The following is a 64575-nucleotide window of genomic DNA, read 5'->3' on the forward strand; positions in this document are numbered from 1 at the left end:
TACTAGTAGGAGGAAAAAAAGATCCAATCCCTACAAATGACCTTAGACCATCTATAAACCTTGTGTTTTCTCTTTATCCTTCCACGGAGCAAAAACTTTAAGAAATTTACCTTGGAAATAGACCTCTGATACTATGAAAATACACATACAAAAGGCTCCACATTGAGGATAATGATGAAATACTGGGAACCTTACAAGCATTCTAGATTTTGTGTATGAAAGATTTTTTTGGCCACTTATCTTCCTTGATGAAAAACCAAACACTAATGAAATTGGTAATTAACAAGGCTGGAGGGGCATGTGAGAGAGGGTTAAGAACAAATAATCCCAAACTGAAAGCAAACTGAACAAATAAACTAAAAAAAAAAAAATAATGGGGACGCCTGGGTGGCTCAGTTGGTTAAGCAGCTGCCTTCGGCTCAGGTCATGATCCCAGCGTCCTGGGATCGAGTCCCACATCGGGCTCCTTGCTTAGCAGGAGCCTCTGTCTCTGCCTGCCATTCTGTCTGCCTGTGCTCGCTCTTTCCCTCTCTCTCTCTGACAAAAAAAAAAAAAAAAAACTTAATAAAATAAAATAAAAAAAATAATGAAAATAATAAAAATGATCAGTTCAAGTAACATTTGAACATAGTATTTTAACTATAAACCCTCAGCTAAAACACATGTACACAACGAAAACACATGTACACAGCTAAAACACAGGTGCTCTTACTGAAAGCTTGGTATTTCTGAGATAATGATATGAGTTTAGTAATTTTTTTAAAACCATATTCTGTAATTTGTAGGACTGAGCAATAAACAAATATATTATTGCTTAGAGCTGGGTTCCTCAGTGTGGAAGAAAGGAAATATCAATCAAGAACACAAGGAAGAATGGTGTAGGATTAGAATGAACTCAAATATAATATATATAAATATAAATATATAAATATTATATATATATAAAACTCCTGATATTTGTGTTTGTACATTATTTCTAGTATCTGTATAAATAACCATATCTATTAGAATACATCCTCATATACTCCAGGGTATATGTGTGTATGTGTGTGTGTTTATACCTTTTACTAGAAAGTTGGGAAATAAAACCAATGAGTTAAAAAATTTCCCCAGACTCACATAGCTGATAAATATTGAAGGTAGTATTTAAAATCCTGCACATGCTTAAAAAGTATTCAGCTGATTATTATGTTAGTCAGAATTTAGGCATTACAGATGTATATTAATTTTCATTATGCAAAATGTGCACATTGTTGTCTACCAGTTAAAATAGAAACTAAAAGTTGCTTTCATAATATTGAATATTTGTAAGTCTTCTAAGAGCAAAAGGGAAAAAAAAGAGTAAAAAAAAATATTCCACTTCAAACCCCTCAGATTGGCGGGGGGTTGGGAGGTTGGGGTACCAGGTGGTGGGTATTATAGAGGGTATGGCTTGCATGGAGCACTGGGTGTGGTGAAAAAATAATGAATACTGTTTTTCTGAAAATAAATAAATTGGAAAAAAATAAAACAAACAAACAAAAAATATATATTCCAGCACAAGTTCAAGAGTATATGATCTGAATCATTTATATATATTGCTTTTCTTAAAAAATGTTAAAGTAAAAAGAAAATTGATAAAATTATGATTGCCATAGAGAATTTAAAAATATATATTCCTAATACTCAACAAGGAAATGTGTCCAAACAATACCTGGAACATAATTGATATACTTGATAAACTTGATCTGACAAATTGTACATATTATATACCATGAAATATAAAGTATCCATGGAACATTTAAACACGACTGCCTTTTATTTCACCAAGATATCCTCAATAGATCAAAACTTATAGTACATTGTTTATGAAGTCATGTCACAAAATGCAGATTTTAAAAATAAAAATTTAACTATAATTTTTAAACATATTTTAAAGATTAAATTGTATTATACTAAAATTAACTATTTAATTAAATATTGATATAGCTTACAGCAAAACTGCTTTGTTTCTAATATTATTGGCCATTTAGAGATGAAAACAATACAACCTATCAAAATTAAAGAATCTCACTAATAAAAATGGAAAAATACTGAAACAACCCCCAAATAGAATCTATAAATACATTAAAGGACTAATGCATAAGGACAAAATAAAATATGTTGTATTTTAGTTGTAGGAAAAATAAACATTTAACTTCTTTAAAAAAAGAATCTTCATGTCAATAGTTTAAATCAGAAAAAAATACAATGAGTCAATATCTAGATATTAAAAAGCTATTGTCAAATTGAATAAAAATTTCTTTCCAAAGAGTAAATCATGATACAAGAACATATGTTTTATCAAATTGAGAATCTCCAACTGAAGCCAACAGCCAAACCATACTATGGATAGGAACGTTCCAATTAACTGAAGATTAAAGCACAGATCGAAAGCTACTACCATATTTATTCAATCCCATGCAGTATTATAAAAATGAATACAAGAGAGAAATATCAGCGATGGTAAAATGCCATTTCCAAGTACAATTATGATTGTTTCCATGTAACTCAAGGGTATCATTTTGATAGGAAGACTTAATATTACATTATTAATTCTCCCATAAACATATCCAATTATTATACAAAACAATAAAAATTCAAAAAAATTATATCTGATTTTAATAGTCATTGGGTAATGGAGAATTAAGTTGCAGAAGTTTAAATTGTGGTAAGGAGACAGTGGGGAATAAAGCCAGATAATATAAGGTCCTAAGTAGACTGGTGGGAAGTAGATTCAGAACAGTTAGAAAGATCAGACTTCCCCAATATGAAGTATATCTAATTTTATGAGAAAAAAAGAAAGAAAGAATGTGAGATGAGGTGACAGTATAGGGTTTATGACAAAACATGGTGGGGAAAGTACCAACAACACATGTCAAAATGTGCATATATACACATAGTTCTTCTATGAAATATGTATTGAAGGTGGAATATCAAATCATTGAGAATTACATGGAAAAAAGTAATTGACATAAACAAACTGAAGTTAATTTTAAAAAGAAAAGAAAAAGAGAAATCCTATCAGAAACCAAAAATTTGTACACATACTGCAAATTTAGATATATCAACATCTTATAGTTGCTCTAAAAAAAAACCAAAACCACAAACTCAGTGGCTTCAAGTAACCCCACTTTATTATTCCACAGTGTTGGCTTTCAGACCTGTGAAGTAGATGGACAGAGCTATGTTCCTTTTGGAGGGACTAGGAGAGAATCTGTACCTTATCCTTTTTCAGATTCTAGAGGCTGAAGCATTCCTTCACTTTTGGGTTTGCACCAATCTAACATTTATTTTGGTCATCACCTCTTTTCCAATTTTGAAATTTATGCCTTGGTCTTCTAAATAACCTTTTGACTGGATTGGGTCCACCCAAATAAGTCAAGATAATTTCACCACCTCAAATCATTAACTTAATCACATCATCAATATAACTTTTGTTGTGTTGTTGTTTAGATAAATAGGACATGGACATCTTTAGGGGCACTTTATTCTACCTACCACATATATAAAAACAAATAAGCAAAAAGACCAAAATTAAGACACAAGTGCTCTATGTGCTTCCTACAAGAGTCTCATTTTAGATCTAAAAACACCTGCAGATTGAGAGTGAGGGGATGGAGAACCATCTGTCATGCAAATGGACATCAAAAGGAAGACAGAGTAGCAGTACTTATAACAGACAAACTAGATTTTAAACAAAAGACTGTAACAAGAGAGAAACAAGGGCATCATCACCAACATCTGTTATTTCCTGAGTTGTTAATTTTGTGTGAGGTGTGGAGAACCATTTATGATGCTAGCTGGACTAGCAATTTTTATATCAGACAAACTAGATTTTAAACCAAAGACTGTAACGAAGAAGAACACTATATCATAATAAAGGGGTCTATCCAACAAGAAGATCTAACAATTGTAAATATATATGACCCCAATTTGGGAGAACCCAAATGTATAAAATAATTAATAAAAAATATAAAAGAACTCAAAATACAATAATAGTAGGGGACATTAACACCCCACTCATAACAATGGACTAAAATCAACAAAGAAATAATAGCTTTGAATGATACACTGGACCAGATGGACTTAACAGATATATTCAGAATATTTCATCCTAAAGCAGCAGAACATACATTCTTTTCAAGTGCACATGGGACATTCTCCAGAACAGAACACATACTGGGTCACAAATCAGGCCTCAACCAGTACAAAAAGACTGAGATCATATCCTGCATATTTTCGGACCACAATATGAAACTTGAAGTCAACCATAAGAAAACATTTGGAAAGATGACAAATACAGAGAAGTTAAAGAAAATCCTACTAAAGAAATGAGTGGAACAACCAGGAAACTAAAGAAGAAATTAAAAAGTGCATAGAAACAAATGAAAATGAAAACACAATGGTCCAAAATCTTTGGAGGCAGCAAAAGTCATTATAAGAGGGAAGTTTTTGCAATACAAACCTACCTCAAGAAACAAGAAAAATCTCAAATATGCAACCTAATCTTAAATCTAAAGGAGCTAGAAAGAGAGCAACAAATGAAGCCTAAAGTCGGCAGAAGGGAAATAATAAAGATTAGAGAAGAAATAAATGATATAGAAACAAACAAAACCCAGTAGAACAGAGAGATGAAACTAGGAACTGGTTCTTTGAAAAAAAAATTTTTTTTAATTGATAAACCTCTAGCCAAACTTATCAAAAAGAACACAGAAAGGACCCCCAAAAATTAAATCATGAATGAGAGAAGAAAGATCATAACCAACACCACAGAAATATAATTACAAGAGAATATTGTGAAAAATTATATGTCTATAAATTAGGCAATCTGGAAGAAATGAATAAATTACCAGAAATACATAAGCTATCAAACTAAAACAGGAAGAAATAGAAAACTTGAACAGACTGATGACCACCAAAGAAAATGAATCAGTAATCAAAAATCTAACAAACAAAAGTCCAGGGCCAGGTAGCTTTCTAGGAGAATTTTTTTTTTAAAGATTTTATTTTTTCATGAAACACAGAAAGAGAGAGAGGCAGAGCAGAGGGAGAAGTAGGCCCCCTGGTTCCCTGTGGTGCATAAGACTTGATCCCTGGACCCTGGGACAGTGATCTGAGCTGAACACAGATGCTTAACCAACTGAGCCATCCAGGTGCCCACCAGGGGAATTATACCAAACATTTTTTTTTAAGATTTTATTTATTTATTTGACAGAGAGAGATCACAAGGAGGCAGAGAGGCAGGCAGAGAGAGAGAGAGGGAAGCAGGCTCCCTGCTGAGCAGAGAGCCCGATATGGGACTCGATCCCAGGACCCTGAGATCATGACCTGAGCCGAAGGCAGTGGCTTAACCCACTGAGCCACCCAGGCGCCCCTCTACCAAACATTTTAAAGAAGAGCTAATACACCTATTCCTCTCAGACTGTTCCAAAAATTAGAAATGGAAGGAAAACTTACAAACTCATTCTATGAGGGCAGTACTAACTTGATTCCAAAACTAGACAAAGGCTCCCCTGAAAAGGAGAATTACAGGCCAATATCCCTCATGAACATGGATACAAAAATTCTCAAAAAAATATTAGTGAATCAAATCCAACAGTACAGTAAAATAATCATTCACCACGATCATGTGGGATTTATTCCTGTACTGCAAGGGTGACTCAATACTCGCAAATCAATCAACAGGATATACCACATTAATAAGAGAAAGGAAAAGAACCATATGATCCTCTTAAAAGATGCAGAAAAAGCATTTGACAAAGGGATAGAGGGAACATGCTTCAGCATTATACAGGTCATAGACTAATATCTCAGCTAATCCTATTAGCTAATATCATGCTCAGTGTGAGAGCTTTTCCTCTATGGTCAGGAACAAGACAAGGATGTTCACTCTCACTATCCCTATTTAACATAGTACTGGAAGTCCTAGCCTCAGCAATCAGACAACAAAAAGAAATTAAGACATCCAAATCAGCAAGAAAGAAGTCAAACTTTCACTCTTCAGAGATGACATGATATTCTATGTAGAAAATCCAAGAGTCCACCAAAATTTTGCTAGAACTCTTACACAAATCCAGTAAAGTTGCAGGATAAAAAATCAACTTACAGAAATCTGTTGCAATTCTCCACACCAATAATGAAGCAGCACAAAAAGAAATCAAGGAATAAATCCCATTTATAATTATACCAAAACCCATAAACTACCCAGGAATAAACCTAAGCAAAGAGGTAAAAGATCTGTACTCTGAGAATGATAGAACACTTATGAAAGAAACTGAAGATGACACAAAGAAATGGGAAAACATTCCATGCTCATGGATCAGAAGAACAAATATTGTAAAAATGCCTATACTACCCAAAACAATCTACACATTTAATAAGGTAGCATTATTCACAGAGCTAGAATAAACAATCTGAAAATTTGTATGGAACCACAAAAGACCCCAAATTGTCAAACCAGTCTTGAAAAACAAAAGTGAAGCTGGGGGCATCTCAATTCCAGACTTCAAGCTGAACTACAGAGCTGCAGTCATCAAGACAGTATGGTACTGGCACAAAAATAGACGCATAGAGCAATGGGACAGAATAGAAAACCCAGAAATGGACCCCCAGCTATGTGGTCAACCAAGCCTCAACAAAGCAGGAAAGAATCCCCAATGGGGAAAATTCTCTTCAACAAATGGTTTTGGGGAAACTGGACAGCCACATGCAATAGAAAGGAACTGGACCAATTTCTGACACCACAAACAAAACTAAATTCAAAATGGATGAAAGATCTAAATACGAGACAGTAAACCACTGAAATCCTAGAGAAGAACACAGGCAATAATCTCTTTGACATCTGCTATAGCAACTTCTTACTAGCATACTAGTATGCTGTAACCATACCTTTTTTTCCCAGAGGAAAGGGAAACAAAAGCAAAAATGAACGACTGGGACTTCATCAAGGAGTTTGAATCCTTGACTACATCTGCCTTCAGAGGTTATGAACCGGTCTGAAGGGGAAGGCAGCATGCTCCATGAGGCTTTTTTAATTACCTATGGTTGATCCTGAAAAATCATCCATGGGTTTTCAACCAGAAGCCATACTCCTGAGTCAGACCAGGATTTTTTCCCTTACAGTTTTTTGCTGACTGGTTTAAGGCAGTGCATGAATGTGAGTGCATGTGTGCCCCACCCTCCTACTCCCCCACACTTCTAAACAAAAACAGTTCAAGATGGGTATAGATGGTAGAAAATTCAATTTTTATATTTGCTTATTTAAACACTTTAATATTATCTATTAAACTGATATTACTAAGCAATATTGCACTAATAAAAGTTGGGGGAAATGTGAAATAAAGATAAATAGAGCCAGTAAAAAATTAATGTTTGTCTAAAATAATGATGACATGAAACCATTTTATAATTCCACAAAAGACAATAAAATTGTTCACTATCTCTGAAATTAAAAGTAATGAACCTGCTTAATGAAGAGCAATTGTCTAAGGGAATTTAGAATAATCAAAGAAGTGTACTTAAAAAAATAAGACTTCTCTTTGTTCAAAGAAAACACAAATACAATTTGTCTACATATTCTTGAATACAAAAAATGCTTTTCAACAGCTTGCATATTTTAAGATTGTTAACAGAAACACTTTTAGAAACATGAAATGCATTTCAGAGTGCATAGACTCCATTTAATTTATTTTTTTCAATAATACTCTGACTTCCATAATTGAAATATGAGCTCCTACTCTGCACTTTCTGTATACAAAATATGTTCCACAACAACTTAACAAATAAAGAAATAGGAGATTGCAAAAATATTATTAAAATGGTTTGATATATTATAGGACAAAAAGCCTAGATATGTGTGTGTTGGTTTTCTATTGATTTGTCATATGAGATAAAGAAAAATTCTTCTTAAAACCTGTACATATACACAAAGACTCAAAGGCTAGACAGCTGCAAGTTCAGAAATCTGCTTGAACCTAAAGGACTCATCTTTGGGAGGACCACGCCTGACCTCATGCCAAAACAAATGACATCATGCAATAATGACCAATCACAAAAGAGACTTTTCAATCACCTTCTGTAACTAATCATATTGTATTTTTCTTTTCTTTTTCTTTTTTTAGATTTTTATTTATTTATTTGACAGAGAGAGAGATCACAAGTAGGCAAAGAGGCAGGCAGAAAGGGGAGGGGGGAGTAGGCTCCCTGCTGAGCAGAGAGCCTGATGCGGGCCTCAAGCCCAGGACCCTGAGATCATGAACTGAGCCCAAGGCAGAGGCTTAACCCACTGAGCCACCCAGGCGCCCTCAAATTGTATTTTTCTGAATCCAACCTTATTTAGAATGAAATTCCTCTTTTCTGCATTGTAACTACCCTTCAGACAACACATGCAGAAACACTCATTCTACTTATTCCAGTATGGTAAGGGCTCTTTGGGCCTAATAAACTAATTAATTCAGTCTTGATTTAAATGATTATTTTGATTTTGACTACTTTTCAACATTTTCCCCCTAAGAAAAGATGATTTCAATAAATTTTACATGCTTCCTACATCAAATAGTAAATAACTTTTAATTTAAAATTATTTCAGCATATATTTGCTATACTTGATTTTGAGACTCCATCTCTTTTTCCTGTTTTATTTTGGTTTATACATTGATTTTTGTGCTCTTGTCAGAAGCCATACCTAGGCTGCCTGTGTCTCCCTAAGGTCAAGTGGCTAGATCAGTCTGTTCTTCACCCCATGATGACACGGTGTAAGTGACATGGGCACTCTTTTCTCTTTACAATTGTTAATTTGGGGAATTTTTGAAGCCACCATGTGTGGAAATTGGGGAGATGAGTTAAAGTTATCACATATCAGTGAACACATAAAATCCTGTAACATGTGGATACATTGATCTTATTTGACTAACTGATTTTACTGTGGTTGCTACCATCTGTATCTTTGGAATTTTCTTGGTTCAGTACCTCCTACCCCCAACACTTTCTAAATAGACTTTTCAATTTACTTTCAATTGATTTTAATTAATTTTCTCAATGCTTTTTAAAAAATATATCTGAGATCATATCATATCATTTGCAATTTATAATCCTGCCTGGTAGATAAACTGCTATTGGACAGTGCCTTGGGCGGGGGTGGAGGGGGAAGCTGTGAGGAAAAGTGGGGCACTGAAAAAATAACTAAAATGCTCAGATTAGGCAGAAGTCTATAAAAACCTATTAATAAGCCAGGCTGCGGGGTGCCTGGGTGGCTCAGTGGGTTAAAGCCTCTGTCTTCGGCTCAGGTCGTGATCCCAGAGAGCCTGCTTCCCCCTCTCTCTCTCTGCTGCCTCTCTGCCTACTTGTGATCTGTCTGTCAAATAAAAAATAAATCTTTAAAAAAAAAAAAAAAAAGCCAGGCTCGTAAATTAGCTGACAGTGTGGAATCAAATGCTCATTGAGACAACGCTTGCAAAATGTATTGTTGAAAGAATCCAAGTATTCTGAATGGAAGTGGCTGGTTTTTTTTGTTTGTTTGTTTGTTTGTTTGTCTTTTAATTTTTTAAATTTATTTTCAGCGTAACAGAATTCATTGTTTTTGCACCACACCCAGTGGTCCATGCAATCCGTGCCCTCTCCAATACCCACCACCTGGTTCTCCCAACCTCCCACCCCCTGCCCCTTCAAAACCCTCAGATTGTTTTTCAGAGTCCATAGTCTCCCTCCCCTTCCAATTTCCCTCAACTCCCTTCTCCTCTCTAACTCCCCTTGTCCTCCATGCTGTTTGTTATGCTCCACAAATAAGTGAAACCATATGATAATTGACTCTCTCTGCTTGACTTATTTCACTCAGCATAATCTCTTCCAGTCCCGTCCATGTTGCTACAAAAGTTGGGTATTCATCCTTTCTGATGGAGGCATAATACTCCACAGTGTATATGGATCACATCTTCCTTACTCATTCGTCCATTGAAGGGCATCTTGGTTGTTTCCACAGTTTGGCGACCTTGGCCATTGCTGCTATAAACTTTGGGGTACAGATGGCCCTTCTTTTCACTACATCTGTATCTTTGGGGTAAATACCCAGTAGTGTAATTGCAGGGTCATAGGGAAGCTCTATTTTTAATTTCTTGAGGAATCTCCACACTGTTCTCCAAAGTGGCTGCACCAACTTGCATTCCCATCAACAGTGTAAGAGGGTTCCCCTTTCTCCACATCCCCTCCAACACAAGTTGTTTCCTGTCTTGCTAATTTTGACCATTCTAACTGGTGTAAGGTGGTATCTCAATGTGGTTTTAATTTGAATCTCCCTGATTGCTAGTGATGATGAAGTTTTTTCATGTGTCTGATAGCCATTTCTATGTCTTCTTTGGAGAAGTGTCTGTTCATATCTTCTGCCCATTTTTTTTTTTTATATGATTGTGTGTTTTGTGTGTGTTGAGTTTGAGGAGTTCTTAACCCACTGAGCCACCCAGGCGCCCTGAGGAGTTCTTTATAGATCCTGGATATCAACCTTTTGTCTGTACTTCCATTTGCAAATATCTTCTCCCATTCCGTGGGTTGCCTCTTTGTTTTCTTGACTGTTTCCTTTGCTGTGCAGAAGCTTTTGATTTTGATGAAGTCCAAAATTTCATTTTGGCTTTTGTTTCCTTTGCCTTTGGAGACATACCTTGAAAGAAGTTGCTGTGGCTGATATCGAAGAGGTTATTGCCTATATTCTTCTCTAGGATTCTGATGGATTCCTGTCTCACGTTGAGGTCTTTTATTCATTTTGAGTTTATCTTTGTGTACAGTGTAAGAGAATGGTCGAGTTTCATTCTTCTACATATAGCTGTCCAGTTTTCCCAGCACCATTTATTGAAGAGATTGTCTTTTTTCCACTGTACATTTTTTCCTGTTTTGTCGAAGATTATTTAACTATAGAGTTGAGGGTCCATATCTGGGCTCTCTACTCTGTTCCATAGGTCTATGTTTCTGTTTTTATGCCAGTACCATGCTGTCTTGGTGATCACAGCTTTGTAGTAAAGCTTGAAATCAGGTAACGTGATGCCCCCAGCTTTATTTTTGTTTTTCAACATTTCATTAGCGATTCGGGGTCTCTTCTGATTCCATACAAATTTTAGGATTATTTGTTCCAGCTCTTTGAAAAATACTGGTGGAATTTTGATCGGAATGTCATTAAAAGTATAGATTGCTCTAGGCAGTATAGACATCTTAACAATGTTTATTCTTCCGATCCAAGAGCATGGAATGGTCTTCCATCTTTTTGTGTCTTCTTCAACTACTTTCATGAGTGTTCTGTAGTTCCTCGGGTACAGATCCTTTACCTCTTTGGTTAGGTTTATTACCTGGTATCTTATGGTTCTTGGTGCTATAGTAAATGGAATCGATTCTCTAATTTCCCTTTCTGTATTTTCATTTTTAGTGTATAAGAAAGCCACTGATTTCTGTACATTGACTTTGTATCTTGCCACGTTGCTGAATTGTTGTGTGAGTTCTAGTAGTTTGGGGGTGGAGTCTTTTGGCTTTTCCATATAAAGAATCATGTCATCTGTGAAGAGTGATGGTTTGACTTCTTCACTGCCAATTTGGATACCTTTTATTTCTCCTTGTTGTCTGATTGCTGTTGTTAGGACTTCTAATACTAGGTTGAACAAGAGTAGTGAGAGTGGGCATCCTTGTCTTGTTCCTGATCTCAACGGGAAGGCTGCAAGCTTTTTCCCATTGGGGATGATATTTGCTGTGGGTCTTTCATAGATAGATTTGATGAGGTTCGGGAATGTTTCCTCTATCCCTATACTTTGAAGCGTTTTAATCAGGAACGGATGCTGGATTTTGTCAAATGCTTTTTCTGCATCAATTGAGAGGACCATGTGGTTCTTCTCTCTTCTCATATTAATTTGTTATATCACATTGATTGATTTGCGAATGTTGAACCATCCTTGTAGCCCAGGGATGAATCCCACCTGATCATGGTGGATAATCTTTTTAATGTGCTGTTGGATCCTGTTGGCTAGGATCTTGTTGAGAATCTTAGCATCCATATTCATCAGTGATATTGGTCTGAGATTCTCCTTTTTGGTAGGGTCTTTGCCTGGTTTGGGGATCAAGGTAATGCTGGCTTCATAGAAAGAGTCTGGAAATTTTCCTTCTGCTTCAATTTTTTGAAACAGCTTCAGGAGAATAGGTGCTATTTATTCTTTGAAAGTTTGGTAGAATTCCCCAGGGAATCCATCAGGTCCTCAGCTCTTGTTTTTTGGGAGGTTTTTGATCACTCTTCAATCTCGTTACTAGATATCAGTCTATTCAGACTGTCAATTTCTTCCTGGTTCAATTTTGGGAGTTTATAGTTTTCCAGGAATGCATCCATTTCATCTAGGTTTGTAAGTGGCTGTTTTTGACAGTGTTCGGCAGGCTGCAGAAAACTTAAGAACACACACACACACACACACACACACACACCATATAAACTCCAAATTTCTTAGTCTAAACCTGGAACTAAATTCAGGGATATTCTATGACAGTGGAGAAACAAAGTTTGACTCTGCTAACCTCTTCAGGACAGAGATAACTAGAAATCACACTCGGAATTTGGCATGGTAGGTTGTCTCATTAGAACATGCACTGTTGAACCCAAGCCTGGTTTTAATATACACAGTCCAAATAAATAAAGATGATAGAAATTCCTGACATCAATAAGAACAATCTTCCTCAATAACTTTCAATTCATGTCAAAAAATAAAAATTGGGATTTATATGACAACCCAGGCTACGTAGAAAAGACTACCCATAGTTCTGAAAGACCAATCCAGGGGCCAGGCCCTTTGTATTCCTTCCTATCCCTTCCTAGGAATTAGGGTGGGGGTGAGGGGAGGATAATAAAAGCACACGTGTATATAGGTGCTACACTTTATGTTGGAGGAAAGAAGAATAAATATTTAGAAAGATGGAATTATTGGATCAAATTTTTTGGGTTCAAATAACGTTTAGCTGTGATTTTTGAAATAAAGTAGAAGAGTCTCATTACAGAAGGTTTTATACAGGGGCGCCTGGGTGGCTCAGTGGGTTAAGCCACTGCCTTTGGCTCAGGTCATGATCGCAGGGTCCTGGGATAGAGACCCACATTGGGCGCTCTGCCTGGTGGGGAGTCTGTGTCCCCCTTTCTCTCTGCCTGCTGCTCTGCCTACTTGTGATCTCTCTCTCTGTCAAATAAATAAAATCTTTAAAAAAAAAAAAGGTTTTATACATACTTTCAATGAGAGGAAATTTTAGTATTCATGGAAATCATCCAGGCAAGTCTGTCTGTAATATAATCACTTTTGGTGGTTATATGGTCATATATGTGGTTTCCTTAGAAATAAACAGATTAGCGATCTAAATTATTAATTTGTACCTCCCTTTAAAAGTCTGTCAATTCCAGAGGATCATGGGGGAAAGGAGGGAAAAATGAAACAAGACGAAAACAGAGAGGAAGAGAAACCATGAGACTCTTAATCTCAGAAAACAAACTGAGGGTTGCTGGTGTGGAGGGGGTGGGAGGGTTGGGGTAGCTGGTGAAGGAACTTGGGGAGGGTATGTGCTATGGTGAGGGCTGTGAATTATGTAAGACTGGTGAATTACAGACCTGCACCCCTGAAACAAATAATACATTATGTGTTAATTTAAAAAAAAAGTCTGTCAATTCAAGGCTAGTAAGTAAAAGTTATAATGAAATGAAAAGTTAGAGAATTATGATTTCCTCCTCCAACCATCTCCCATATTTGAGTCAAATCAGACATGCAAAGTTGTAGAAAGAAATGTATTAGATTCTATTATCTGTCCATGTATTTTCTGTTCCTTTCTACTATAGCTTCTTCCATCTGTCTTGCCCTTTGAGAAGCCTATACAGGCTTGGCCAGTGACATATTAATAGGAGTGATATTTTTCCATTTCTAAGTAAAAGGTTTAAAAGGAATTTGTGATAATGGCTCTTTTCTCCCTAAAAATGACGTGTTTCTAAATTGGCTGTTTCCTTAAGATGCATCCCAAAATGAAAAAACAGGTGAAAAAGAGTCACAGTTAACAGGCAATATGAAAAAAAAAAAACACATTTTTGTTGTGCAAATTTCTTAGATTTTGGATTTATATGTCAATGAACTGTAACTTAGTAAAGGTTGATGCATTCAGACAGGGACCCAGGTATACTCGAAAAAAGGGTGAACAGCAACAACTCAAATAATGTTGATGGGTATATTTCTTACAGTCTTATCTAAAAGGATTTCTGGCTAGATCACTTAAATATATACTGGTGGTGCCTGCGTGGCTCAGTCAGTTAAGTGACTTTTAATTTCGGCTCAGGACACGATCTCAGGGTCATGGGATCAAGCCCCACATCAGGCTTTCTGCTGGGCAGGGAGTCTGCTGGGGAGTCTCTCTCCCTCTCTCTCTCTCTCTGCCTCCCCCCCTTGCTTGACAGCATGCACGTGCTCTCTCTTGCTCTCTAAATTAAATAAAATAAACAAGCAAATAAATACTGAGGAAAGCAAAGCTCAGAACTTTCTAGAAATTTCATATACTAGCTCTAAATTGTCATTAATTCCTGGAAACTCATATCACTGCAGCGATAACTAAAATAGAGATATTGAATTTTGATGAATAACGACATTTGACTTCAGTTACATTCATGGTTACCCCCCCAAAACCCAAAGCCCATACTATGATTATTTCTCCGGCTTCTGAGTATAAAATAGAATATTTGGGGTCAGAAATTTTCAGGTTTTGTTCCTTTTTCTTGATTTAGCCCAGAAGTCAGGAAAGCTAAGAAAATAACCCATTTAGGAAGTGACTTAGCTCTTAGCTCTTACATGAAGAATAGGGGCTTTTGAAGTGAGAAGGTAGGAGAGTATCATTCAAACACAGTAGCAGTATGGGAAGTAAAGAGGTAACTTCTAGAGAACAAAGTAAGGTCACACTACTAGAAGAGATAATGGAATGGGGGGAGCACGTGCCCATTATCATTAAGACTATGGCTTTATGCTAAGAGCTGTAGATATGATTAAACACATTTTATTTTTTCTTTATTTTTATTGTTTTAAAGATTTTATTTATTTATTTGAGAGAGAGGAGAGAGAGCGAGCATGAGGGGAGAGAGGCTAGCGGGAGAAGCAGACTCCCTGCCGAGCAGGGAGCCAGATGTGGGACTCGAATCCCGGGACTCCTAACCATGACCTGAGCCGAAGGCATTCACTCAAACAACTGAGCCAACCAGGCACCCCAGATTAAACATATTTTAGCCATGTGATTAGACTTTCCTGTCGTAGTGGTCATTTGTTTGGATGTTCAGAATGTGGCAGCAGGGTCCAAATAAAGGAAATGGCTAGACACATTTCTATACTGAGATAGGCCCAATTCCAATTCCTAGGCAACTGCGGGAGCATATGTGAGGAATGATGTGGGGTAGAGAAAAGTGGACAGAGAGGTATCAAAGTACATTATGAAAACCAGAGAGACTTAGAGGCAGATTGGTTCAAAAAGGTAAGAGCAAAGGAGGTAAAAGCTAAAACTTGGGTTGCTGCATAGAACACTCGATTATCTTACACACACACACACACATTCTGTTCTTCCTCCTCAGATCTGTTATCATGATTACAGCTCTATTTTTTCCCACACCTTATAAGTCATTCTTATAATTCTCTGAATGTAACATCAGTCCCATTGGTTGAAATTTTTTAACTTCCCCTTTTATTTTTTTCAATTTTAAACATTTTGTTGAATATAAGTAATGGAGGAACTCTCAAAGGTACAGGTTGCTAGGTTCTCACAAAAAGAATTGTAACCCTATAACAAACACCTCCTCACAAAAAATTAACTAAAACCCAGAAGCCTCATGGGGCCACGTTTCATTCACAACCCACTGCTTCAAGAGTTAACTGTTATTCTGACTTCTAGATTAGCTTTGGTGTTTTTCAAATTTACATACGTTGCAAAAAAGGCAGTGTACTGGGTTTTAATTTTGTTTTTCATGGTGCCTGTTTAACATTGTTTGTAACTTTTAAATTTAATATGGGTAAGTCAAGTAATTCCATCCTACAGCATTTTGGTTTGTTCCTTTGGTGGACATAGGGCTGATTGTTTCTTTCTTTGAACACAGACTAAGAGTAGAATATAAGGAAAATTAAAGATATGTACTAAATGCAAAGTTGAACATGTAAGAAAGAGAAATTTCAAGATTGGGGCACATGGATGGCTCAGTGGGTTAAAGCCTCTGCCTTCGGCTCAGGTCATGATCCCGGGGTTCTGGGATCAAGCCACGCATCGGGCTCTCTGCTCGGCAGGGAGCCTGCTTCCTCCTCTATCTCTCTGCCTGCCTCTCTACCTCTCTGTGATCTCTGTCAAATAAATAAAATCTTTAAAAAAAAAAAAAAGATAAGTTAAATGTGTTTTCATAATGTTTGAACACTTGATTGCTGGCTTTTGGAATAAAATTCTAATTTGTTTTTAGTAAGGTTGCTAATATCTAATGGCAATCCATGATCATATTCACTTTATTTTTAATTATCACTACAAAGAATTTATTACAATATCAAAGAAAAATTTTAATATTTATTGCTTTGCCAATAGCTGTTCTAAATTCTTTAATGAGTGATTTCCTCAGGATCAGACAACTAAGTGCTCAGGTTAGAATTCCAGCATGAAAGGATGGCTTCAGACACCCCTACACTCTTAGTGCAAGAATCTGAAATCATCTTATACAGAAGACCTGATACAGAACCAATGAGTGCACTATTCCTAGTAGTTCAGAAAGTAGATCTAGGTAGATTTTTATATTCCATTCTTGAACGTTAGAAGGAAGAGTATCTCTAAACTGTTTTAGCTAATCCATTCTCCTGTATACTTCTAATTGAATCTTAAACCCATTTCCAATATTTATCATGCTGTTTAATAGGAAACTGTTTAACCAATATAAAACATTTTAGTCCAATATGCTAATGAGACAGTGCTGATTATTGAATAAAATATGGCTAACTGAAGGATATTTAATAGCCCAATCCACAACATGGATTTTTCTACCTTCAAATATGCTTTCTTTCTTTCTTTTTTTAAGATTTTTATTTATTTATTTGACAGAGAGAGAGAGATCACAAGTAGGCAGAGAGACAGGCAGAGAGAGGGGGAAACAGGCTCCCTGCTGAGCAGAGAGCCGGATGTGGGGCTCAATCCCAGGACCTTGAGATCAGGACCCTGAGCCAAAGGCAGAGGCTTAACCCACTGAGCCACCCAGGTGCCCCTCAAATATGCTTTCTTTATAGAATTTGTTAGCTAATCACACTTAAAATTAAACTTAAAGTAACTGACATATACATAATAAACCTTTCACACTGAATATACCAAATTGTATGAAACATATCTTCCAAAAAGGACTGTTATCAATGAGAATAAAATATATTCAATGTCATCACAATGTAAAGTATGCTTTTAATGTAATCATCCATTTTATTTAAAGAAAAATTTCACTAAGATCTTAGCAAGCCTACAGCTCCAATAAAACACAGGAAATTATATTTAAACTATTTTAAAAAATTATTCTTTGGCTGTCATACCTACCAGTAGAATTTCATGCACATTAGAGAAGTGAGATTTAATTATGACTGTTTTAGACTGCAAAAAGCTCATCGCTTGTAAAGAGAAAATTGATGAATAGAATACATTATTATTAAATTTTAGATTATAAGTATATATTGATTTTGAAATGTAGGTTTTGGCAATTTTATCAGAACCCATCAAAACTTTAAAACAATATTTTGAGAAAGTATTACTCTGGGGGAATAATGACAATATCTATAATGTTCATTTATCCTTAGTTTTAGTAGAAGTACCACTCAGTAATTTCAAGAAGTGAAAATGGTATATCTCCATCACTCTTCTTTTTTTTTAGCTGAAGCTCATTGCTCTTGAATTTTCCTGCCAAGGATCGTTATTGTAGCCATGCATTTAAATCTTACCTTGCCTACGTGGCCTGAGGCCAGCAATAAGTACAGGTCATACCTTAGGAGATAATGTGAAATGCAATTCCTTAAAACAAAGGAAAAAACAATTTTTAAAAGTAAAGGATAGTACTTAAAAAGTAAAAAGATATGGTCAATGTTGAAAAATGTCGGCTTTGAGCACTTTTATGATAAAGACATTTCTTAGGCCTCTTGTGTCTATAGAGATCCCTTGGTCCCTCTGATAGTTTCAAATCTAAGATGTTACTCCTGGAGCCTAACTTCCCTCCTATCTTATGTCATAAGTTTGATCATTACGTAGCATGTATGTTCTACATCTTCTACCCTGCCCACTTTTTCCAACTTTGTCTTATTCACTACCCGTTAGTCCTATGTTCCAGCTCAGTGGCTGCTTGCTATCCTATCAGCAAACTAAACCCTTTCCCACTTTGAGATTTTTCACCAACTCTTATGGCTGCTTGAAGGTACTTTTCTCGCTAGTCTTCACATGACTGAAATCTTCTTACTCTTCACTGTTCAGTTTAAATGTCACCTTCCTAGGGAGGCCGTCAGTGAATAACGTATCTCATTGGGTTCCCTCATTGCCAAAACCTGAAGCCTCCTTCACTCTCTTTTATTTTCTATCATTACAGCCTGTTTACATAATCGTGTATATTGCACCTTTCCATCACAAATTGTGCTTTTATACAGGTATACAAATATATATAAGCAAAAATTTGCTTATTTGCTGCTATGCCCTAATTCCCTAATTTGCCTTACTTTATATACTCTGTATAGTTCAGTGTTTTATTTTATCAATGGTAAACATGAAACCTGCCCCAGAGAATGCAAATGGTATTTTGCGGTAATTTATTATAGTGATCCTTAATCTGTATCCATTCTAGGGAACTAAAGTTTCTTTTATTTATGTTATAGTAGGCTTTTTTAAAAAGGATTTTATTTATATACTTGACAGACATCACAAGTAGGCAGAGAGGCAGGCAGAGGTGAGGGTGGGGGGAAGCAGGCTCCCCGCTGAGCAGAGAGCCTGATGCGGGGCTCAATCCCAGGACCCTGAGATCATGACCTGAGCCAAAGGCCGAAGCTCAACCCACTGAGCTACCCAGGCACCCCTGTTATAGTCGGCTTAAAAGTAAAACATTGCCAGACTAAACATTAGTTACTAGAAAATAGAGACTCTGGAAAGAACAACTAAATATAAGCATTCCCTAACCAGACAGGTAAACCTTCATCATTCTACTTGAGCATTCTCTCCACCACGTCCTTATTCCTATTTCCCATTACTCCAACCTTGTTTACTTGCTATTCCTTGAATAAAGATGGCATCTTCCAGTGTTTGCTTAAATACTATATTCCCTTTACCCACAATGATGCCGCCATTTTTTCCCTCTAGGCTATTTCTTATTTTCCTGAAGTGCTACTATTTTCATTATTCTTCATTTCAGAAGTAAGTATTCATTCATCATTCTCATAACCCTATATGATTCACCTCTCTTTTAGTCTTAATCTCAGCTGGAAAATTTGACAATGAATCAAGGGACAACAACAAAAAGCCTAGAAATTATCTTTAATGATTATTCTCTCAACATATATGTTCAATTAAATTTTTCAATATCTACCTATTTATTTTATCCACATTTCAACCATTTCACTCTATTCAATTAATATTTCCATGTTCATGTTGTATTGCAACCCACAGGGTTACCACAATATACAAAAGGGTTTCCTTTTTTCTTTTCTTCTCACCTTGGCTCCCTCAAAATATCTCACAAAAGATGCTGGCTTTAACAAAATATGAATGTGACACTGTCATTCCTTGAAACAAAGCACCGCAGGGCTCCCTATTTTCTTCTAGGTCAAATCCCATCTCTCTGATCTGACAGACGGAAGCTCTTGGGTTTGTTTTTGGCAGAACTTCCCCCTGTCTTCTCCCTCTATTTCATTTGTCCATTTCCATACCCTGATAATTCCAACTGGCTGACATTTTCAACTTTCATGTTGTTTCTTCAGCTTGGGAGTCCTTCCCCCACTCTCTTCCCACCTTAACTCTCTTACTTTATGATATTTCAGAGTACATGTCCTAACTTAACCTCAGCCATCCCAAATTCTCCTGGTAGGTAGTTCTTCATATACTTCAATGCCACCATGCAAGCGTGTGTGTGTGTGTGTGTGTGTGTGTGTACATACACACATATGTAGTGTACATGTGTCCATTAAAAAAAACTTTACATGAATTGCATTGTAATCTCACATTTGCTGTTTTGTTTTATGACCTTATGTAACATTGAGCAAGATAAATCTCTGTGCCTCAATTTCTCTTCTGAGATCTCAGAATGAGACTCAAACCTAAATTAAGGGACTGTCATAAAGATATAACAACCCATGTTTGACTCAAGGAAAGCATCTGCTAAATGCTTCATGCTTATTTTGTTGTGATTATTGTTTGTATCATGAACATCTGTCTCTTTGTCCATCTCTCCCCGCCAACTATCAACTCCTTGAAGACAGAATTCAGAGTTTATTTACTTTAATGTCAGCATAGTGTACAACAATGGCAAACACATATACTTATTCAAACCCTTCTTTACTTAAGGAATGAGAGAATAAACAAATTGAGTATTTTGAAAATATAAAAACTTTCCTACTAGTATAGGAGGTTTTATTTATATATGCTTTTAGTGTTTTGCATATATTTAATCAATTATTATATATTAAAAAGCATCTAGATATCACCTATGCATTTTAATAGCAACCTCTTCAAACTGCCTCAATTAAAAAACAACAACAAAAAAACACCCCAAAACCAAAAAGTGGTTATTGGAGAATGGCAGGCAATGAAACCTGAAAATGATGCTTACAAACCAGCTTTGGCATTGACTATAGCTTATTTCTATTCTACCCCAGACTTCAGTTATTTTCCTGTGATATGAGCTCTGTGATCCAAAAGGAATTTATTTTTCAAACTTTGAAATACTTAAGGATAACATTGAGTTGATGAGGAGGAGGAAGAGTGAACATTAAGAGATCACACTGCATTTTGTTATTACTCATGAAAATGGATGATTTCTTATTTGCATATGGTTTTGCTGAGATCTGCAAATGGCAAAGTAGTAGTGACTGTTTGACAAATTGGCCAATCTAGAGTATTTTTTTAAAAAACTCATGTGTATAGTCTAATAATCTTACACTAGTTATGCCTTAGAATTTTTCAATATGTAATTATGTGTGTGAATGAAAGAATTGGTATAGAGGAAAGAAAATATCTGTGTGTGGGGGGAAGTTAACCATAAAATACATAATTTTAGGAATTGCATATAAAGCAGTAAAACCAAATGTTTCCAGAAAACAAACAAAAATCATCAAGATTGATCATTATGCTTACTTAAGTCTTTTCATTTGACATAATAATATTTTTGACATCATATAGTCAATAATTTTACCTAAAATGCAGTTTATTTGTTTGCTTAATCTTTTCTAAGGCCTATACTGGAGATATTTATTTACTAAATAATTTTAGTCTTTATTTACTAAATAATTTTAAAATCTCTCTTTTTATTTATTGTCATTGTATATTGTCCTATTCAATAAGTTTGTACTTTATGCAACTCCAGAATTTTCTTCCCTATTTAGGTATAATGCAAATATATGCAAATTATATGTATATATTTGTGTATATATATACATAAATACACACACACACACACACACACACACACACACAACACCTTGAATAATAAGTCTGTAAAACTGGGCACCTGGGTGGCTCAGTGGATTAAGCTGCTGCCTTCGGCTCAGGTCATGATCTCAGGGTCCTGGAATCAAGCCCTGCATCAGGCTCTCTGCTCAGCAGGGAGCCTGCTTCCCCCTCTCTCTCTCTCTCTGCCTACTTGTGATCTCTCTCTCTGTCAAATAAATAAATAAAATCTTTAAAAAAAAAAGTCTGTAAAACTGACCTTTGTACCTTTGTAGTCCCAGTTCATTTATAAGTGGAATATTAATCTAAGTTGGAAAAAAAGGCCTTTGTTCTTCACACTCAAAATGTAGTGATACTTTTTGAAAATTGTTAAGGAAAGATAAGATAATGGTTTTGTTTCTTGAATATGATGGAAGGAAGAAAAAGGAAGTCAATTCATGGTATCTGGAAATTTGTCATAATAACTTTGGATCTAAAGATCTTTGCTCGACTATGAGGAAAAGTGCAAAGGAAAAGGTAATGATTAAAAGAATGTCCTGAGAACTGCTAATCAGAAGAGGATAACTAAGATATTTCAATTACTGATTCTTTTAAGTGATATTTACTGTGTCAACAAGACCAAATATGCTCATGGGAATCTGTGTGGTGAAGAGAGAAAGTATCACTGGTGGTATGCCGGTGAAGAAACAGTTTGGGTGGCTATATCAGTGTCCATCCATATGGATTCATCAGTAGTTGTCTGAGAGTGATCGCATGATTTTGGGTATATAAGAAAGCTGTGAGTCATTTTTATGGAGTTTATATATATGTATATATATAATATATATAAAATATCATCCTTTTTTTTCATTTCCCCATATATAAAATGTATATATTTTATATATATATAATATATATATGTATAATATATTTCCATCTTCAGTTCCACTCTGATTAATGTTGATTTGCTCTTTCATTAACTTCTATGATTTATTAGTTGTATATCTTTGGAGTATTAAGTACAAAGTAAGCATTTGGGGAAATGAAAAAAAAGGATGATATTTCAACAAACTTATAGTCTGATGAGAAATAAAAATGAGTTGACAGTTTTGACATGCATTATAAATATGAAATTTTAACTTAGGCCTGTTTTTATTTTCTCCTATTTTATTTTGACCACAAAACTAAGATCTGCCTTATTTCTAGGTGACTAATTGTCTGAGGAGAACCAGAAAAGAAGAAAAAGTATAGGTGGGCAATGAAATAATTCTGAGAAAGAAGAATCATTTTAATGCCATGCATTAGGGTTCTGAGGCAATAGGAGAACTATATGCTGAAGAAATCAGAGGGCCTCCCCCTATATCTCCCACCTCACTAACATGGTCAGGCATCAACAGAGCTATATAATGAGAGAGCTGAACTGAATCTTTCTCTGTTTTCCAACAGTGTCAAGATATGGACAAATTATCTTAAATTGTTAGTGAAAAGGCATGTGCTTTTCATCTCACTGCATATAAGGAGATGTTATATAAATGTAGTGAGATAAGGATATATACAGATAACACAGCAAGTAAGAACACAGAAAGGTAAACAAATCTGAAGGTCACATGGGATATCAGTATGGAGAAAAGTAGAAAAGGTATCTCTTCCTAATGCCTGGAAATTGTATAATCAACTTAAAAGTTAAGAGGTTTTTCCAGTGCGTGCTTGCATGGTTGAGAGAAATGAAGAAAGTTCAGAAAGGAGAAACTGAGAAGAAATACAGTGTTGTCTAGATAACACCTTCATTTCAAAGATCTAAATCTGTTATTTTTTTTCCTCTTACAAGGTCCATGATATTGACACAATTAGACAAGGTGCTCTTCAGTCTTCCCAGACTTTTACATTTATACAGTTTATCATAGAATGATTAGGAGGGGGCTATTCTATTGGTATTGGAAGGCTGGAGAAGCAGGAGGCACAGATGAAAGATCCAGTTTCCATTCTGATATTATCATACAGCAAGTGCAGAAGAACAAATACTAGAACCAAATTAATTTTTTAAAGTAGCATACAAAAGATGTACAATGTTTCAAATTTTAGGTTGTAGCTTATAAATTTCATATAATTTTACTATACAAGAGAATAAAATGAATCTTAATCCCAGTGTTTAGAAAATGGAATGTTTTAGACAAAGGACTTGTCTTATTTGCTTTATTTTCCTGTATGATGAAATTTTAGGTTAAATATAGAATCCAATGTATTATAGATCTATACTTCTCCTACTTATGTAGGTTCAAAGATCTGTTAGCGTCTGTAACATTCACATTACTCAGAGTGTCAGTAATTAGGAAATCAACTACGTAGCTAATTATGGCCAAAAGCCCAGCCCATTGCAAGTTGAACACATCTGCCCCCAGCATATTAGTAGAACAATGGGATGGATGATAAAACATTGAGGGATTGAGATTATTAAATAAGAGAGTCAACTTCAATAAGAAAGAACAAAACAAAAATAGGGGATAAATATTTAGGAAGGCAGGAAAATAATTTTCAAATTCAACCATTTTAGTTTATGCTTCTTGTATAGTTTCTTTAAATTCCTCAAACTGGGAGTTAAGACATTTCTCAAATATACAGTATATTACATAAGCAAAAAGAGAAATATTGGATTCTGATCATCAGTCATGGTAATAGTTTTGTATACAAGTGATTTTTATTGGTTTTCCATTTTTGCTAATAAATGCAATATAACAATATTTGCATCATATTTAGAAGAAAAAATCTTGAACCTGAAAATCAATTGAACTTAATTCAAAAGTGATTCTAATAACTGATTCCATAACTCTAAGTTATGCTAGGGCTTCCTGTTATATGCCTTAAAGTTAATTACTGTTTCATGCTATATCCATGTAATACATTTTTATATACATCTAACTACCTTTTTACAAAATTATGTCTTTCCTAGGATTATAAATGTCATTAGGTTAAAAGGCATATCCAACTTTTAGTGTGCTTCAAGCGACATACTATACCTTAACTATTTGTTTTGTATGATAAATGAAAGATTAAATGTAATATAGAAGCAACTTCAAAATAGTTTATAATCTAAAGCAAGGTATTAAGGCAGACACAAACAATATAGATTGTAAGCTGATATAAAGGCAGAAAAATAACCCTTTCAGAGCACAGAAACAGAAAAAGTTAGTTCTTCTTGGAGTTTATTTAAAATTGGCATTTTAGTGGATTCAAGGAGAAAAATTTCAACAGAAAAATGTGTAATTGTTTTCCAAGGTAGATGTATTAAAACATGTGAAGGGTCACCAGCCTTCTCTATGACTTCACATTGGATTTAGCACTTAAACATTGGATAAATGGAACTTGATGTTGTAGAAGAAGCATCTGAAGTTCTATATAAGATTTTAAAGAATAATGACTAGCAAGCTAAACAATAAGTACTCGTTTTCTTTATTTTTTTCTGGAAACCAAAATTTGTCTTTTTTTTTTTTTAAAGGTTGGGGAGTTGAGAAGACTATAGAAACATTGATCAGAGCTATATACTTGGGTGATAAAGAGCAACTTAATAGTACTTTACCTATTTGAATCTAAAATCATTAATTATGATTATATTTATTTATTAAAATAATAAGTTTTTCTCTATATATATCTTATTTCTATTTTCTGTTATGTGATTTTCAAATATAGAAGATGCAAAATTAACAACATATATTAAGAAAGTGGTGGACACCCAGTGTTAAGTATTTGAGTGCTTAAATATTAAAATTCTAATTAAATTTTATCCCTTGCTTTTGAATATCACAATGTATAATACAAAATTCTGTTTATACTTACAGTAAAATTATTGCAGCATATTTATATGATATTTTAAATGATGTTTAATAAGTCTAACAAATATGACCAATTATATGATTTTAGTTTCAGAGTTTTTTATTACCTTTTTATCAATATCTTTTTATTTAATATTTTTTATATTTTGGAGATACCTGTGTCAAAGATGGAAAGGACTAAATTAACAAATTGTCAATTTTGATCAAAATTGGTGTGCCAATTAACTGACACTTTGCTAGGTCCAAATACTCTTAAGTGAATTTATAAGTGCTGATAAACTTACTTACTGTGCACTGTTTTTCTTCAAAATTTTATTGAAGTTGTAGTTAGTTAACATACAGTGTAATACTGATTTTAAGAGTCGAATTTTCTGTTTCATCTCTTACATAGAATACTCATTGCCCAACATAACAAATGTCCTCCTTAATACCCATCATCCAGTTACCCTTCCCCACACACCTACCTCCAGCAACACTCAGTTTATTCTCTATAGTTAAGAGTCTCTTAATGTTTTGCTTCTTTCTCTTTTTTCCCATCCCCTATGTTCACCTGTTTTGTTTCTTAAATTCCACATGTGGTATTTGTCTTTCTTTGACTGACTTATTTTGCTTACCATAATACACTCTAACTCCATCCATGTCACTGCAAATGGCAGTATTTAGTTATTTTGATGGCTGAATAATATTCCATTGCATGCATATAATACATCTTCTTTATCCGTTCATTAGCTGATGGACATTTGGGCTCTTTCCATAATATGGTTAATGTTGATAATGCTGCTATTAGCATGTGCAGGTACATGTGCCCCTTTGAATCAATATTTTCATATCCTTTGGGTAAATAACCTAGTAGGGTAGTTCTTGGGTAGTAGGGTAGTTCTACTTTTAAGTTTCTGAGGAATCTCTATACTGTTTTTCAGAGTGCTGCACCAGTTTGCATTCCTACCAACACCCTTTATCTGCATGCTTGCCAACATCTGTTGTTTCTTGTATTGTTAATTTTAGTCATTTTGACAGGTGTGAGGTGATATCTCATTGTGATTGATTACCATGTCCTTTATTTTTTATTTATTTATTTTTATTTTTTGAGAAAGAGAGAGCAAGTGGGGAGGGGCAAAGGGTGGGAGAGAGAAAATCTGAAGCAGGCTCCATGTCCAGCCCTATGGGGGCTCAAACTCAAGACCCTGAGATTAGACCCGAGACAAAGTCAAGAGTTGGACACTTAAAATCAACTGAGCCATCCAGGCACCCCGATTACTGTGTACTTTAAATACAACTTCTAATTAGTTACACAGCGCAACATAAAATTTTGAACTTTCTAAAATAAATACCAGAGATTTATTTTCCCCCAAGAGTAAGCATTTTAGTTCCAACTCCAAGGTCTCTTGAAATATTCCAGTATAATACTGTATGCACATTTATATAGCACAGTTGTTAATATGAGTAGGCTAATTTCTACAGAGCAGAGCCTGTGTGTTTTCAGAATAGTTTTATGAGGAAATAGCTGTTTATCATAACGTTAAAATTGTGTTAATAAAATATCTTTGTTTAAAAATCATGTTATATAAGGGATTGGTTACATTTTTCTAAAATATATTATACATATAATCTCAAAAGAAGTTATTCAAATCAAAAATGTGATTCTTTCTTCAGAAAATAAATTGTGGATTAGTTGAAATTCAAGTCATGGAATAGTATCCATTTATTTTTCATGTATATTGGTCAAAGGAGGTTGATCAACAATTTTACTCGTATCCTATTAAAGACTATTCAATGATCTAGACAATTTTCTGACTATTGAGCTCATCTCACAGTTATTAATGTTTATATCATATTATGTATGTATAAAGAAATTTCACAATAGTAGTTTGTTCTTTAAATTTGAAAATAAATGCAATGAATATTTTAATACATTTAATAGGGAAGGCCTTCAGGGATCATAAGCAGTAATTATGCTAAAAAGCTTCTTAAAATTTTGCAGCAATTGAAATAAACAGGAATGTTTGTATTGCAGTATTTTTAACTCTACATTTAGAATAAAATCAATTTTTTCAAGTAAATGCATCTATTTTTTAAATTACATATCCCTTATTGTTAAATAACACTAAATATTTTACATATATATAAATATATTTATATATATGTGGAATTTGGCTGAATAATAGGAAATTCTTAAATACAATTCTGAAAGTTAATATTTTTTTTTTTGCCAGACCAGTTCCTCATTTGTATCAGAATAATTCAGTAATTATCATCATATTTCAAGTGGCCATCACTTTCCACCTGGGCTTTTACAGTAGTCTCTTAATTTGTCTCCCTGCTTTCATCTTTCATCTGCTCTATAACCTATTTTCTATAAGCAAGCAGAGTTCCTTCTTAAATGTAAATATATTCATTCCAATTCCCTGCTCAAACCCTGTAATGGATTTCCAAACTTCTTAGGATCAAAGACCTTAATTTTGCTCCCAACATCCAATATAATTTGACCATCTTTTTTTTTTTTCTCTGACCTCATCATCTGTTAACTCTAGCCACTCTGCCCCAAACATACTGCCCCCCCACCTTGATTCTTGGCCATGCCAAGCATGTAGTTTTTGAAAATGCTGGCTTGATTCTCTTTCTTCATGTATTTGTTAAAATCATTCTCTTAAAACTTATAAAGTTCAGCCCCAAAACAACTTAATCTAGAGATTTATTGACTACCCTAAATCAAGTTTTATCTCTACTTCATTCCATATCTTCTTACCCTACTTTCTTTTTCTTTAGAGAACTTATTTCCTAGTCATGCACTATATGTTTCTCTTTTTTTATCTGCTTGTTATTTACTTTCTATGTCACTACCCCTATATAATCATGACAACAGTGATTTTTTTAATAGTGATTTTTAAAATTTTTATTTTGCTTTTAGTTTTATATTGTGTTTTGCTTTACTTCTATTCTTGTTGCACTGCTTTAAGAATTATAATAATTCTTGGCAAAGCATAGGTATTCAATGAAAACACATTGAATGAATCAGTGCATATTATCATGTGGTTAAGCAAGATAATAGTTTCAAGAGTTTTCATCATTTCCCTCTAGTCTTGTCTGTGTGTTTAAAAAATAATACATTTTTTAAATGTATAGGGACTGAATTAATGTAGGATTATAAAGAAGTTAGAAAAGATACATTTAGGAAATAGTTCAGAAAGAATGTTTAGGAATTTGTCCAGCAGAGACGAATTACTAATTATTTTTCAGGTGCATAGAAGCTTGAATAGAACCAAGTATGTATTGGGTGAATAAATGGATACATGCATAAATCCATGAAAAAGAGAGAAAAGAAAGAAAATGAAACACTTCATTTATGGACAGATGTGTTTTGTTTCCTTTTTGCTCAGTTAAGGGAAAAGGGAAAGACTCCTGCCTTAGTTTATGGGGATGGCTGAACACAAAACACCTGACATTGGACAGATGGGATTGACACCTGGTTATTAGTCACGTACACTTAACTGCCAGGTGGCAGAGGACACTGTGTCACATAGGGCCTCATCTGGGTTTCACTCTAGAGCACACTGAACAAGCAGGGCCTGCAGGAAGCAAGCTTGTAGTAACCAGGGGAAGGATGTGACTGAGTTATTTGAATAATTCTGAGAGTTGGCAGAAAATGAAATTTGATGCTAAGGAATAAGTAGCCATTGTGCCTAGCCTGTGTGATCAGGAGGGTTGTTTGGTTAGGGAATCTTATCCATAAGAGAAGAGAGGGCTTAGGCCGTTTAACCCCTTCGAACTTTACTAGATTTTCAAGGTAGCACATAATATTTAATCTTATTTTTAGGCCCTGCACCACTAGATGTTTATGCATAAGAACAGGAAGGGGCGAAGACTGACTCAGGATTCTGAAGTGGACGATGGAGAAAGCATGAAGTGAGAGCAATTGTGTAGAAAGAGGAGAGATTGTGCTGAGTGAAATAAGTCAAGCAGAGCGAGTCTATTATGGTTTCACTTACTTGTGGAGCATAAGGAATAACACGGAGGACATTGGGAGATGAAGAGGAGAAGTGAGTTGGGGGAAATTGTTGGGGGAGACGAACCTCGAGAGACTATGAGCTCAGAAACAAACCGAGTTTGGAGTGGAGGGGTGTGGAGAGTTAGGTGAGCCTCGTGGTGGGTACTAAGGAGGGCATGTATTGCATGGAGCACTGGGTGTGCTGCATAAACAATGAAATTTGGAACACACACAAATTAAATTAAATTGAAAAAAAGAAAAAGGAGGGATTGAGGTGTAAAGTGATATGTCACTTGTGCTGTTTACATATAAAGCTGTTGAGTTTTGGTTTTGTTCAAGCTTGAAACAAAGGTTTAGGAGTTTTCACTAGGATGTTTAATTAAATTAAATTAAATTAAATTAATAAAATAAATTAAGGATTTATTAATAATTAATGAATTAAATAATTTAATTAAATTAATTTGATTTAATTACTGAGTACCAAATTTTAGTAGCATAAATAAATAGTAGTACTTATGATAAGCATGGTTACATGCACAATTTTAGAACTTTCAAAGTAGAATTCAAACATGTTTTAATGTAGGCAGAAACTGTTGTGTTATTTATTTAGAGGAAAATAGGGGGGTTATTTTTTATCATCTTATAGATAAATATATTGATAGTCAAGCCATCAAAATAACCTACTCATGCTTCTGACAACTTCTATCATTTACTAAATCCACTCATCTTCCCAGCAAACCACTGTTCCCATTGTAAGTACACTTTGAATATTTGTAATATATCACCAGGAGAAACTGCCAAAACTTTTTCAAGTATAAACTAAAATTATCCAAGTATTAAGATAGTAAGAAGATATGATATGAAGAAGAAATACTCAACCATATGTTTATTTTTCTTCAGTATTTTTCTTCAATGTTTATTTTTCTTCACTAAAGACTATGACAGGGAAAAATATGGGAGTAGACTAGGTAGGCAGTTGAATAACATGTCAGACAATCTACTTGACATTATATTATATTTGTTAAAGTATACATTTAAAAATTTAAACATGTAGTGGTCAAGCAAATTATAAATAAATAAATACCAAAATCTTTCTCCTGATCAATTAATGATGGAACTAAGAAGTAAGTTAAAACCAGTTCAACGATCACCTGAGGAGTTTGGTCCTTATACATAATTTATAAATAAATGTTAAGCTAAGAATTATAGACTCAAATTTGATTGCAAAGTTAATATCTTAAGAATACAAAATTGATTAATATCTTAAATAGCAACAAATGTAACTTTTAGGGTTATCTTTTCTTCAAGACAAAAGTGAAAAATGGTCTAATAAATAGAAAATAAATCAAAGGTGTCACTTATATTTTACTGAAAGAGCATTCAGTAATATCTTTTGCCAATTTTCAAGTTTAGTTTGGTTTTTCGGACAGTTTCAACCTTTACCAAAAATATACGAACAAATCTATTTGACTGTATTTCTCTTCACTTTACAAATTAAAAATAAAGCTCAAAAATCACAGAGTAAAAAAGTAGAAAATATTGGATATTAATGAAAGTCAGTCCGCTTCATTTGTAAATCTATCATCTTTCAACTACAACAACTTTCTGCTTAAACCATCTCTTAAGTTGGACAATCACTCAGCAGAGAGATATCAGAAGGAATGCAAATACTGGATTGTTAGTTGTTCTACAACCAGTATGTCTACAGAGTAAGATTTAATATATAAATTTCCAAACAATGTATTTGATACCTGCTCTACTTCCCTCATTCTCAGCTGATGACACTATAATAATAATTTTAGAAGTCTACAAATTCCTAACCATTGAGCACCCTTCTTCATGCAGCTATCTATGCATGTAGTTTTCTCTCATACTAGATGCTATGGAAGCACTGTCCCCTACTTCAAATATGCTCAACCCTTTCGCCTGTGAATTAGATCCCATCCTTTACTACTTACTCAAAGATACTGATACAGAAACTCTATCTCCTTTCTCATGCATATGCAGTTTTCCCTCTCTTTTATTCTTATATCTTACAAGTATGATGTATCTTTATTCATCTCTAAGAAAAAAATTGACCTAACTTTAGCTCCAACTATGAATCTATTTTTCCTCTTCTTTTGAGAGAAAATATCCCATAAAAATATTGTCTTTGAAAAACCGTCTCAGGGGTTTGAAGTGGCGGGGGGGGTGGGAGGTTGGGGTACCAGGTGGTGGGTATTATAGAGGGCACGGCTTGCATGGAGCACTGGGTGTGGTGAAAAAAATAATGAATACTGTTTTTCTGAAAATAAATAAATTGGGAGAAAAAAAAATATTGTCTTTGCAGTTTCAAAATTCTTATATTTGTCTTAAATTCCATCTAGAGAGAATTTCATCCCCTGTATACTGAAATTGCTCTTGGCAAATTAACAAATAATGTTTAAATGGTGAAATCCACAATCTATTTCTCAGTTTTCATTTTACCTGAAATGTTTTTACTTGCTTATATTCCAGGACACGGCATTCTTCAGTATTACTTAGTTTTCTAGGTTTATTTTGCTAATTCTATCTTTAGGGGGGTTGAAGAGCTCACTCCTACAAGAACATCAATACACTGATTCAAATTTACATTTCCAGAATGAAACTTTCTCTGAATTCCAGTCTCATATATCCAACTGCCTATTCAAGGTCTCTGATCCCATGTCAAACTAGTGTCTGAAACATGGTAAATACAAAATGGAGCTCCAAATCTTTCCCTGTCTCTCATGCCATCATCTCCACCTCCTACTCCTCCAATGGCTCAGCCAAAATAATTTGGCATCCTTGATCTTTCTCTTTCTCTCTCATAACCTGTATTTAACCTATAGCACCCCTTCTCGGTTTTATCCTCAAAAATGTATCCAGAATCCAACCATATATTATTACTTTCAATATTAAAATCTTGTCCAAGCCATCATAATCCCATTAGATTATTCAATGGCATCTTAAACTTTCTCCCTGCTTAAATTCTTCTTCCCCTTTAATTTATTCTCAATGAAACATCCAGAGAAAACCCCCATATATAAACTATTTCTCCATTCAAAATCCTTAATTGAATTTCTATTTCAAAGACTTTCCACCAAAGTCTTTATAATGATTGACAAGACCTTACATCAACTGACCTTTCATTAACTCTCAGGTGTCTTTCTACTTCAGACTCTCACTTGCTCTGTCTTCTTCCTTATCAATCTTCTGTTTGTTTGTTTGTTTGTTGTTTTTTTTACTAGAAAACTGCAGGAATGAACCCAACTCAGGATATTAGTATCCCCTTTAATGAAACTTGATTTCCCTAGTTATCTACATGGTTTATTCTCTAACTTAATTTGTGTATGATTTCTGTTGGAGTGGTTTTTCCTAACACTGTTTTAAAAATAAACATTCTTCCTTCTTATACTATCTTCCCTGAATTATTTTTTTTCATTAATCATCATTAAGATCCTCTATATTTCAAGCAATATGTTTTAATATTTGTATCCTTTATTTGAATATAAGATGTCTTAGTAGAGAAATTTTTTCTATTTTTGACTCTCCCTCCTCAATCTCATAAAATAGTGCCTGAAATACATGTTTGTTCACTCAGTTAATAAACTATGAATAGATAAATAGCATCTAATCAATAGGTTATAGATGCTCATTAAATAATTTTCTCTTTTTTCTTGGACCTCCATTCCAAACCAGATCCACCTTCCTATGATTTATTGATTCTAGATATTGTTCAACTTTCCAGAATCAGGATGACAGACCTAAGAAGGATACATGCATAATCTTTACTGCAAATTCCTTCCATTTTTTCTCAATGACATTTATATGCATGCCAAATTTAGTGACATGAATCTAAAGGAATTATTTTCTAATAACATATTTAAAATATTATAATATGCTGCCTAAGATATTGGCACTACTAGAAAGTTATAAGAATCTACTATGGATTCTAAAGTTTTTTTTTTTGTTTGTTTGTTTGTTTGTTTTGTTAAAATCAAGGCACTGGCAAGGATGCATTCCTTTCTGGAGGCTCTAGAGAAGAATACATTTCCTTGCCTCTCCTAGCTCTAGAGGCCGCTAGGAGCTCTTTGGATATTCTTTGGATCCTTAGCTCTCTAATCTTCAAAGTTAGCGAGGGCCAGTCTAGTCTTTCTTATGATGTCATCTTTTTTTTTTTTTTTCTGACTTTTCTACCTCCCTCTTCCCCACTTTAGAATCTTTGTGATTACAATGTGTCCACATGGCTAAATCTAGATAATATCCTTCATTTAAAGTGAGATGATTAGCAACTTTAATTCCACTTATAACCTTGATTCTTCCTTGCCAAGTGACAGAACATATTCACAGATTCCAAGAATTAGATGTCTACATCTTTAGGGGATCATTCTGCCTACTGCATCTATAAATAACATAAACTCCAACTATGAGTTGGCTAGAAATGCAAATTATTGCACCCTATTCAAGTTCTACTCCTTCAGAATCTTCAAAGATTCTATGTTATACCAAGTTCTCCAAGTCATTTTTAGTCACACTAAATTTTGGGAAATGATGGTTTAGGAGATACAAATCAAGAATAAGTGACTTTCTTTGTCAATAAGAATTAATATCCTAAACTGTAAACATTTAAAGATATAATAAATATATCAACTTATGTATTTTAGATACTTTTTCCAGCTCTTCCTTGCTTTTGCATTGCTGGGCAGTCTACTACCAAATTGCCAAATGAGTTGCTGTTGCTATAGCCTTTTCTCTGACCACCTTCCATTCTGTGGTTTGCAGACATTAAATTTCCTTCCTCCCTCTCTTCTCACCCATTTCAGGGACATCCCTGCTGCTATTACTTCTCTCAATCCAATATTACACCATGCTGATACCTGTGGTAAATAAACGGCATTGGGGATTTCTAATCCAGATTCTGGTTATTACTGTCACCCCTCTGGATATTGGTTTTTGTCATTTCAATCCCTACTGCCAGAGAGGTGTAGTGCATTTTATAAATCATAGATGGATATATCAATATTTTTTCCTGATGGAAATATCCAGGAAACCAGATAAAATCACAGTTCAAATTCTGTAAATGTTTGTCTTAAAGACCTTGTAAGAATTCTACTATTATATAAAAAGTGACTTATAAGATTATTATAACAAAGATCGATTTTAAATAAAACAAGAAACAAAATTGCTTTCCTACTTTGCAACTTTTTCTCATGTTATCAGATACTTACTAGCTAATTAATTCCATATTAGGAAACATTATTTTTCTTTATCACTTAGATAGAGACATTGATTCAAATCCTTTTTTAGAGATATATTGATTTAAACTCTTTCTCAAAATAAATTGTTATCTCTGTGACATTAAGCAAAAGGTTTAGGGTCTGTAGGAGTGTAGGAGGCAGAGACCAGACAATATTCAAGTAAAGACTCTCCTGTCTGTGAATTATTTACTAAATGTAAGGCCAAGTAATACTTCACACTGATGCTCTTGCTGACTGAAAAGCAAATCCCCAAATATTCATAAAAGTGTAGAGTATCTATCCTGCTTAGTATTCTGAGTGAAAGGGTATCTGTCACAGCCTGTGCTGAATAGATTCCCTGTTTACATTACGAAACAAACACATTTATGACTCAACCCATCTGCTATGTTATTCCTTCAAAAACTTTGGTACATGATATAATTTATAATAAAAACATAGTTCAGGGAATATTCCCAGCTTTTTTTTCCCTGCAAAAAAATAAGCCTGATATATATATATATATATATATATATATATATATATATATATATCTCCAAAGGATCTTTGACCCAGAAACATAGATCATGGAATATTTTATGTAAAAACAATAGAAAAGGGGTTTAGTTATTTTAACCCATCTAATCTCCACTGGCAAAAAGTTACTTTTGGTGTCTTAAAATTTTGTGAGTCTATATCAAGTTTTTCTTTTCTTCTTCTTTAAATTAGGTTTCTTAAATGCCCTTAGCTTCTATTCTTCCACATCTGATATAGAACTAATGTCAACCTCATGAAGTTATTTTGAAAAATAAATGAAATAATGATGTACATAAAATCTTTAGTGGATTACATGGCATAAGTAAACTCCTTGATAAATTGTAGTGACAATGAGACAATATATCATCATTTATATCATTATTGTCTTTATTTTTTATTCTATTTTATATTTTAAACTATTATTTAACTTCAAAATATATGTATTTAAGATGTACTGCATGACTTATTGTACATATACATAATGAAATGATTAGTACAGTCAAACTAATGAACATATCCTCTCACACAGTTACATACAAATGGGCAACAGGTAGGTACACAATCAACACCACTAATCATCAGGGAAACAAATCCAAACCACAGTGATACATCACCTTACACCTGTTAAAATGGCTACAATCAAAAAACTTAAAAATAAGTCAATAAAATATAAAGGGTGTTGGTGAGGATGTGGAGACAATGAAACTTTTGTATATACTGTTGGTGAGAACATAAATTGGTATAGCCCTTATAGAAAGCAGTATGAAGGTTACTCAAAAAATTTAAAATTGAGCTACCATATGATCCAGTATTCTCTCTTCTGCGTATATACTCAAAGGAACTAAAATCGGTACTTTGAAGAGATAATCTGTTTTTATTATTTTAACACAATATTCTACATTTAATTCCATGATTTTTGATATTGGATCATTTCTTTCTCCCTCCCCCATTTTTTAAATATTTTATTTATTTATTTGATACACAGTGAGAGAGAACGCAAGCATGGGGCGTGGCAGGCAGAGGGAGAAGCAGACTTACTGCTGAGCAGAGATTCCCTACCTGGGGCTGCATCCCAGGAGCTTGGGATCATGACCTGAGGCAAAGGTAGATGCTTAACTGACTGAGCCACCCAAGTGCCCTGGATCCTTCTTTCTTTGGAGATTTTAGATATTTAGATAAAATAATAAAATAGGAGAATTTAGGAGTTGAAGTTACTGATCTTAGCAAAGATATTAATTCCTAACATCTCCATTTTTCTTGTTTTCTAAATTGAAACAGGAAAACACCATTCCAATCAGATCCCAGACTTCTGCATCTGGGGCACCTCTGTCCAACACTTTATCACTTTACACCTGCTAGTTGACGCCATGCTTCCTCTCAGTACTCCTGAAGTCAAGCTTCTGAAATGTATTTTGAGTGCTGTAAAACACAGCATGGAATTGTTTAAACACGAGGAGCAATTACTTTCTCATGCAGGGATCTTTGGTGGTCCAAAATGTGTACTTAAAGAATTCAATGTAATATGCCTTTTTGTTTGTTTTGTTTAAATGGGTTTCCTTCTCAATGATAAGTGCACACATACATTCAAAGAAAATATCATAGGAAAGTACAAAATTGGAGTATGGTTATATGTTTAGACATGACAAAGTAGACATGCAAATGAGATGACTCTTCGAGGATAATTCTTAATGTGTGTGTGTGTGTGTGTGTGTGTACCCCAATTTTGTGCTTCTCTGTCTTGTTTAGGGTATTCTGTAGTAATACAGAATGGGAACTCAATGGAAAACAAAGACAGTGATATTCAACCCTAAGTTACAATGGTAAGATAAATGATACAAATAAAGATGAACTGAGAAATAAAAGTTTAATTATCTACTATCTTGTGATAAGCATTTAGAAATAAAACATAAACCAGAAAAAAAGTCTTCATGTAAACCAACATATTATCAAGTCAATATATAAATAAAATAGTTTTTTTTTTCACAGAAATCAACATTAGTGGCAAATAATCAATTTTCTTAAAAGTTCCTTGTTTTCAAGTTATTAAAAATTTGAAGAAAAAGGTTCACATTTCAAAAGAAAATGATAAAATTGTTTTTGTCCACCGAACACATTCATTCAAAATAAAGGGTTATCAGTAGCTGTCTTCCCTACTATAATGCATGATCTTGGAGGGTAGAAGTGATTTATTCTTATTCAATACTAGGTCTCACAACCAGAAAGAGTAAATGGAATATTTTAAACTAAATAATATACAATATTTTTTCCTTACTTGTAAAACTATTTTCATTCTAAATTTTTAAATTATTCTAAAATTATAAAACTTTAATCTAGGCAACCCTTGGGCAAACTAGGCCTTAATAATATCATGTCCAACTTTCTGCTGCTTCCTCTCTTCACTCCAAACCTATCTTCCTGATTTTCAGTTGATTTAGCCTATATCTCTCTATATTTTAATATGACAATTAGTCAACCTGTTGTAGTTGTGACATTACTATTTAGGTTTAACTTTTTGACAAATTTTATCTGATTTCCTTTCCTATAGCTTCCCCCTTTGAATAGGAGGCTTCTTTAGGTTTATACTGGCAAAATAAGTTTATATAATCATCACATCAATGTACATTCTTATAGGTAAATTTTGCAATTACATAATTTTTCATTTTTTTTTTAAGATTTTATTTATTTGACAGAATGAGATCACAAGTAGGCAGAGAGGCAGGCAGAGAGAGGAGGGAAGCAGGCTCCCCGCTGAGCAGAGAGCCCGATGCGGGGCTTGATCTCAGGACCCTGAGATCATGACCTAAGCCGAAGGCAGAGGCTTAATCCACTGAGCCACTCAGGTGCCCCAATTTTTCATATTTTTAAAAACTTAAGAAATAAACCATTAAATTAAAGCATATGTCCTACTTTTTTCTGTGTCATAACTATCCACTGCATTGTCTATGGCTTGAAATTTTAGGAGAAAATTAAAGCAATACATTTTGATATTGGATTTTTGTGAAGGCAGACTGATACTTGTCAAGTTCAGGGTTACATCTCCATAAGACAGCACATTTGCTGGCACATATTTGATCCTCCATAAATATTCAATAATTAAATGACTTTAATTCTTCTTGCATCAGTGCATCATTTGGTGCAATCCTTCAGTGCACTCCCACTGTCATACAGAGGGATGAGGAACAGCAGGATATGGCTGGGGAAAAGGAGGCAAATCTTAAAATCTGTTAGGTAAGTTTGTTCTGGCCGATTCTACTTGTAGGCCTATAAGAAATTAATTACATAGAATGAAATATGTCTAAAAGTATCAAGTGGAGATTATTGAACTAGGCAGGAAAAACATGCAGTTTAGGAAACTCAGGGAAAAAAAAAAAAAACCTACCAATCTGTCTACCCCTTTGTTTTAATCTACTTATTTAGTTTGATCAAAATCACTGATATTTGCACAACTAGTAAATATAGTCATTAGAAAAGTAGTCATCAGAAAAATAAGATGAAGAGAGATCATTTCCCAAATTACACATTTGGACCTATACTTTTAGGTAGTGCAAAAAAAAAAAAAGTCACATAAATGACTATATCAATACCTGTCGATTTATAGAAATGAGTCCTATTCTTCATTATATTGTGATTTTTAAATGAGATTTTGTGAGATTTTAATATGGGTCCTCATAAAGATAATAGTAAAGGTATAAGATTTACATTGACAAAAAAAAGATCTACACATTTACATTGACACATTTTTTCTATTGAAAAGCAATTCATCTTTTAGGGTTTTATCAATCAATGGTAAAGAAATAGCAATCAAATGCTTGTCAGTAAAGGCATTTCCATTAGAGGTTAAATATACAATCCATGTTAGTAGTCTTCCATGATTATCTAGTTTAATTCAAAAACATAGGGTGAAAATCTATTAAAATAACATTTCCAAGACATTGGCAGTGATACAATGGAGGACACTGATCTAGGGTGGAAACAAATAATGTGAGCCCTGCAACTGCCCCAGGCTATTGCCCTGTGAGTACATCAAGATCATAAGACAGGAGTGCAAAAAGAAAATCATAAAGCAGGAAGAAGAACTGAGTCAAAGCCTGACAGATTCCCGAAGTGAGGCTATGTAACAGATTGCAGGGAGAGAAGCGTACTTGAGTTTGCAAAGCAGAGTGCCAGAGAAGAGAGAAAAGAGCAGAGAAATCTAAAGATCTACAGCAGGTCTCCCTTAAGTAGTTGGCAGCGTATAGATCAATACAGGCATGTGAGGTAACTACCCTGATTTGAGGGAATGAACATCCATAAAAATTAGGGAATTTTAGGAAAGCTCGTGATTACTGCCCCTAGGTAGAGCATTCAGAAGGATCTCAGAGGGGAATAACTAGACCTAGACTACAGCCTGTTCTGGTCCCACCTAACAAACTTTAAAAGCAAAATTCAAAAGAATCAGTTTCCAGGTAACATAAGGTCACTTTAAAATGAAATTCAATAGCACCTAATGGAATAAAAGAAAAAAAATGCCATGCAACTAAAAAGGTGCAAAACTCATAGTAACTGCCATCTGATCAAAACTTACCAGATATGCATAAAGAGGAGAAAAATATATATCCCGTATAAGAAAAAAAAAAAAAGCAAATAAATTGAAACAGGCCATGACTGAAAATGCTGTTAAAATTGTTATAACCTGTTTCATATGTTCAAAAAGCCAGACAAAATATTGAACATGTTTAGTATAGGTATGGAATATATAAAACAAATCAAAGCAGTAGAGATGAAAACTACAAAAATAGAGAGGAAATATATTGGTTGAGATTAACAGCAAATTAGAGATTACAAAAAAAAAGATTATCATGAAGATATAGTGATAGAAACTAGTTCAAAATTAATCACAGAAAATAAGAGATAATGAACAGAGAATCAGTTAGCAATGGGATATGTTCAAATACCCTGTAAAATTGGAGTACATGTGTAATTGGAATATCAAAAGAAGACAGAGAAACAAAATAAATATTTAGAAACATAATAGCCAAAAAATGTCTAAATTTGATCAGAACTATAAACTCACAAATCCAAGACTTTCAAAAAAACCAAAGCACAAGAAACATGAAGATGTTTCCACAACAAGAATCACCATGGAGTTGCTACAGCAACCTCTGAACCACCAATCTCTGTATATTTTATACATGATTTCCACTAATAAGTCCCATAAGTCCTCATTCATCAACCCTTCCCAATCATGACCATTTTATTTCTCTGTTATCCTATTTGACAGAAAGTTTATATAGAAGATTTCTTTTTCTTAATCTAGTTTGAAAGATTTTTCAATTGTTTTATGACCAGGAACTGTACCTTTCCTTATTATGTATCTTCTCCCTATCGTGTTTTAGCTGCATTTTTTTATTTTTCTGTTATGTATTAGATCCATCTTATGCACTGATTTAGATTTCGTTGCCTTCAATTATGTTGATTTTTTTGCGTAAGGTAATCTATTAATCTCAGGTCCATCTTCTTCCTCTAAGACATTCCAACTCTCCAACTATACCAATTGCTTGTAGAATCTGATGAACCACAGCAATACAAGGACTGGGATCTGGCTTCTTGGCAGCTATGGAGGGAAAAGTAATATAACCCCAAATTCCAGGAGCAACAATTGCCTGATGAACAACTGTCAACCAGTGGGGGTGGGAGACAAAAGGGAACTGCAAAAACATGTCTTCTTCATCATGTTGTCTAATGGAAGAGTGCAAGACTTGTTTCTCTACCTCTGTCCAATGATGTCCCGCTTGGCTAAGGAGACATGTTATGTCTCTTGTGAGGCAGTGGTCACCTGGAATGCATCACTCGTTATGGCCTCCAATCCATTTAAGACTGACTTCCTTTTTTCTTCACTTCCCCTGCATAGATTTTGCACTTCCCAAAAAAGTATTGCTCCATGGGCTTTGCTTCAAGCCAAATACAATGCAGTTCAAACTTAATTTTAAAACTTTTATTTTAGAGTTTTAGTGTGTGTGTGTGTGTGTGTGTGTGTGTGTGTGTGTCTTTAATCTCTGATTATTTGAGATATATAACCTATTTTACACCTTTACTTTTACTTTCTTCTATGTATATTTATATTTCAATAAATGGATAAGCCTGGTGGTGGGTATTAAGGAGGGCATGTATTGCATGGAGCACTAGGTGTTATATGTAAACAATGAATCTTGGAACACTACATCAAAAACTAATGATGTATGGTATGGTGACTAACATAACACAATAAACATTTTTTAAAAAGTTAAAATTGAAAAAAAAAAAAAAAGATGACACAATTAGCCCCAGGGCATTTTTCAGTACTTGCAGTGTTTGCCTCAATAGCCTATGCTCCTACAAGCTGTCATAACATGCTCATAATGAAAGTTTGTCAAAATGAAGATCAGAAGGGCTACTTGGTAATATTTGTAAATTTAAATGTTTTCTTTCAAGAATAAAATTCTTGTTGCTCTGCACTATAATTATGTTCATATGCAGTACTACTAAGTTTTGTCCATGCTACAATACTGCTTATTATCTCCATCACAGGGTTAAGACACTGTTCATTTCTCTCTCTGTCCTGTTAAGTAGTATCATGGTGAAGCTTCCAATAATCTTCTACATCAGCAGTACTTCTGTGATGAGGAATGTTGTTTTGAATCACAATGTATATAACACAGAGATATTTGCGGTTTACAATGTCTGAGTAGTTTTTGTTTATTTGTTTTATCTATTTTTATACAAATATGTGGGAAAATAGTGCAAGTAAATCTGTGTATCTTTCATCTAGATCCGCCAATGGTTAATATTTTGTTATATATGCTCTACCTATCTAGTGTCGCAGCTGGCGCGACAAATCAACCAGGAACGGGAGGGTAAGAGGATGGTGAAAAGAAATTAAGAGACAAAGAGATGGGGGCAGGAGGAACACTGAGGATGATGTCCAACAGTGCCGATTTTATTCCACATCTTACAAGCATTTATAAGGCAGATCACAATAGAAGGAGTAACCGCAAGTTCCTATAACAAGTTTTACATTAACTACAAACAAATCTCGTGATGCCAGGTAGTCAGGGATAATGCCATTAGCTACTATTGATATAAGAAGTTACAATCAACCAGGGAGTGGATTACGGGAGGTACAGGAACAACAAGGACCAACTAAGAATTCATGACCCTGACCACATTGTTCTCTTCTGTAGGGAGTACGTGTGGGAAGTCACGTAGGCAAGCGCACGGCACATAGCACAGACCCTTTCTCAGTGCTACTCAACCTTTCCTGTCCATAACCCTTTATTAAGGTATTTGGACTTAAAGGGAGACAAAGTCAGGGCCTGGTTTGGTCCTCATCTCAAGCCTTATCGTGGCCTCCAACAAGATAGCTATCATCTACCTCTTCCATTCATTTCTCTCTAAATAAACAGAAAAATATTATTATTCCACTTGAAAATATTTCCATGAATTTAACATAAGATCTTTCCCAGATCCAAAGTCATTGTTTTTCAAAAGCACAGAAAATTTAATAGTCGCCTAACACAGATACAGTTGTATTTTCTAAATTACGATCCATACTCAAATTTTGCTCTTATCCTAATAATATGCTGTAGAGCCTTTCTCCCAATCTAGAATACGATCTATGACTATTCATTTTGTATTTAGTTGTTAGGGCTATTTGATCTTTAAGCTGGAAGTTTCTTAATGCTTTTACTTTTCTCTCATGAAATAGACATTTTTGAAAAGTACAAAACAATTTGCTTGGTAGAATGCTTATTATTTTAGATTACCTGATTGTTTTCTCATAACCAGGTATAGATTTTCCATTTTTGGAATGATACAGGATAAGTGACACAAAGTCCTGTCCTTCTTATATATTTTGAGGAAATACTGGATATTAAATTGTCCCGTTGTATTTATATAGTATTGAGTCATTTGGCTAAGGCAGCATCCATCAGATCTATCTTTTCTGAAGTTAGTTTTTACTTGTAATTAATTATCTGTGACTATGTCTGTTTATTTAAAAAAAAAAAATAACAAGGGATTTGAAGTGAACTAAAATACTGGATGTGGATTTCATCCTTTTTTTGTTGTTGTTTAAGATTATCTATTTACTTATTTGACAGACAGAGATCACAAGTAGGCAGAGAGAGAGGGGGGAAGCAGGCTCCCCACTGAGCAGAGATCCTGACGTGGGGCTTGATCCCAGGACCCTGAGATCATGACCTGAGCCAAAGGTAGAGGCTTAACCCACTGAGCCACACAGGTGCCCCAGATTTCATCCTTTTCGATTGACTGATTCTTTTTATTGTGGTGTGGTGAAAAGCATGTAAAATGAAATTTATGTTCTTAACAAAATTTTAAGTGTACAGTATGCTACTGTTACCTGCATACATGTAGATAGCAGACCTCTAAAATATGTCTATCCTACATGAATAAAACTCTATACCCATTCAAAAGAACTCCCCATTTTCCATTTCCCTGGAAAACATCATTCTACTTTCTAATTTATGAGTTTGAATACTTCAGATGGCTCTTATAATTGGAATCTTACATTTATCCTTCTCTGCCTGACTTATTTCACTTAGCATAATGTCCAAGTTCCATCCACGTTGTAGTGTGGGATAAGACTTCTTTCTTAAAGGCTGACTAGAGGGGTGCTTGGGTGGTTCAGTGGATTAAATCCTCTGCCTTTGGCTCAGGTCATGATCTCAGGACCCTGGGATGGAGCTCTCTGCTCCATGGGAAGCCTGCTTCCTCCTCTCTCTCTGCTTTCTCTCTGCCTACTTGTGATCTCTATCTGTCAAATAAATTAAAAAAAAAATCAAAACTTAAAAAAAAAAAGGCTGAATAGTATTCCATAGTATGTATGTATATATATGTGTGTATATATATATGTATTTTTTCTTTAATTATGTTAATGGAAATGACAATTCTTTCTGCCTTTAATTTTTTTATGAATAATGCTGCAAAGAACATGGGAATATGCATATCTCTTTGAGAACCTGTTTTCGGTTCTTTTGGATAAATGCCCAGAAGTGGGATTGCAGAACATATGATAGTTATATTTTTAATTTATGAGGAATCTCCATCCAGTTTTCCATAGCAACTATATCATTTTACCTTCCTACTAACAATGCACAGCAGTTTGATTTGCTCCACATCCTTTCCAGCACTTGTTATTTTAAGTGCTGGAAAGGATGTGCTCACTCTTTTTCTTTCTTTTTGATAATGGTCATCTTAAGAGGTGTCCAGTGTCCTTCAATTTGCGTTTCCTTGATGACTAGTGATGTTGAACATATATCTCTTGGATAACTGTAAGTCTTCTTTGAAGAAATGTCTATTCAAGTACATTGTCTATTTTTTAATTGGGTCATTTGTTTTGTTTTTATAATTTTTTATTTTTTTATTAACATATAATGTTAATAAAACATGTACAGGGGTACAGGTCTGCGAATTGCCAGGTTTACACACCTCACAGCACTCCCCACAGGGTTTTGTTTTAATATTCAATTGCAAGAGTTCTTTATTTTGGAAATTAACTCTTATCAGATATGTGGTTGGCAATATTCGTTTCACATTTCATACATTATGAGACTGACGCGCTACCTACTGCGCTAACGAGGCACCTTCACATTTCATACATTAGCTTTCACTTTGTTGATCCTTTCCTTTGCTGTGCAGTAATGTTTTAGTTTGATGTAGTTCCACTTGTCTATTTTTGTATTTTTTCGGCTGTGCTTTTGGTGTCCTATCCATGAAATCATTGCTAAGATCAATGCTATGAACTATATGTTTTTCTCTAGGAGTTTCAGAATTTCAAGTCTTACATTTAAATGTTTATTCTATTTTGAGTTAATATTAGGTATGGTATAATATAATGGTCTGATTTCATTCTTTTCTTGTGGATATACAGTTTTCCTAAAGCCATTTATTTAAGAAACTGTTCTTTCCCCATGGTATAGTACTGGCATCCTTGTGAGATATCTATATATATATCTCTATATAACTATATATCTATATCTATCTATCTCTCTCTCTATATATATGGATTTATTTCTGGGCTTTCTATTCTGGTGATTTGTTTGTTTGTATGCCACTACTATATTGTTTTGATTACTGTGGCTTTGTTTAATGTTTTGAAATCTGGAAGTATAACTCCAGCTTTGTTATTCATTATTGACATTGTTTAGGCTATTTGGTATCCTCTGTGGTTCATATAAATTTTAGGATTATTATTTCTACTTCCAGAAAAATGTCATTGGCATTTTCATAGAGATTTGATAGGGATAGCCCCCAGTAGGCCTCATATGATAATCTCTGGGAGAGTGGATATGTTTGCTTACATTGTAAAGATTTGCTGGTGAAATGATTATTACTAATGGATGACCTTAAAATAGGTAAACTGTCCTAGTGGGACCTTCATAATCACATGAGCCTTTAACAGTAGAAACAGAAATGGAAGCCAGAAAGATGAAGGAGAAGAGAATTTCAGATACATATATCTATAAATTATGAGGGAGCCGTGTAACTGGGAGTGCGGACAGCTTCTAGGAACTGACAACTGACAGTGACAAAGGAACTAACAACACAACTGACAACCAGAAAGGAATTTGAGACCTCCATCTTAAAACAACAAAAATCGGATTCTCCATAAAATGAATAAGACTAGAGGGGGACTGTGTCCAAAAATCTCCAGGTAAGAGTCAACGTTGACCAGAACTGCAATTTTCCCTTATAAGATTCTAAGCTGCACAGAGTCACCTAGACTTCTGAACTATCTAATTGTGATATAATAAATGGGTGTTATTTTAAGCCACTACATTTGTGGTAATTTATTTTGCAGAAATAGAAAACAAATACAGATTGTTTGTATGTATGTATATGTATGTATGTATGTATGTGTGTGTGTGTGTGTATATTTGCTCAGAAATAAAATTTCCTCCTCTGTATTGGTGATTGAAGTTACATTGGGTGTTATTCTATTCTTTAGTCACAAAATCATTTTGTCATAACTTCTGCCTGAGAGAGTTATATATGTACTAAAGACAGAAAATATTTTGGTTTTATTAAAGGTATTCTAGGAGCGCCTGGGTGGCTCAGTGGGTTAAAGCCTCTGCCTTCAGCTCGGGTCATGATCCCGGGGTCCTGGGATCAAGCCCCACATCGGGCTTTCTGCTTGGCAGGGAGCCTGCCTCCCACTCTCTCTCTGTCTGCCTCTCTGCCTACGTGTGATTTCTGTCTGTCAAATAAATAAATAAAACTTAAAAAAAATGTATTCTACTTTCCCTAATTAATTATTGGTATACCAATCCTAACTTCTAATACCTTCATATTTGGGGTAAAATATTAAAGAAATGACATTTTTGTTGATCCTCATTTTCAACTGAATGTGGTTGTGTTTTTCTCAACTCAATTGGATTTTATCGTAAAAATCTTTATTCTTTCAATGCCATCTAAACAATCTTACTATTTGTATGATAGAAGTACACCACTAGCTTTCCTAAACTACTGCATTTAAACTTAATTTTAATTTGAGCTACTTCTATCTTAAATAATATTTATTCCATAATTTAAAATCTTGACCAACACAAAGATAGTCATTCATGTTTAATAAGTCATTTAGAACTCAATGTCATACGTATATATTTTTTCAGTTTTCTGAACTATAACTGTAACTATTTAGCAAAGAAAATGTGTTTCTGAGAATTCAGAAAACAGAAACTAAATTAATATAGTTTTTAATGAAATGTGATTGTAAGATAGACATACTATTGCACAACTGGATAACAATAAGGGCAAAAATGATTATTTTCAACCTCATTTATGAAAAATAAAGTTTCACTTTAAAATTATGTTTACATATTTAAAAATATGAGGTTAATGTTCTTGTGTAACAGTGTATAATTTTTGTTTTCATTTTGTTTTGACACTATATTGGTTTTTGCTTTAGTTCTTAGAAATAATGCAATATAGTAATGATTTTTATTTCCCATTGATATGTTTTAAATATTTCCTATATATCTGTTTATATTCAAAGCAATCTTTTAGAAATTCATGTAGCATTTTCCCCCAGAGGCTTAAATGCAAGACATTTTTATCTTTAGTGGTAAATAGATCTGACAACTTGTTTGGCCACAAAGTCAACAAGATTAATAATATCTGTTAAAGGAAAATTAAAAACATTCTTTTCCATCTAAAAAGAAAAAGTAAATTACTGCAACAAATACATTAATGCAGTTAATCCATTACATTTATAGATTCCATTATGTAAATTTATTAGATTTTTATCCAGCATCATTTATTCAGAATAATACAATCTTATAAGCCATAAATCGAAGCTCGCTAATGGATTCAGATATGTTTATATTTTTTAAGCACTGAGGAGTAGAAATGCAAATACTGTTAGGCCACAAGTGACTCAGATCATCCATTCATGAATGAAGAAAAAAAAACCTCATCAAAGCTATAAAATGATGATCAGATTTATAAGAGTATCAGAACATGTTTTTGAGGGAACACTACCATCTACTAAAATCTGCATTCGATGTAAAAGAATGGGAAAATGTTCAAAAATACTTTAGTATCTGTCATTCATTCAGCTTAATGATTCCCAATCTTGTGAGAATGTTGGCAGTTCTGGTTCAAAAGAAAAGCTCTCAGGTTATCTCCTGACAATTTATTTTTTCTTCCTATTTGTTTATGTTTTCCAGAATTAATACTTAAGATAATTACAGAATTTCTAAAGGTGTCTGAAGGTCAGAGATAGAAGAAAAGGGAACCTAATATTTATTTTCAAGCTTTAATTAAAAGATCCTATCAATTCTTATTCTTGTTACAATCCTTACCCATATGCCAAATAATCAGTATAGTTTCCAAATCCTGAAGCCCTTATTCTGAAAACCATTTTATTTCTATCAAACCAATATTGTTGATATAACAGTCCTATATGATAGTTTAATATGCTAACTACTGGCAATCAATATTGACAGAAGTTATATATTTTTATTTTTTTCTTTATTTATTTGAGAGAGATTGAGAGAGAGAGAGAGAGCAAGTGCACAAGCAGGGGAAGCAGCTGAGGGAGAGAGAGAGGCAGGCTCCCTGCTCAACAGGGAGCCCTATATGTTTCAATGAGTATGTATTCTCATTCAAAAATTTGCTCTATGTAGAACAGTATTTCTCAAATTATTTAGAATACTTGCTAGAAGACGTAATCTATAAAAGTGCTTCTGTTTATAATATTTTATTATGTATAATTTTTGGTAGAGGGCCGGAATGGCATCTAAGTGTATATATTCTAAAGAATATATCAACATAATACCACATCTATGATTCGGCTTGAATCAATGCCATCATCATAGGTCTATGGAACTCTAAACATGTTCTGGTAAACAGAAACTCATAATAGAAGTTGCATCTTTCTTTTGAAGTGGATTATCTTACATAATGAAAGTCCATGTTATGTTACAACCATGGAGAAATTTTCAGTGTGCTCTGGGAGGACACCTACGTAAGCTCATTTTCCTTTTAATTAGGTGACAAAAGAAAACAAATGTTATTATTTCATGTAGAAAAGAAATCTCTTAATAAACGGTAGAAGTTTTAAATATGTAAATTAGTGACAAGCCAGAAGCTGAATATATGTATACATTCATATGAATATATAAAGAAATTGGTCTCATTTGTTAAAGATATACTAACTAAATTAACTAAATAATTATGTATAGAAATGCAAAAAAAAGAATGCTTTAACAAATAAATACCTAAAGATGCATCTATGTTAAATAAATCTTAATGAATATATGCACAATTTATTTAATATATCCTGTCCACATGTGGTCACTGCAAGTCCTTGCCCCTAGGAACAATGAAATAACATGAAGAAAATTAAAAAAAAAAAAAAAAGAAAAGGGAATGTAAAGTTTGTTACAAAAGTTCTAAAAATTATGGAACAATGACATGTTACAAAACAGAAAATTCCTACTAGGTATAATGCAGATGGAAAAAAAAAAAAAAGAAAATATTTCAAACTCCATACAGATCCTGAAGTTTAACTCACAAGTATTCTTCGAACTTACTGTTGCAGTAAATTGACTAGACCTAAGATGACTTCCTTTTGGGGAATATAGTGTTGTCCCAGAAGTATCTTCCTAAATCAGTAATCTTGGATAAATTATTTACCTTAATTTCCATCATGGTATAAAAAAATAAGAACAATGGGAGTATATGTCTGTGTTGGTTTGAATCACCTGAGAAGTAGGATCAAGACAACATAAATGTGCAGGAATGTTAAAGAGAAATCGGAGAGAGAACTTCATAAGATTGGAACAGTGATCTAAGCACAACTGAAATCTGACCCAGATAGAAGGAGAAAGAGGAAGGTAGATTGTGTAGAAGGTTTGTAAACTGCTATGCAATATGGAAAATTTCACAAGGCTGTTGGGGAGTTTTTAAGTCAAAAACAACCATCAGAGATAGTCCCATCCCAGGAACGGATGTCCAGCAGTACCCCTGCTGAGCTCAGTTATTATCTGGGAGCAGTCCAAGTGAAGTGCGGACTCACACACATGCAGAGGTAGATCGCAGAGCAGCTGGGAACTGGGGTTGAACCTGGGAACTTGGGAACTTCTCTCCTGGTAGTTGGGGGTCTACAAGGTACATTTTTGTGGCCACTGCATTACCTCAGAGAGTTATGAATCTTATGAAAACAATTCTACAAAACACTTAAAATAGTTTTAAGACTATGCTTGGTAAATGCTGGCTACTTTTGAAAAGATAAAATACCTGCCCTTGAGTAAAGAAATAAGCTGCAGTTCACTTGTAGACACTTAGGACTTTGAAGATTAATAGTAGTCAGAATTGCTAAAGCAGAATGCCCAAGGACAAACTGAGACACGCAAAGGACTACATACTGTAAGAACAAGGCTCCTGCTTGACCTCAGAGGTCTTTTTCCTGATCTAGCAGTAGCATCATCAGGCACAAGATCAGCCCTTCTAAGAGAAAAGACCAAGGGAAAATTGGATGTTTCAGGTTGTTGCTGATATAACATATGCACCAATTATAGAGAATAAACTGTATTAACGCAGTACAAACATATAGCCACCAGCCTCCCGGGGCATATGAGCAGAGGAGTCTTACGGTATTTTTGTAAACAAGTGAAGTATATAATTTTCTGACAAAATTAAAAATGTAAATTAAGTTAAAACAAGATATTAGTTTTATAAGATATACAAGATTTTATACTTAGAATATGATTCAAATGCAGAGTCCTCCCTATGCACACATTTTTCTCAGGTTCTATGTTGCAGTATTTCGGTATTAGACAATAAACATACTTGACATTTCTAATGATGCATTTATATTCAAGGATAGCATTTTATATCTGTTCCATGATATTTCAGTTACAACAGATACACTATATTCAAGTTAGATCATGCTCAAAGACTGGCATTATTAAACTTTAATGAATGTGGATGATGATAGGAGGAACATTCAGCAATGAGAATATAAGAACTTAAAATTGCATGACATTGTTGAGATAAGGACTGTTCATAACACAGCGCACAGAAAAGTTTCAGGAAGTAAAGGTAAAGGAGGTAAAAGAAAGATATTTTCTTTCTGTAGTTACAGATTGCCACATGCATAGCTAATTATACATATTTATATATTTATAAATATATAAATTTTATTTTCATTTTGGCCATAATGGAAATTACCAAGAGCAAATTTCTGTTCAAGAAGCATTGTGATACAAATGAAAGACACTGTAGTCATGAATCATTGCCAATAACTTAAATTTCCTGAGCCTCAGTTTTCATATTTATAAAAGCAAGCATATTTATAAAGCATATTTGTAAAAGCAAGGTGGAAATAACTCTCATAATAATGCTCTTCAATTTATAATATGTGCAACTATTTATCACATGTCTAGGTCAGGGCAAGTAGTCATAAGAAAAAAACTTAAACTCATTTAATGGACTACCACAGGAGGAGGGAGAATTCTGTATTGATAGGAACTTCCAGGTTGGTGAAAGCGTCCATGTGTTGGGAGGTTCATACACCCCAAAGCCATGGGGACAGAAGCTCCCATGCTCTAGACGCTTCTGGAACTCGCCCTATGTACTTCGACATTTTCCAATCCTTTTATATCTTTATAAATGTCCTATATAATAATAGCAAACATAAGATAACATCTATGAACATATAAACTAGAAATCTCAGACTCAGGACGCCTGGGTGGCTCAGTCAGTTAAGCCTCTGTTTCAGCTCAGATCATGATGTAAAGGTCCTGGGATCGAGTCCCACATTGGGTTCCTTGCTCAGCAGGGAGCATGCTTCTCTCTCTGCCGCTGCCTGCCACTCTGTCTCTCCCCCTGCTTGTGCTCTCTCTCTCTCGGATAAATAAATAAATAAATAAATAAATAAATAAAATCTTAAAAAAAAAAAACCTTAAAAAAAAAATAACAACTCAGACTCAAACTGAATACATGAGCTATTCAGACAGCAAGTGAAGACAGAACTTATTTCCCAATGCTGAACTCTGAGATCAATAGAATCAGAGTTTTAGTCATATTTGGAGATGAAGTCATAACTATGGAAGAGTTCAACAAACTTTCATATATAGAGACCATGTCTCAAATTCATCTGGCCATCTCAATATACATGTGAATATAAATGTGTCTCAAGGAGGATAGACCCAAACATACTGTATTTACCCAGAAGACAATAAAACTTCTGGAGTTGGCTAAATTTATATGACTCGTAGTATAAGCCTAAATGTTTTAAACCTGTGGCCAAATTTTAAACATTTGGATTCATTCAATTCTGAAGGTACAATTTCAGCCATGAAACTAGTGAAATCAAAGACTCAGATATTTAAATCATGTATTAAATTCACTGTATCATAAACCTCATTACTATACATAGCCCTATAATTTGTAGCATTAGCATGTTACTAATTTTTAATTAATAAGGTTATATTTTCAATTATTAACAGATGATTACATATGTTGTTAAACAGAGAAAGTTTTGTAAATGCATACTGATTAAAATTCATGGTATTAACTTCTGATGATACAGGAATTGAACTGACCCAACTCAACTATTTTAAAATATGTCTACCAGACTAAAGAAATAAGATTTTTGTATACCTAATTTTTAGGTATTTTAGAATATTCTTCATACTTATATAAATTTTATTAGCAAGACTATGATTAATTATGTAAATAGCATAGCAAAACTATGACAAGTTATGTTTACTCAAGGAAAAGGTATTCACAGAGAGGCAGGATAAATTTTAGCCTTGTTTATTTCATTGACTATTAAATCACTGGAAAAGCGTTAAGTCCTGTTCAGAAAGCCTACACTCCCCTAATGAGCTTGCATTAGGCAACTGAAATTTTGGATAACGATTTCTCCAAGGTTTCTCCTCAGTTAGTTCCTTTTTTCTCTTTTCTCTGTCATTCATTTTCTTATATACAAAAAGGTAATTGAGTCTAACATGAAAATAAGGCAAAATGACAAGTGATTATGTAATATTTTGAAGTGTAGTTTTTATAAGCTTACTTTCCACTCATGTAATTAACAGATAATCTATTCAAGAGATATTTCTACATTTGATTGATGGTTTCCGGCCCCATAAAGTTAGAAACTAGTTTATTGAAAAACCTATGAGTTGTGATTATGGCCTATAAAAAGGATAAATCAAAGCTTGTGATTTTGTAGCTCTATAGAAAATTAACCTGTCATTTAGCTAACTTGACTTCTTACCTGTGCATTCCCTCATGAGGTCTTCAAACACCTACAGGCATGATCATTTGTCTTTCGGATGGTGCCTTATCAGTAATTCAAGAAAACTTTGACATGAACCAAAATCAAAACCAAAACAGAACCAAAAATCTTGCAATATTTTGCTTTTACCCATTTCCCTTATTACTCTTTTTTCATTCCTCTCTTCCTTCTTTCCCTTATCGATTTTCTCATCTTCATTTCCTTTTCTTCACCTTCAATACTTTCTTCCTTTCAGCTTTCTTTTTATTTTTTCTACAGTTCTCCTTTCTTGACCAAGCTGCATTCTAGATTATAACCAATTTTGTAAGCACTGACAATGTTTGTATCTCATTATAGCTTTATTGCAATGCACCATGAAATTCTGCACAAATGTCCTAATTTTGATAAAGCTCAATATATCTATATGTTCTTTTATTACCAGTGCTATTAAAGATCTATTTATTTATTTGAGAAAGAGAGAGAGAAGGAGAATGTGAAAGGGGAGAGGGGCAAAGGGAGAGAATGTTCAAGCAGACTCCCTCCTGCGCATGAAGCCTGATGAGGACTTTCTGGCTGCATCCCAGGCCCCCAAATTCACGACCTGAACGAAAACCAAGAGTCAACTGACCTAGCCACCAAGTTCCCCTGTTGCCTGTGTTACTGATCTCATATCCTAGAGGTTATTGCCAATGTCATAAAGATTTTTCTCTTTATGTTGTCTTCAGGAGTTTTGCTCAGAGTTCTTGCACCATTTTTGGCTAACTGTTATATAGCATGTAAGGTAAGGATACAGATTCATTCTTTTGCATGTGTATATACAATTTTTCCAGGACTGTTTGCTGAAAAGACTGACATTACCCCATTGAATGGCCCTGGCACCCTATATTATTTTGAGTCACTGAAGTGTCATATATGGTTTAAAGTTCCCTTAGTAAATAATGTCTTATAGGTCATAATGATTTATTACCCCAACCTATAAATATTTATGGTATAAGATATTACCTCTAGGTGCTCTAATATATAATTTATTTTGAGGCTTTGGGTTTGATCATTTAACCAACTTAATTTTCCATTTATTTCTCTGAGATAAGTGAAATTATTGATCATAAACCTCCATCTTATAGACCACACAAAACCAGATTTATGTGGATTGTGAAACAAGAAAAAAAGATATCATACTAAAGTTTATAGGCATTTTTAACCGACACAGACTTAAAAGTCTTTAGTAGTATAAGTGGAGAAAGTGCACAACGTAGCAGTGTCAATTTATGAAAGGTTACACTTGTTTGTGTCAAGTGTCTGAGTCTCCCTCTTATATTTTTGGTTTGCCTGACTTTAAGAACCAGCATATTTTAGAGGTCCCCACTTCTAAGACCTTGTTCTGATAGAAATAGTTTTCAAAGACTGGAAGAAAATGCAGGTAACTGACATTTACACAGTAAATTATTTCAACTATTGCTGTTTCTTTAATCACACACTACATGTCTGCCACTTCCAATAACAGCTTGCTGTCTGGCAGACTCTGCTTTATCTCTGAATTTCACTGCTTATGTGACCCTTCGTGAATAGCGTAGTCTAGTCATTAGGTACATTTTTAGATTCATGTTCACTCTAATTTCATTGCTCCCACGTACCTCTGTTCAAGCCTAACTGGCACTGATCTGACCTGTGTGTTCCTTCTGCTTCTGTTAGAGTTTCCACAGACCAGGTACTTGCCACATTTATTTGTAGAAATTGCTCTGTGGTTCAAAAACAAAAACAGAAAAGCTCTCTCTTCTGTCTTTTGCACAGTTGTATTGAACATGACTTTGTGTTTCTATTTCTGAGTTATTTCATACACTGAATGGATGTTCTTTTATATTTCAGCCTCAGAGTCACCTTCTGTGTTTCTAGTAGACGTTTTTTCTCTCTGAATTCCCTCTCTTCTCTATGTTAAGTCAATAAAAGTGGCATATTTTATTAATGTGTTTCTTTTACAGAGTGTTTAATATTCCCTTCTTAGAGTTCAATTAAAAAGAATACATAAAAATACAATTTGTTAATATTAATCATAATTTTATTCATATGAAATAATAAAATATCTTATTGTAACAATAAATAATTAAAATATTTAATAATATATTTATTTATTTACAAAATAGTGATTCAACACTTCCATACAAAACCCAGTGCTGTAACTTTAACCTTTATCCCTCTCTAAACTATGAATTGCAATATTCCTTCTGTCCTTACTCTATAAAAACTTGCCACAAATGCTCTAATCAAATTGAATGGTATTTTTTTTTCATTGTATCCTCATACAATCCTCATTGTATCCTCATGACTGTATCCTCATGCAGAATCTCTAATACATGCATTTTCTTATTGAATAATTTAAATATTTTATCAGTTGGAATTTTTTAAGCACTCTGTTAGATACACATTCATTCCTCCTAGATAAATCCACCTAAAAATTTTCTATGTCAATTTGTGTTCCCTGCATCTCTTCTAGTCTGGTCCATTTCTTAAAATTAATAGAGTAGGAATATAAAGTTAGCAACAGGCATTTTTTTTTTTTTGGTAAGTATTAATGCTCAAAAGTCATAACTTATTTTCAAAAGTCATAACTTTTGAGTAAAAATTAAAGAGCTTGTCAGCATTTTACTCTGCTTGTTCATTTATATTCAGTTAAGTTTCAAAGCATAAGGGAGTTGTTTCATGCTTTATATGTTAACTGGTATTTTGGTTATAAGCTATTCATTCAAAATTTAAAAACCAACATGCATCTATTTTTTTCTTTATTACATGTATTAGGTTTTGTGGGTTTTTTTTTTTTTTTAGATTTTATTTATTTATTACTTTAGAAAGAGGAAGAGTGCACACGAAGAGGGTTGGGTCAAAGGGAGAGGCAGACACCCCACTGAGCAGGGAGTCCTATACAGGACTGGAGCCAGGGACTCCAGGATTACGACCTGAGCTGAATGAAGTCCCTTAACCAACTGAGCCACCAGAGGGCCCCCATATATTAGTTATTTTGAGGCCCCCATATATTAGTTATTTTGAACTGGTATTTATTAATTAGTTTTAGTCAAAAGAAAAAAAACTGAATTGATTGATTGTATTAGGCTTTAACTTCTTTTCTAGCTTTATGTATCATCAATAAACTTGTAGTTTGAAGAGAGAAAATATTTACTGCTAAATAGTTTTATCATTCTACCACTATTATGTGAGTGTCATATTATTTTGCTTTCTGAAATACAATTTATCCAACTACATAACGAACTGGGAAAATTCCAATTCCAATTCCATAAGAAGCAAATAATTCTAAAGTATCTATTTTTAAAGTTGATGTTATTTAAGTCGAATATCATTAATGGTTACAAGGAATAAAAGATATTATAATGATACATAAATATATCCTTCAAAAGAACAATAGGATTTACCTAGAAGGTTTCCATCTTACGTGGTGTACTGCTATTCCACAAACAGATAGGAAGTATATCAAAGATAAGGCAGTTGGGAATGTTATACTCAGACAGTCAATCCAAATGCGTTGAGCTTCAAATTAAACTGGAAGTCAGTAATTGACAACAAAGGAAATTTTGCTTGGGAAACTCCATTTAACGTTTAAGAAAGTAAGTAGAAAAGTTAACTGATTTCCATAGTTAGTTCTAAGATGATTCTCTAAAAATGAAGAGAAGACTTTTTTAATTATAAAATTGATAGTCTCATCATTTATCAGAAGGGAACTTAAAAATCTGTTTTATATGAATTTCTACATATACTTTTATAGAAACCAAGTATTTTATAGCAAATATTTTATATAAATGTATAATATTATATCAAAATTCCCTTTCTTAATAGGTTTTTTAAATGCAAGATATTATAGACTACAGGTCATTTGAAGACAGTCAAGATGCATTTAGAGAAATCAAAGACAAATTATTCAATGGTGCATATATCAGACCTATTGGATCAGTATTTCCTGGGGGAAGCTCAGAGGCCAAGGTAAATCACAGGTATGTGGATTTCTAGTTTTCCTTGCATTCCAAGGCATTATATCTAGTAGACTGCATCTCACACATTACAAAGGAAGCCCTGACTCTTGAGCAGGGTGTTTTTTAGCTCCAGGGCTGGGAGAAAATTAGTCCACCCCTTGACTTGTTATAGAGCATTCAAAGATTTTACGGTGTTTTATAGTGTTATAACAAAACAGGATTTGTGGTCTGAGCTATCATCTTAGAACTCTACCAGGTTGGTTAAATTCTGCACTTAGTTGAAGCATTTTCCATGCAGCATCAAGCTTTCAAGCAGTGCTAACTGCTGACATCATAATGGTAGATATAAAATCATGACTAGAATGTGCCTAATGGTCACTCTCAGCAAGTAGGTCATGTTAACTGGAGTCAGGCAGAAAGAGCTCTTTATAAATGTATGATACACTTATATGAGATACTTAGAGTAGCCAAATTCATAGTGACAGAAAGTAGAATGGTAGCTGCCAGAGACTGGAAGAAATAGGGAATAAGAATTTGGGTTTTGTTGTTGTTGTTTTGTTTTTAATGGGTACAGAGTTTCCATTTGGGAAGATGAAAAATTCTGGAGATGGATCGTAATGGTAATTGCACAACAATATGAATGTACTAAAGTCACTGAAATCTACATTTAAAAAATGGTGAAAACAGCCCATTTTATGTAATGCATATTGTACCACAAACTTTAGAAAATGACCAGTATACAAGAGCCTCTTGAATATAGGTACTTAAATCTTTATAAGATTTAATGAAGAAAAAAATCTTATTTCTTATTGGGAAATTATTTCTAAAACAATGAAAATCACTACAAGGAAAACTGTAGTTGTCAGCTGGGACTATTAAATATACATAAATCAAAAATTTAAAAAAATATATAATGAAATCCAATTAATCTATACAAATAATGCTAAGTTAATGATATTAATTTCATAAGATGAGACAAAAATTTCTAATGAGTTTCACTAGCTTATAGCTATATGTATATTAAAATGACATGCCACTTTTAACTCCAAACTTGAAATCACTCCCTTTTTTTAAGTTTACAATGTTGATTAATAGTAAAGATTTGAAATGCTTTTTTGATTGTGGCAGATCAAATTGCCGTGATGTTTTCAGAAATCATTTGCTGGATGTACCAAAGTGAGGTTTTTAACACATTAGTTATATGTTCAATGACTAGCATAGTGCTTTTATCTTAACAATGGAGCAATCAATTTTTTTTCCTTGTATTTTAGATTTCTAAATTTTATAGTGATATATACTGGACTGATCAGTAGAAAAGGAAGCACTCAGTTGACACTATTTTTTTGAGAGAAAAGAAGTATGTGTAGTTATAAGAAAAACTACTCCGGTTGACTGTAGAGACATTTCAAGGGCTTTTCGAGCGGAGCAAAGAAACAGAAATGACCACCAGGTGGCAGTAGCACACACACACAAACTTTCTTGGGTGATGCCGGGACAGATTTGCTTGAAGGAAGTTCTTCGTAACACCAAACTGTCCCTATGGCAAGGGCGACTACTCAAAGGGTGGGGAGGTCAAGGGAACTCTGGGCAAGAACGGCTTGGAAAAGGGGCTTTATGTATCTAGGTGATGTCACCTGGTAGAACAATAGGCCTTCCTTGAGTCAGAGGACCCTTGGAGGTAGCAGTGATTTATGCCCTGAGTGATTTATGCACTGAGGTAGCAGTGATTTATGCCCTGAGTCTTATCTTACCAATAATTAGCAGATGCTGTGCACAATTCTGTGGGTTATGCAAAACAACCAATTTCTTATTGGCTAAAAATTTCCTTATCTGGACTTTAGTTAAAACAAGTACTTGAGTAAAATCTTTGTACTGGTGAGCTTTTGAGCTAAGAGTCCTAGCAGCCTGTAACCGTCCCTCAGAATAATATACTGCTTAAACTATAACTTTATCTAATGAGGACTTGTACTGGTCACACAAGCATGCTCAAAGATGGCCTTGAGAAAAACATGTACTAGCAGCAGGCCTCTGGCTGAACGGATGATACCCGGCCTTGAAGCTGAGCAGCTGGGAATGCAGCCTTGCTTCCCTTTTTGTCTCCCCACCTCAGAGAAAGCCTCCTGCTAAGGTAACCCATTTAAGTGCATTTGCACAACTAGAAATCCCATGCTGCTGGACCAGACACACCCTACTTCTCTTCCTGTTTACCTCGTTTGCCTCTAAACCTTGTAACCAACATAGCACTCACATTCCTTCTTGTTTACTTACTAGACACAGACTAATGTATAACCTTCTTTTCTTGCCCTTTGTTACCTTGTATCCAATAAATACGGGATTGAGGAATTGTTCTGGGGGACTGTCCTTCCAGCTGTCATCCCAAGCTCCCATTCTCTTACAGCTGACTTGGTGGTGCCTCAAGGGGCAATTAAACATTATTCTCTCTGTGAAATACTTACTATTTAAAAAAATCCACTTCATTTTATAGTAAATTGGTGATAATATCAATTGCACATACAGTTAATAAAGGTGTTTAAAAAACAAAATTCAACTGAATATTTTTAAAGATCATATTGGCTTTATTTAATACTTCTCAAGTGGGACAGCATCCAGTCTATCAGAAAAGACCTCTGACGAGTGTACAAAATAGAATGTTTTTATAGGCAGAAAGGAGGTGGGACGAGGAAACTATATCAAACCTTTCACACAATGTCACCTTCCTTTTATAGTGTCTCTCCCAGATGACCTCTCTAGTTTTGTCCAGGTAATTCCAGGCTAAGTTGTTAACAGTTAGATTCCTGTCAGAGACTGAAACTGCAATTAGGTCATGTATTAGGTCTTGGTTTGCTGATGTGGGGTTTAACACAAGTGATTTCATTTTGGTTCTATTGTCTTTTTTTCTTTTTTTAAATTTACTTATTTATTTTTTTTTAAACAAAGTCAAGAAGGAGAAAGGACTCCAGCAGAGAAACAATTTTTGAAGATGAAAAAAATCAGTCACTATTCAGAGGTCCAGGTATAGGGAATGAAAAATCACTTTTATTTTACCTTTCTAGGTTCTTGGCTGAGACCCCCCCCCCCATGACAAAAGACAGATTTACAGGAGAAAAACATAAGTTTAAAAACATGTATAAGTTCTGTCTATGTAGGAGACACCCATAAAACTTGAGTAACTCCCAGAAATGACCAAAGTGGCCACCTTAAATACCATCTACAGCGAGAGACGAAATAAGATACTAGGGAGTTGGGACCCATTTATGGGAGGCTATCAGGAAAAGCACAGTAAACATGGGCTAAGTTGTTACTCAGCTTTAGGTCAGTGACTTCTTCACTGATAAGAGTTTCTAGAAATTTAGTCATCCCTTTCTTCCTCGTACAGAGAGGGGAAAATAGAGATTTCCCTTATAAATGTAAATACCTCTTACAAAAGGATAACTTCTACTCAGTTTTCAGAGCTTTTCCTATGTTGCTGTTTCTTAAAAATAATCAGCCCAAAATAATCCTTTGTCAAAGAGACATAAGTTACTGCAGCAAATTCTGCTGCCCTTCATAGGCAATATATTAACTTGTCTAGAACAACAAATTAGTTTACAATATGAAAGCAATGTAAAACCACGTTACATCTGAAATAGAAATGTTTGACATATAAGCGGAAACAATTGTGTATAGCAACAGATTTAAAAGATGATAATATGAGGGTTGAAACAATGTACCTTTTTTGTTTTTTAATATGTACTTTACTTTTCAATTACATAAATCATTTTTAAGTGTTTATAAAATTATTAGGACATCCTTTCTCCTCCTTGGAACAACTACAGTGATGGATAGGTGTTTTCCTAGGATGGTGGTGAAATAAGTTAAATAAATATCTATAACATATCCTCAAAAACTATAGAGTTCAACAAAAAGAGTAAATAAAACCACTCACAATCCACAGGTAGGAAAGAAGTGGAATACAGAATCCAGTGACCTTCTCTTTGTAACTAAGTGATGTGACAAAGTTCTGGAACCAGAAGTGCAGACTCAAGAGTCTGTAGCAGAGCACAGAATCTGGCATGAAAAAGAACAGTGCAGTAGAGTTCTACTGGTGGCAGGAGCAGATAGTACGATGCAGAAGAGAGTCCCATTGAGAGAGGAAAACAACAAGAAATGGAGGGAGACTTAGTAGAGCAGAGAGCTGGCTGCTGGGAAGGTTCTCCATGGTGCCTGTAATCAGAGGGTCGGTGCTGATGGAGAGGAAAACAAGTTGAAAGGGGAGGCTACCTTGTTGAGTGTGTGTAGGAAAAAAAATAAAGTATTAAAAATAGGAGTCCTACAGTAACAAGAGCATCACAGTTCTGAAAACCATAGTTGTTTTAAATAGAGTATTTTATCGAAAAAAAATGCACTTCATTTTACTAATAGTAGGAAACTTAGTAAGCTAATGAAATACTGCACACTATCCATAGACACAAGGGTTACTGCCTCTCAAAACACTTAGCATAATAAGCAAAAAAGGTCAGAAGTCATATCTGAAAAGTTAATATAAGACAATATAGAAAGTGATAAGATTTTCACACGACGAAAATACTAATTTAGTAGGTAAAACTATTAAAAAAAAACAAATCCCGCCAGGATAAATGAAATATCTTTAAACTATAGACCAATATCCTTGATGAACACAGATGCAAAAATTCTCACCAAAATACTAGCCAATAGGATTCAACAGTACATTAAAAGGATTATTCACCACGACCAAGTGGTATTTATTCCAGGGCTGCAAGGTTGGTTCAACATCCGCAAATCAGTCAATGTGATACAACACATCAATAAAAGAAAGAACAAGAACCATATGATACTCTCAATAGATGCTGAAAAAGCATTTGACAAAGTACAGCATCCCTTCCTGATCAAAACCCTTCAAAGTGTAGGGATAGAGGGCACATACCTCAATATCATCAAAGCCATCTATGAAAAACCCACTGCAAATATCATTCTCAATGGAGAAAAACTGAAAGCTTTTCCACTAAGGTCAGGAACACGGCAGGGATGTCCATTATCACCACTGCTATTCAACATAGTACTAGAAGTCCTAGCCTCAGCAATCAGACAACAAAAGGAAATTAAAGGCATCCAAATCGGCAAAGAAGAAGTCAAATTATCACTCTTCGCAGATGATATGATACTCTATGTGGAAAACCCAAAAGACTCCACTCCAAAACTGCTAGAACTTATACAGGAATTCAGTAAAGTGTCAGGATATAAGATCAATGCACAGAAATCAGTTGCATTTCTCTACACCAACAACAAGACAGAAGAAAGAGAAATTAAGGAGTCAATCCCATTTACAATTGCACCCCAAACCATAAGATACCTAGGAATAAACCTAACCAAAGAGGCTAAGAATCTATACTCAGAAAACTATAAAGTACTCATGAAAGAAATTGAGGAAGACACAAAGAAATGGAAAAATGTTCCATGCTCCTGGATTGGAAGAATAAATATTGTGAAAATGTCTATGCTACCTAAAGCAATCTACACATTTAATGCAATTCCTATCAAAGTACCATCCATCTTTTTCAAAGAAATGGAACAAATAATTGTAAAATTTATATGGAACCAGAAAAGACCTCGAATAGCCAAAGGGATATTGAAAAACAAAGCCAAAGTTGGTGGCATCACAATTCCGGACTTCAAGCTTTATTACAAAGCTGTCATCATCAAGACAGCATGGTACTGGCACAAAAACAGACACATAGACCAATGGAACAGAATAGAGAGCCCAGAAATAGACCCTCAACTCTATGGTCAACTAATCTTCGACAAAGCAGGAAAGAATGTCCAATGGAAAAAAGACAGCCTCTTCAATAGATGGTGTTGGGAAAATTGGACAGCCACGTGCAGAAAAATGAAATTGGACCATTTCCTTACACCACACACAAAAATAGATTCAAAATGGATTAAGGACCTCAATGTGAGAAAGGAATCCATCAAAATCCTTGAGGAGACCACAGGCAGCAACCTCTTCGACCTCAGCCGCAGCAACATCTTCCTAGGAACATCGCCAAAGGCAAGGGAAGCAAGGGCAAAAATGAACTTTTGGGATTTCATCAAGATCAAAAGCTTTTGCACAGCAAAGGAAACAGTTAACAAAACCAAAAGACAACTGACAGAATGGGAGAAGATATTTGCAAACGACATATCAGATAAAGGACTAGTGTCCAAAATCTATAAAGAACTTAACAAACTCAACACCCAAAGAACAAATAATCCAATCAAGAAATGGGCAGAGGACATGAACAGACGTTTCTGCCAAGAAGACATCCAGATGGCCAACAGACACATGAAAAAGTGCTCCATATCACTCGGCATCAGGGAAATACAAATCAAAACCACGATGAGATATCACCTCACACCAGTCAGAATGGCTAAAATCAACAAGTCAGGAAATGACAGATGCTGGCGAGGATGCGGAGAAAGGGGAACCCTCCTACACTGTTGGTGGGAATGCAAGCTGGTGCAACCACTCTGGAAAACAGCATGGAGGTTCCTCAAAATGTTGAAAATAGAACTGCCCTATGACCCAGCAATTGCACTACTGGGAATTTACCCTAAAGATACAAACGTAGTGATCCAAAGGGGCACGTGCACCCGAATGTTTATAGCAGCAATGTCCACAATAGCCAAACTATGGAAAGAACCTAGATGTCCATCAACAGATGAATGGATCAAGAAGATGTGGTATATATACACAATGGAATACTATGCAGCCATCAAAAGAAACGAAATCTTGCCATTTGCGACAACATGGATGGAACTAGAGCGTATCATGCTTAGCGAAATAAGTCAAGCAGAGAAAGACAACTATCATATGATCTCCCTGATATGAGGAAGTGGTGATGCAACATGGGGGCTTAAGTGGGTAGGAGAAGAATCCATGAAACAAGATGGGATAGGGAGGGAGACAAACCATAAGTGACTCTTAATCTCACGAAACAAACTGTGGGTTGCTGGGGGGAGGGGGGTTGGGAGAAGGGGGGAAGGTTATGGACATTGGGGAGGGTATGTGCTTTTGGGTAAATTGGAAGGGGAGATGAACCATGAGAGACTATGGACTCTGAAAAACAGTCTGAGGGGTTTGAAGTGGCGGGGGGGTGGGAGGTTGGGGTACCAGGTGGTGGGTATTATAGAGGGCACAGCTTGCATGGAGCACTGGGTGTGGTGAAAAAATAATGAATACTGTTTTTCTGAAAATAAATAAATTGGAAAAAAAAAAACAATTGTAGCAACACGTACAATGAATGTATTGTATATACAATACAATTGTATGTAATGAATCAGCAATGTTTAAAAATTTTTATTTATTTATTTATTTTTTAAAAGACTTTATTTATTTATTTGACAGACAGAAATCACAGGTAGGCAGAGAGGCGAGGCGGAGAGAGAGGAAGGGAAGCAGGCCCCCTGCTAAGCAGAGAGCCCAATGAGGGGCTTGATCCCAGGACCCTCGGATCATGACCTGAGCGGAAGGCAGAGGCTTTAACCCACTGAGCCACCCAGGTGCCCCCATGAATCAGCAATTTTTAAAACTCACAATAGAATTTTAAAAAGAAAGACA

The 64575-nt window shown here is 34.5% G+C and overlaps 1 long non-coding RNA gene across 1 annotated transcript; it reads left to right on the plus strand.

The window, feature by feature from the left end:
• The first annotated feature begins 44430 nt into the window (after window positions 1–44430).
• Window positions 44431–56996, plus strand: LOC122902306. Its single transcript, XR_006383792.1, has 4 exons — window positions 44431–44548; window positions 45632–45930; window positions 53730–53785; window positions 56848–56996. It is a non-coding gene; the product is annotated as an uncharacterized LOC122902306 (long non-coding RNA).
• Window positions 56997–64575: the final 7579 nt, after the last annotated feature.

Source organism: Neovison vison, chromosome 1 (assembly GCF_020171115.1).
Source record: "Neovison vison isolate M4711 chromosome 1, ASM_NN_V1, whole genome shotgun sequence".
NCBI classification, from domain to species: Eukaryota; Metazoa; Chordata; class Mammalia; order Carnivora; family Mustelidae; genus Neogale; species Neogale vison.